Source organism: Phyllostomus hastatus, unplaced genomic scaffold (assembly GCF_019186645.2).
Source record: "Phyllostomus hastatus isolate PE091 unplaced genomic scaffold, TTU_PhHast_1.1 phas_contig_500, whole genome shotgun sequence".
Classification (NCBI taxonomy): domain Eukaryota; kingdom Metazoa; phylum Chordata; class Mammalia; order Chiroptera; family Phyllostomidae; genus Phyllostomus; species Phyllostomus hastatus.
Window position 1 is genome coordinate 1 of NW_025333898.1, and position 53,915 is coordinate 53,915.

Consider the following 53,915-nt stretch of genomic DNA (forward strand, 5'->3'; position numbering starts at 1 on the left):
GACTATATCTCAAAAGATGATTTTAAGCAAAAGAAACCTGACCTGAAAGACTACATCTTCTATGCTTCTATTTATTAGAAGTTCTAGCACAGGCTAAGCTATGCGGTCTGATAAAAGGGAAGGTGCACCTGCCAAGGGAAAGCATCAGCGTGTAGGCAGGTGTGCCCAACTTAGTGAGTTCTACTTAGGTCTCAGGTGCTGTGGATTTGCTCACTGTTACAAGTGTTTTTCAGCTGAAGGGGAAAAATGTGTCCCGAGGAAGCTCCTTCCAGCTTCCCACAAAGGCCTTGTCCTCCTAGGATGGACAGATGAAAGATGAAATGCCTGGCCCCAGCAGCACCCTTCTCTCAGCTGACACTCCTCTCCAACTCCTTACCAGACCCACAGTGTCCACGCCTTACATGTATTAGTGTCTGAGATTTAGTGCCTACTGCACCCTCCAGCACGGCAGGAAGAGGTGCTCAGTAAATATAGGCTCAGTGTGTGAATGCATGACCTTCCTGATCCACACTCATCACAGCCCACTCCATTTAGCTTAAAACCCCCTGGGTATCACACCCCAGAACCCAAGGTCCTTCTATAGACTGGAGGTTACACACCTTGGGATGGGGTTGGAGACTGCCTGCCTTGGGGATTTTGAGGATGGTGATCCTGCTAATCCAGGGTTGGGAACCTGACTGCCCTGCCTGCATAAGGACACTCTGAGGGTGAATGAATGAAAGGGCAGGTGAGTGATGCATGGGGGCACTGACCATACCAGACACGGCCACCAGGGGACAGCACCAGCCCGCGTAAGTCAGCCTCGTCTCTTCCCTTTGGGCTGTGCTAGGCTGAGAGGTTCCCATCTTGGTCAGGAACCCAGGCAGCAAGGCCGCCCTCCCCCACCACCACCCTCCCTTTAAGGGTGTCCCCACTCTGTTCTGAGGCAGAGGAATCCTATCCCACCCTTTCTCCTTCAGGCCAGACTGGAAGGCCTTAGGAGTCATAAAAGAAAGCTTGAGTCCAGCACAATGCCATGCCATACCATAGGGCTGTCCAGGAGCCAGGTGACACTCCAGTCTCCTCACACAGACACAGGGCCCTTGGAGGAGCTGTGAGTCCTGGCTGGGCTCTTCCAGGGCTGCTTCTGTGAGGATTAGTTCTCTTGGAAGCTCAGGGCTCCTGGAAGTCTGTTTTGCTGTTCACTGTTTGTATTAAACCTTTGCATACCCCCAATAAAGCCTGGCATAGAGGAGAGAGAAGGTGGTCAGAGCATGGGTTCTGTCACTCCCAGCTGTGTGACCCCAGGAAGGCCTCAGTTTCCTCCTCTGCAAAATAGATCTAGTAATAATAATCCTTCCTGCTGAGAATGTCATGAAATCGCAGTGAGACAGTTTTACCTTGCTGGCTGATCCTTCTTCACACGAGTCTATTCTCTCTCCATTCCAGCCTGCCCCCAGACATCTGTACTTTCTGTTTCTGTACTGGGAATGCTCTTTCCTGAGATATCCCTTTTCATTTTCATCATTAGACCCTCAGCTCACGGGCCACTCTTCGTGGGGGGCTGCCATAGATCCCTTGGCAAGAGGAGCCAGCCACACACTACCATACCACCTGGTCCAATTTTGACAACAGTTACCTCTGTCTGGAATCAGCTGGCTCATGTATTAGTTTACTTGGTCACCACTGTCCATTGCCCTTCAAAACATCAGCTCCTTGAGGACAGGGTCCTCATCGATTTTGTTCACAACCCTCTCCCCAGTGGACCTAGCACAGTGCCTGGGACAGAGAAGATGCTCAGTAGGGATATGCTGAATGAACGAGGAATGCAAACAATCCATGTGCAGAGCTTAGCCCTGTGCCTGGCATGTGAAAAGCTTGCAGTGATTTAGCAATTAGTGACAGAAATAAACATGACAATAATAAATAAGCAGAGTCATGACAGCTAGGACAGGGGGCAGGCTATCCTGGGAATGAAATGAACCTGGAGTTTGGCAGCTCCCCCTTGTTCTTCCTGCTCTGTGATCCTGGGCATTTTACTCACCCTCTCTGGGCTATACTTTCTTCTTGAGAAATACGGAAGACTCTGAAGCCGGGACTGCTTAAGGGAAAAAGTGAGATGGGACATTTTTTTCCTTCTTGCTCAATCTCTCTTCTGAGAAGGGCCCAGCTCCCAGAGGGGCAATATGATGAGGAGGAAGGAATCCAGAAGAATGAATTGTAACAGAAATTACTGGGCAAGTGTGTGGGGAGGGGGGCTGTGTTGCCGGAGGTCCTGGGTTTTCCTGAGAGCCCACCCATCCTTTTCCCCTGCTCATCAGTGAGGTCCATGTGTTCCAGGTTCATGGGGAGCCTAGAGCCCTGGTGGGGAACTGCTAGGTCATAATGGGATGTCCCCTAACCCCTCTGGGTGGAATTTCCAGCTCTGGCCACCACCCTGTCTGCTTCCTCTTCCTCTGAGTTTCTGGTGAGCTGGGAGTGGGAGGTGTGGGAGGCATGTGAAGCATCTGGGCTGCTGTAGGCACCCCACCCAAGCCCCTCTGCTCACTCAGGGAGAAGGAGTGAAGGGAGCTGTTCTCATCTCCTGGGCACTGTCCAGTGGAGGCCCTCTCTCTGGAGAGCAGGCACTCTGGATAGCAGAGGGAGACAGAGAGTTGCCCCTTTCCTGGCATCTCCTGTCCACCCCCTGCCCTCAGAGCTCTTGGACAGGGCCCCTGAAGCCTCCCTGAAGGAGTGAGGGGGGCTGTTTCTAGACTAGGAAGGTCTTGGGGCCTGGGGAGAACCCAGGAAACTGTGTGATGGGTGGTGTTGGGAACCACCCTGCCTGGTTTCAGAAGCTTTAATCCCCCATGGCTAAGGCTGAGTAAAAGACCTTGGGACCATAAGTCACTAAGGAGACAAAGCTTATCCTCCCAGCAGGGGCGCAGCCTCTGCCCCCTTTACTTCACCCTGCTTGGCCCCGGGTGGATGACTGGGTAGCCAATGATGGGTAAGATTCCTCAAGGAAGAAACGACCTAAGACAGACATGGTCGAGAAGGGGCCATCAGGGAAGGACTTAGGGGGCTATAGAAAATGGGGGTGTGGACCATCACCCCTTGGCTTTGACATAGCCTGTGTCCTCATTCTGTCTGTAAGAAGTCCCCTAATCTCTTGGCTGCATGAATCCCCCACCTGACTTAAGCCTAAAACAATGCCGGAGGCAGGGGTGGCCCTGTGCTGGAATGGGTGGTTTCCGGGGGCAATCAGGCCTAAGAAAGAATGCATAAAATCCTGTGAGACCTGCTTTACTAAGAATACCCTCCATTTAAATGATAAGTGTTCAAGCATAAAATGAGTTTGTTTCCCAAAGTTTTATGGTCCTTTGGCTATCTGACCCTGACTCAGAATAAGCCCTCATAGTTCTTTGAATGTTATCTGTTCCTTGATCATTACTGCCTGACAATGATTGATGAGGTTTACCTGTATTCCTGTGCAAATTGAACCCAATAAAAGCCCATTAAGGAAGAGGCTGAAGGCCCTTCTCCTTTGGGAGATTGACCATCTTTCCTCCCCAAGCAGATCATGTTTTGGTAGACTTATTCTCCTCCGTGGCAGAGGTGGGGGGCCTCTGTTGGCAGATCCTCCCCACAGGGAGGGTGTGTGATTATGCATGTTTCCATCTGCAGTGTTCGAATGGGGTGGGTACGTGTGGGGGGAGAAGTTGTGTGTGTGTCTTGTCTGCTCAGGTGTGTGTGTCGATGACCATCTCTGCGTGGGGTGTTTGTGTGTGACACAGATATGTATATGGAGGTATCTGTATGTGTATGCGCAACTTGGTGGGCAGTGTGTCTGTGTCCATGGGGGAGGGATGTGCGGATGGGTATCTGGGTGTGGGGTATGTCCACAAAGAGGGCTTCTGGGCCCATCTTTTCCCTCTCTCATCCAGGTGCCCTTGGACCTCACCCTGAGCAGGTCGCAGGTTCAAGAGCTTCCCAGAGGGGTCAGCCCCGGTAAAACAGGCCAGAGGACAGGATCCCCACCTCCACTGGCCTCCCCACTGGGCCCAGGACAAAATTTTCCAGTTCCCTCAGAGCTGTATGCTCTTCCAGCACCATTTTACAGAAGGGGAAACTGAGTCATCCACCTGGTCCCTCATCAGTGACAGACCTTTGTTGCTTCAACATGTATTTATTGAGCACCTACTATGTGTCAGGCATAGGAAACCAAGCAAAGCAGACGAGGTGCCTGCCCTGGGGAGCTTACATTTTAGTGAGGGAAGCAGGCACCAGCCAGACAAGGTCATATGGGGAGAAGGGTATAGTGACAATGACAGGGAATGGATGGGACAGACTGATAGGAGGGACACCACCTTTTGTTTGGGGTGGGCAGAGGTTCCCCTCATTTGGCACAATGACCAGAAAGAGGCATCCTGGGAAGAGTTCCCCCACATCTGCATGTTGGCAGACTCTAGTCACTCACCATCTGTCCCCAGAGTCTGCACACCTGGCTCAACACAGCCAGGCGGGGCCCCTCCTCACCCCACTCAGCAAAGTATGTTCCAGAAGATATACTGTGGCTTCTCAAAATGAAGAAAGAATTAGAAGGAAACAGGAACTGCCACACAATATTTGCCTGACCTAGCAGCAGGGCCATAACCCCAGAAGCTGAGCAGGAACAGATGGAGCGGGTGGGCTTGCCTGTGGGTGCTGGGTGGTAATGATGTGTCTGTGAGGGTTCACCATTGTAACACATGTTCCCACCTGGTGGGGATGTTTGATTGTGTGGGAACCTGTGTTTGCATGGGGGCAGGGGGACAATTCCAGGAATGTTCCACTGACAAGTGTAGGAAGGGCTGCTGGGAGCTGTTTATATGTGGGGGATTCCTCAGTAAGTAAGACTGCTCAGCACTGCATCACCTGCATAACCATGGCCTCTTTTGCTCCATGCAGGGAGTGTCCCTGAGTCATTTGGCTGACCCTGGAGACAGTACCACATCCCCAAAACACCTCCTTGGGGATGGCAGCACCTCTCTAAGCTGGTAGGGAGGGAGGGAAGAGGAGTGGCCTTCAGTGATGCTGATGCCCTGCCTGGAATTCTTTTCCCACCTGTCAAGACTCTAGGTGGCATTTCCAACAGGGAGCCCTCCTGAGAGTCCTGGGGAAGGACCTAGGAAGAGATTCACTTCATTTCCCCAGGTCAGCATTTCTGTGTTTGGAGAAGATGAGAAAAGGGGCTCTGCAAGAAACAACTTTATGCACACATTCGTGTATTCAGTCACTATTCAAGACTGCTTACAGGGACTCTGTGCAGGGCTGGCCACTGGAGGTACCTGCTTAGGTACCATGACAATGTTTTGTGTACCCAGAGTTATGGTCTCCTCAAAATTAACTAGTAGAGAAAATGAAGGGTTTAAGTGAGAACTCCAAGGGGCACCCAGAGAGTGGTGGGGCTCCTCTAGATAATGGTGTGGAGACTTGAGAGTCTCCAAAAGATGCCAAAAGATGCCCTTTTGCCTCTCCCCATTAAATAAACACACTTATGTGTGATGGCTGGAGCTCAAGCCGCTGTTTTGGCCCATAAGACAACCCTGAGGCTAGAAGCCAACTGTTAAAGTATGATGGAGCAAGACTATAGGAGGCATCCAAGTCACTGAGGATTATCAACATGCTGCATCAACCCAAGACGTTTCAACTCCAGGCTTTTTACATGACAGAGATATAAACCTCCAAATTGCATAAGCTTCTTGTTGGATTTTCTCCTATTCAGTTAAGCCAAATCTGAAGTGTTACAGGCAGAAGAGTTAAGATTTATTTAAAAAGCAATAAGGAGTCAGTGATGGTTTGAGCACGGGAGGGACACGGTGACAAAGACTTTTCTTTTCTTTCTGACTACACTTTAGGCAGTCTCCTCTGAATCCTTTGCTTGACTGGCTTTGACCTTGTTAGGTCCAGTTTTAGTAAGAATCCTGTCAAGTTGGTTTGGTCAGAATCCCTCACCCTCAATATCTGATCACCTCACACTCCACATTTGACCAAATTCCTCATCTCACACTAACCCCCAGGTGATGCCTGATCACTCTGACCTGCCCTCTGCAAGAATCCTGTTAGGCCAATTCCGCCAGAATCTTCCCTGACCATTGATGTTCCCTGAACATTACTAAGCGGGAGCCCTTAGTAATCCCCCTCCACCTTGCTCCATGCATCTAAATTCCCACTTTTCCTTGTTGTATTTGGAGCTGAGTGCAATTTCTTCCCCTTAATGCAAAACCCCATTGTTGAGCTCCTTACCCCTATCGTGACAGCCCTGAATAAAGTCTGCCTTAGTGTGTTAACAAGTGTCATGAGTAATGTCTTCATTAAAAGTGGTTGTATTTAAAAGATCATTCTGGCTGCTGCATAGAAAATTGGAGCGTGGGCATGAAATTAGGGGGAGGCAGAAGGGATGGGTGGAGGCTGCTGTTCCTGGTGGGATGGTAGAAGCCCAGCCTTGGTGAGAAGAATGGGGACAGGAGGTAAACGGGAGTTACACCTTCGAGGGGAGAGTCTCCGTCTCATCCTCACTTTAAGCCCATCCCTGGCTGCCTTCACTTTTTTTAATCCTTACCCAAGGATATGTTTATATGGTTTTTATTGATTTGAGAGAGAGAGAGAGAGAGAGGACATTGATGTGAGAACCATCCATCAGTTGCCTCTCACTTGCCCTCTGAGTGGGTGTTGTTCCCATTTAAGACCTAGGTTTGTGCCCTGAATGGGAATTGAGCCTGCAAATTTTTAGTGTATGGGATGATGCCCTAACCAACTGAGCCACCAGCCAGGGCCTGGCTGCCATCACTCTTAAAGGTGAAGCTCCCTAATTGAGACTCATACATTTAGCTCATGCTGGCAACTGCCATGTCAACCCACATGCCCTCTCACCTCAGGGCCTTTGTACATGCTCTGTGTAAACTCTCTTGAGAATGTCTTTTCTCCTGTTTGATTCCTCATCTTCTGGAAGATCTTGGGTCAATTAGCCCTTTCCAGAGAAGCCTCTCCGGACTCCTCCAGCGCAGAGATTGTCCCTGCTGTCAGTGCAGTGGGATTTTGTACCATTGCGTGATTACAGACTCAACATCTGCCTCCCCTAAGAGTGTAACACTCCAAGGCGCAGGGCCAACGTGAGTTTTGTTTAGTCCAGGGCTTGGAACAGAGCTCATGTGCTATAAACATTTGTCCAGTGGCTGGATGTCCAGCTGGCTGATTGGTCCTTATTGGGCAGAGAACTTAGGCCAGATTCTTCATTACCTGTTGGCTCCAAATCCTGCCACTAGGCCAGTGCTATCAGAAGGAGCCAACATGGGGAAGTGATGGCACTGGCTGCAGGAGGCTGAAGCCAGGGCAGTTTGGGAGACAACTCCTCCCTGAGACCCATCTGGTCTGATGGGCCTGAGGGTGAGACACTCACTGAGCAATGCAGGCTAATCCAGCCTTCCACATGACGTCCTGGTCCTCAGTTATCCACCTGTCTGCAACTCTCCTGGGCTGGGGAGACTGGGTGGGCACTTTTTGTTTCTGGGTGCTCCGTGCCTGCCCAGCACAGCCTGGCATGGACAACACACCCTGTGAGTGACTGCAAACCACAATTGCACCAAACTTGTGTGAAATTCTAACAGGTTCCAATTAGTTGAGACTTTGAGAAGGAATTTGGGGGGAGAAGGAGGAAAAGAGGCCTTAGCCTGTTCTGGCTGCCATGACAAACTACCACAAACTGTGCAGCTCACACAACAGACATGTATCACTCTCAGTTTTGGAGGCTGGAAATCCAAGATCAAGGTGCTGGCCATCTTGGTTCCTGGTGGAGGGCCCTCTTCCTGGCTTGCAGACAGCTGTCTGCTCATGTCTTCAATAGTCTTTGTGCTCCTGAGGTGGCATGAGGGGGAGAGGGAGGGGGAGGGACTGAGTGGCAGGCAGAGATCTGGGTGCCACCCCACTCCTGGGCCCAGGGGTCCAGGACAGTTACAGGAAAGCTCCCCACGTCCCTGCCCATTATTGCCAACCCGGGTCTGGGCCCAGGACTGACTCTACTCTGTGCCTGGGGGTCGGTCGCCTCTCTGTGCTTCAGTTTCCACTCCCATAAAATGAGAGTAACATCATTTACCTCCAGAGACAGAAAAGTGAAGGAGAGAGTGGAAATTAGGAATAAAATGAAACAAAAACAACCATAAAAGAAAACGAAATCAACAGCTTTCCCCGTTTCATTCTTTGCAGTTTCTTTTTGTTTTCCTTTCCACCCGTGCTTTCCTCCCTTCTGTTCTTGGCGTGTTTCCCTTCGGCCCTCTCTTTATTCCTCGGGATCATTCCTAGATCTCTGAGAGCGCTCCGGACCGTCTGGATTCTGCAGCGAAGGTCAGGTTGGGGCCGGACCGACGCGGTGGGTCAGGGGAAGAACCTGCACTGGCGCGAAGACGGGATTCTCCCACTTTTCAGAGAAGCTCTCAGACTGCGGGTGCGGCACAACGGACACTGGCCCCCGCCGCCAGTAGGAGCTAGTGGCTGTGCGTCCCGCGCTCCCCCTGGTCCTGCGCACGCAGACACCAAGGTCCGACAGAGCTGCTAAGTCCGTTCCTCCCCGCTGCCCAGGGCTCCTGCCCCGGCTCCATTGGCTGGGAGCTCCTGAGGGCGGGTCCTCGGCGGTCTAGTCCCTTGGAGCACGGCCCCTCCCCAGCTAAACTTGAGCAAAATTTCACTTGGGTCCGCAGCGTCCCGTCCACTGGCCTCGCTGGGAGCCGCTTTGCAGGCCGGAAATGAACTGTCCCTTTTCAGTTTTTAAAAAGGGAGTCCCTGACCCCCACCGCCTTCCTGGAGTTGGACTGGATGTGTGTATTGGTGTTACGGAGCTCAACAAAACTGTAAGCGAGCAGACCCGGTGGTCCACATAGTGCCTTGGTGAAAGACCCAACAATTAACGGTGGAAGGAGCAGGTCTTTATTTACAACATTCGAACTTGGGGCGGGGTGGGGGTATGGTGGCCCAGAGCACCTCAGCTCAGAGCCCTCCTTTCCCAGGAGACCCAGAACTTTTCATGCTCCCTACCAGGCTACTAGCCAAAAACATCCCTGAAAGGTTCCCATGTTGTTATCTTAAATCCGCTGCACAAACAGTTCTCCAGTTGTTCTGGAGTGTACGAAAGTCACCATTCTCAAACAGTGGCATTCTCCTTCAGTTACGGGGGTATGTATTCATCAGCCACCGTGTGCTAGTCCAAAAAAGCATGTGCCATGTTACTCTGGATCATGGTGAAACTCAGGGAAAGGCACAGGTCTTAAAGTCCGGGTAAAAATCCAGGTGCAGTAGGAAAGGATCTTGCATGGAAGTGCTTTGCAGCTCGAGTCAGCCAGAGTGTTTACCTCTCCCTTCTCACTTTCAAATCGCAGGGCAAAATCCCTTACTACAGACAGCAAGTCTCTTCCCTCACTATTACTCCTGGCATGGCCAAGAGAGTTCCACACAGCGGCTACATCTGCTTTTCTTCTTTCTAAGCTGCGTGGCAGAGAGATCTACAATGGTTGGAGCCTGTTCTTTTAAATCCTGAAAGTTACTCTCACCTTCCTTTATATCAGACCTGAAAGCACTCACCCAGGTATAGTAAGCTCTCTTCGCATCACCTGCAATGAGCTACATCAAGAGTCAGTCGGCCAATCTCCCTGGATCCAAGCCATCTAGGCATGGCTACTTAACATATTCATAACACTGGCCAGCTGTTCTTGATATGGAAAGTGCCTCTCTACTGGTCTGCCTGCCATCACTCCCCCACACCCCGCCTTGGCTGGGGAGGCTTTGGGGCTTCTCAGCCCACACCCTGTTCTGGGACCAAAGATCAGCCTGCTGTCTCCTAAGCCATGGTGTCTCCCTGCAAACTGGGAGGCCTCTCGAAGCCTCAGTTTCCCATTCTGTAGACTGGGGATATAACTTTTATTTTCATGCTGTTATAGCTCTGCTTTTTAAAAATTTTGAAGTTATATTTTTATTGATTATGCTATTACAGTAGTGCTAATTTTTCTTCCCTTTCTGCCCCTCTACCCAGCACCCCCACTCCCTCAGGCAGCCCCACACCATAGTTCATGTCCATGGGTCCTGCGTGTACGTTCTTGGCTACTCCATTTCCTGTGGTTGTTCGGTAACTACCTATTTGTACTTCTTAGTTGGGAACATAACTTTTCCTACTGAAATGCAGTGTGTGAGAATAAAAGGAGATGGTTAGTTAACCCAGTGCCAGGAGAAAGGTTAGCCACTGTTTTACTTGCTATGTTGATATTTCTCAGTCTCTTAGCTCCCAGTCTTGCCTCTCCAACCTGTTTGCCAGGGGAAACTCATAAAAACAATCGATTCAAATCAACCCCAGGCTGAAAATCGTGCACGGATACCCCCATTGCCGTTTAAGTGCCAAACTTCCCAGCAGAGCTTTCTGTTGTCTTCCACTTGGATCTTTCCCACTTCTCTCTGTGGCCTGCACCCCTCCCCCCTGGGCCTTTGCCCCTGCAGCTCCCTCTGCCAGGAATGACTTCCTCATTCCCAAAGTGATCCTGCCCCTTCACCAGGCCCCAGGCCACCTCTGCTGCTCCCCTACTCCAGGGGTCCTTGAGGACCTCCGTTCTCAGTGCTGGTCTGTCTGTCCTCTTCCCACCCCCAACTGGCCCAGGAGCCCCTCCAGGGCAAGACAGGGTCATGGGACCAGGGCAAAGTAAGTGCTGGGGCTCCCAGTGGGCTGATCTGGGCCCAGGTTGGGCCCTGGGCTCTTGGAGTGGGGTCGAGAGTAGGTTCCCTTGGGAGGGGACCGGTTTTTCTTTGTCCTGCTGAATGGCAAAGTCAGGATGTTTTGTTTGTGTCCCATCAGCAGGGACAGGAATAGGAGCAATCATTCTAGAGGTCCCTGTGTCTGATAGTTCCAGCATGAGTGGCTCAACCATTGTTGACCCAGCCCATTGCTGTTGGCACCATCAGGTCTGTACAAGGTCCCTGGGCCTGGGAAGCAGCCACTATTACTGCCCCATTCGACAGATGAGGTAGCTGAGGCATGGAGCAGTGAGGTCACCTGTCAGGGTCACAGGGAGTGAAGAGCAGAGTCAGGCCTGAAACTCAGGTCTGCTGCCAGGGCCAGGGAGGTGAGGATGAAATACCTGGGTGCTTGCAGTGATGGTGTTAAGGGTGCATGGTTGGCTTCTGGTTACTGACAAGGGCTTCAGTTCTCCCAGAAGAGGCTGTCAGGGCTGCCTCATGTCCTAGGTGGTCAGGGTGCTGGGTGACCCTCTCTGGGAGGGGTGGGGCAGGAGTGCTGGAGGGCCTGCCACTGGATCCCAGCACACAGGTCCTGGGGTTTTGGATCTCTTCCCAGCACTCGGGCCCCAGGGGGCAGGCAGGGGGCAGGCAGGGGGCAGGTGAGCAGTTTCCAGCAGTTTCCAGCATTTTCCAGCTGGGCTTGGCCTGGGATGGGGCTCAGCAGCTCTCATCCATCCTCACGTGCTGTTCCCAGGGCTGCACCCTCCTTCCCCGTTCATATTTCTCTCCCTGTTGTCAACACCCCTCCCACTCCCTGCCCCACCCCTTGCCTCCCCCACTCCCCTCTACTTGGGCTTGCCTCCTCCACCCCCTCCTTTCCCCCTCCTTCCCCTGGAGCCAGGCTCTCTGTGGAACAGTGGAGAGGAATGGGTCACCTTCCTGGCTGTCTCTCAGCCTCTCTGGCTGTCTTGGGCGCCCTCTGTCCTGCCTCAGCTGACCCAGCCCCCCAGGCCTGAAAGCCCTCGGTTCTGCTTGGGTTGAGCTGGGCTGGAGACAGGGAGGAGAGGGCAGGGGAGTCTCTGCCTTCGTTTACAGACCAGGATCCCTGGTACAACTGGGTAAATTTGTGGCTGATCTAGAGCCACAACCCCTACCCCCAACTCCACCCAGTTTTCCTTCCACCCTCTTACACTAGCCGACAGGTGGGCATGCCTGTTCTTAACCGGCTCTGCTCTGTGTCCACTGATGGGATGATTCTAGTTAGTATGTAAATGCAGGCTCAGACCCTGACACAGAAGTTGGTGGACAGTGGCCATCATACCTTCATTGACCCTGGCCCCCGACCAGTTCTCTAGTAACCTCTCTTCTTCCATTTGTGCGGGCTAGTACTCATCCTTGCCTGCCAGCAGTGGCTTGGCCCTGGGGCTGGGAGGTGTCTGGTCTTGATGCCCAGCCCTGGCTTTCCCTAGCCAGGAACTCACAAAAGGCTCAAGACACTCACCCTATTCAGAAAAAGCGGCTTAGAAATAAGACATAGGCCTGGAGAGGTTTGGCTTTGATGAGAACCATGCTGAGAATGATGCTCCCAACGTGAAACCAGCTCTTGTTCTCCTGTCTTTGTGCTCTCAAGGGTCTGAAAGCTACCAAGAATGGGGCCTTGTGAAATGAACTGACAAGTTTCCTCTCGCTAAAGTGTAAATGACTGACAGCACTACTTCCAAGGGTCTCCTCCCTGGAGGAAGGAATTGGCTCTTTGGCTCGAGACAAATTTGAGCCCCCAGCCAACTGCCCACTCGCCGGACAAGGACCTACTCTGCGTGAGTCTCAGACTGGCTAGGGGAGGCTTCCAGAGACTGGCCAGCTCTGTGCCTCAGTATCCCTGTTTGTGGAATGGCAGACTTGGGGTTGGGGTAAAGGGTGAGGAACTGGGAAGGGTGAGAAACTTGTGAAAACTGGAGGGCACTGTCCAGGCCCATCAGAGCCTGTCGTGATCTAGGGGCATGGGATAGAAGTCACCACAGCTGGGAAATCACCAGGTCCTAAATCATTGACCTTTAACTGCACACAAGCCTTTGATCTTGTGACCTCAGCTTCCTCAGCTGCAAAATGGGGACAGTAGCAGGGCTGCCCAGTGCTGCAAAGGACCCACATGGTGCCTGGCAGATGCAGTCCTCGGGCCGATGAGTGCAGGCTGCTGCTCTTACTAATAACTTGTTGTCAGAGAGATGCTCAGAGAGCTCTTAGTCCAACACCCTTTTTTCAAATGGGGAAACTGAGCCCTGAGAAAATCTGCCAAGGCCATCCAGTGAGTCGCTCTGCTGGGTCCTGTGTGAATGGCTCTGGGAGCCGTGCAGTGCACCCCTCTGGATGGCTGTGCGTGGTGGCCCTGGCCAGGACCCCCAGGGCCCAGCTGTGGGCAGAGGTGTGGTTGAACGGGGTGTGCCCCCCGAGAGTGGGTGGCTGTCTGGAGGGCTGGTGGGGGCCTCTCCCACTTTGCCCCTCTCTGTCAGGACGGTGAGGGCCTCCCAGGGCCCGGTCTACAAAGGAGTCTGCAAATGCTTCTGTCGATCCAAGGGCCACGGCTTCATCACCCCAGCGGACGGCGGCCCCGATATCTTCTTGCACATCTCTGAGTGAGTCAGTGGTGGGTCTGCGGGGTGTGGGGCTGGGGTGGGCACTGTCTTGGCTCCTCAGTGGCAGAGGGAGTATGTGACTCTGATGTGGGCCAGGTATGAAGGTGTGAGGCCAGGCGTGTGTGACCTGGTGAGACTGTGTTCAGAGCTGGGTTTTTGAGACTGCTCTTGGTGGGGCTGGTGTGTCAGATGCTGCAGGCGACAATCTGCCTGTGTGTGTGTGTGTGTGTGTGTGTGTGTGTGTGTGAGAGAGAGAGAGAGTTGGGAAGCATTGGGGTGGGGTGAGCACCCATGTGGACGGGGAGGGAACGCCCCTGTGAGCCGGGGAATCTGTGTTTGCCCTCTGGGCGGTTTCCTGCCCTACCTCGGGGAAGTGGCCTGGTGAGGTTGGGGGCTGCCCTGCCCCACTGACCCAGGAAGTCTGGAGCTGGACCCTTTCTCTGGTCACTTGCTCACTGACGTCCTTCCTTCCTGAGCATCTGGAGCCATAGGAGGGCCCGGGGCGGGGCCCACGCATTGTAGGCCCCGGCGTCCTGCAGTCTGTGTTTCGCCTCCTGCCTGCCAGCTGGCCTTCAGATAGGTGGGGACCTGATCTGGCACCCCGAGCTGTACCCCCTCCTTTGGCCTCAGCATCCCCTGATTTCTCATTCCCGTTTGCGGGGCAGGCCTGTTCGGCATGGCAGACCTGGCAGTACAGACTGGGGCAGAAGTAGGTTCACAGCTGTGAGTGTGGGAAACACAGAGTTTATTCTTATATTATCATTTAGTAAGTATTGTGTTATTTTCCATGTGCACAACTGTAAACCTACTTTTGCCCCACCCTGTATATAGAAACCATGTTTTTTTTTTTTTTTTTTAAAGATTTTATTTATTTATTTTTAGAGAGGGAAGGGAGGGAGAGAGAGAGAGAGAGAGAAACATCGATGTGCGATTGCTGGGGGCTGTGGCCTGCAACCCAGGTATGTGCCCTGACTGGGAATTGAACTGGCGACACTTTGGTTCGCAGCCCGAGCTCAATCCACTGAGCTATGCCAGCCAGGAGAAACCATGTTTTTGAAAATTGGGTCCTATTGCAAATGTCTGCCATGAGGGGAGAATATTTCTGTTTTAGCGTCCCCACCCGCAGCCCCACATTCTTGCACGTCGGGTCTCTTGGGCAGACCTTAAATGCTAAAGCAGCACATTTTATGCACGCCTGCCTGAGTGCAGGCGTGGACGTGTGTTGCCTCTATCCTACTGCAAAAGGATTTGTACTAGTTTACAGAGATATACACAGGGCATCCAGAAAATAAGTCGGTAAGGAAACATGGGGTTGGGGGCAAGTTAGAAAGATGGAGATGCTGCGATGCCCAGCTCCACTGCTGGGAGTGGCTGAGCGTCTCGGTGGCCAAGTCAGAGGGAAGCTCCATTTGCTACTTGATTCTTCAATTTGAGCAAACCAGTTCTGGGGGGCTGCTGGCCCTGGTGTTCGGCATCTGAAGGGGATTTTGGGGGTCTCATCAAGGGGGTGTTAAGGAGAACACCTCACCATCATGTCTGGGATGGTGACTCATGTCCTGTAGAAAGTAAGGGAATATTCTGGCAGTGGTACCAAGAAAAAGGACCCTTCCTGGAACTATCTTTGAGCACAGAAGGGTCTTTGCCGGAGGTGCACCAGGTTCCTGGGGAATGAAGAGCAGGGGTGCAGGCTGTTTGCTGGGACTCTGGGGCCAGGGTGGGGTGCTGCGGCTGCTCAGGAAGCCTGTACCCAGGTCATCTTTCGCCTCCCAAGTGACTGCCTCATTTCTGTCTCTGGCTCAGACGGGCTCCCCCTCCTCTTCCGTCCACAAGCCCATGGCACCCACGCTTAACACGGAGCGTGAGCAGCCCCGGGCGGCTGAGCCCTCCCTGACTGTCTCAGCACCCGAGGTCCCAGGGAAGCAGCTAATGGGGTGGGGCGCTCCTCCACCACAATCTGAGGCCGAGGCCGAGGCCGAGTGGTGCTGCGCCAGCGTGGCTGCTGCCTGTGATTTTCCATGTGCACAACTGGAACTGGCGGGAGGCAGGTCCTCGGAAGGGGTCGCCCTGTGACCAGAGCTTTTCTGAGTGCTGGGCACTGAGTGCTTTTCTCCCCCCAACAGTGTGGAAGGGGAGTACGTCCCGGTGGAAGGTGACGAGGTCACCTATAAGATGTGCTCCATCCCACCCAAGCACGAGAAGCTGCAGGCTGTGGAGGTGGTCATCACCCACCTGGCGCCGGGCACCAAGCACGAGACCTGGTCTGGCCACGTCATCAGCTCCTAGGAGAGGCCAGAAGCACTCCTTCTCCTGGGCTTGGGGGAGACTTTGGGGGGAGGAGGAGGCAGGACCCTACCGGACATGACATTGCACTGCCCGAGATACACCTCAAAGTGGGGGAGTGTGGTTCCTTTCAAGTGTCTCCTGGAGGAAGGGTGTCGGGCAGGCACAGGGGTGTCCTGGCCACCAGCACAGTCTCTGACCATCACAAGAACTTCACCATCTGAAAAGTATTAAAAGCATTGAACAAGGCAAAGCGCCGGCTGGTGGCTGAGTAGAGGGTCCAACCGTCGCCCTGGGGGTGGGGCAGGTGGTATTTCTCCAGCCCACAGAGTCCCTCATCCCCGGCCCCCTGGGGTTGGAGGCTCAAAATTCTGCTCGGTGGTGACAGGGACGCTGTGTGTCTCCCCAGCATGACTTACCACCCAGTGCCTCCTCTTGTGCCTCCTTGGCCTTGGACGCAGCAGGCATTTTTGTAGATTCTAGGCTTGGCTGGTTCCAGGGGAGCTGGCTTCAGGGGGTGGGGGGAGAGGGTGGGAGTAAGGTCTTGGGTGCCTTTGTAGCAGGAGATGTCCCAGCTGGGTGTCCGGAAAAGTCTGTCCAAGAGCCCTCAGCCCTCCACCTGGGCATGCCTTGCTGAGAGGGGAGCTCTGACCCTCAGGAGCCTGGCTTTTCCCCTTGTCTCCAAGTTGAGTGATTACAGCTCAGCAGCCATTTCCCATCCCCTGGCATGTGGGTGGTGGGTGGGGGAGGGAGAAGGGAGTGGAGAGGGGAGGGTGTTTGTTGAAAGACCGACCTTCTCCCACCCAAAAAAGAGTAGGTAGCTTGCTTTCTGACAGCCTGGTAAAGTCAAACGGTGAAGGAGAAACACACCTTCAGTGAAGGGGTTTTCTTGAAAGCGGCTGTGAAGCAATGCTTAGGAGGTTTTGTTTGTAAATAACTGGGGCTGTCACCAGGAGCCAGCTCTGTTTACGCTTCAGTGTTGTGAAACTTTGTACGTAGTTCCAGTAAACAAGCCTTTGGGATTTTACTTGCTGTGGTTTGGTTTGGCGTTAGTTATGATTTCAACATAGAAATAGCTGGGTGATATGTTTTGAAATATGTGGCTTATATGTAGTCAAGAATCCATTTGTCAACACGGGGACGTGACTCCTTTACAGCTGGCTTTTGGGTAGACCAGGATGTTCCGGACAAAAAACAGGACTTTGGATGCAGGGAGCAGTACCTGGTTTCATCGGGTGTCTTCCATTCCGGGGACAGCTTCCTCTTTCAGCCCGGAGACAGCTTCATTGGAAGTGGGTGGGAGGCTGGAACTGATAGGGGCTTAAGACTTGGAAAATTTTAGCTTAAGGGAAATAGGCATAAACCTAGCAAGTAATGTGTATGTTAAGCTTTCGTTTCAGAAACTACAGATAAGGCCCATCCTGGCACCTGAGAAAAAGCAGCTGACCTCATGGGGCACTGGCTAGAGATTCCCACCTGGAGACATCCCTACCAGGAAGAAGCAGGCAACTACCCCTCCCCCTTGAAGAAAGCTGTTGAATTTAAAAGCTCTCACGACCCTTGTTTGCCCTCCCCCAACCCCCTTATAAAAGATCTGGCCAGGAAAGAAAGGGGAAGATGGTTTGTTAGGGTATGAACCCGCCATCTTCTCGGATCGCTGGCCATCTGAATAAAGCGCCTATAAAAGATTCAATCGCTGTCATTGCTTATTAGATTAGGTAGTGACAGGCAGCCTGAACGCCGGTGTGTTTTCTGGTTACAGAACTACTTTGCTGATGGCTAGTGCAGTTGTTTTAAAACAGACAAGTAAGTGTGTTGATGTGTGTGCAGTGAAACATCATGGTTAAATGACTTGATCTGCTTTTCCCTGGCCCGTTGTGTCCCTTGAAGGGTCCTCTGCCTCCTGCCTCTGCCTTCTGCTGGGCCCAAGGTGGCCTTTGCCTGCTGGCCTTGAATGTGCTCCAGGTGGTCCCTGAAGGCCTGTTGGGTCCAGACGAGGCTTCCAGAGCCACTTCTGCCAAGAGCCCGAGTCTTGTGTGTGACTCCAGCAGACTTCACCTGCCAGTGGGTTGGGAATTGGATGTGCTGTAGTGACCTCTGTGTGACCTATGTGTGGACAGGAATCCTTTGTGAAGGGCACTTGCAGTCCTTGTGTGACCACATCTCCTTCACTGGATGAGTATGCTAGCACTGCAGGGTGTTAGAGCTGGAAGGGCTGCCCTCCCCACGCAGAGTCTCAATGGACAGAAACTCCTGGAGGCTCTGGGAGGACTTATGTATGGTGTTGGTGACCCTGCTGGGAGTAGCGTCCAGGATTCCTAAATCCAGATCTTTCCTCCCACCGGCCACCTTCCTCTCAATAAAGTCTGTTTTGCCCAAGGCTGTGTGTGGTTTGTTAAGTGGGGAGAGGGGGGAGAAGGGAGGGGAGGCTGGCTCTGAGGAAACTTCTGGAAGCCAGCAGGTAAGGGTGGCTCCCCAAACCAGGCTGACTCAGTGGTGCCACTTCCTAGTCTGGTTGTTTTGGGGGATGGGCCAGAAAAATGGGATCGTCCTTTTTTCTTAATCACCATTCTCAGGCAGGAGAGCTGAGGTCCAGTGTGGCTTTGTGACAACAGAAAATGCTAGTTACTCTGCCCCGTGTGGACAGATTCCCCATTGATGTATTTCTACTTTGCCTGTGCGGGGATGAGCCTGAGAACAAGGCAATCCAGACAGAAGGAAGTTCAGGAGTGGGGGCATGGAAGCCCGGTTCTCAGTGTCCAGGAGGGCAGAGGGGGAAGAGGAGGCTGGGCTGGGAGCACAGGCGGGCTGCTCTGGGAGGGTCTCCATGTGTCAGGGTGGGAAGTGGCCCTGGGCGCGAGTTTCCCAGAGGAGGTAGAGAATACTGAGTTTTGGTGGTGCGGAAGTGAACATTTTTATTGTAAGATTTTCAAATTGTATTAGGAAAAACTAGAACCAGCTCACTGAACCTGTTTAGGGAGAGGCCAGAGTAGGCATTTAGTTCAAAAGTGGGAGGTTTGAGGACGTCTTACACTGAGAGGATGTTACACAGGTGGCATGAGAGAGGCCTTTGCAAGAAAATGCAAGTGATGCTGAAAACCAGCTGCAAGCAACAGGGCTGGGAAGAGTTCCAGAACATGACAGGGGGTGCCCCAGAGGGAATACAGGTGCAAGGGCTCAGAGGCCTGGCTGCCCTGCCCAGGTGCCTGCCAGGGCTGAGATCAAGGAGCACTTGGGTGAAAAGGAAGAGGAAGCAGTTCTTGGAAAGGAAGTGGTGCAAGGCCACCTTCACCCAGCCCTTCCTGAATCCACATGGGCTCCACTGGGCCGGACCCTTCCGTCACTCCCCACTCAGTTGTCACACTGATTTTGAGCCTCCTCCAGTTCCTCCCTCAGGATCAGGTTCAGGTGCTACACGAGGTTCAGAGGGGCCTTCCTGGTGGCCTCTAGCTGCAGTAGCGGTCTGCTGTGCCCTCTACACAGGCCCTTATCCCGAGACTGCTTAAATCCAGCGCTAAACACCAGGTCAGCTTCTGCAGTGCTGGGATGGGACTTGCTTTCTTACTGGCCTCAGGCTGCTCGGGGCACAGCCTCTGTGCTTCCCGCTGCTCAGCACTTGGCCACCATGTTTACAGCTCTGGCGATGCTGTCTTCATCCTGCCCACTCCCCAAGGCTGAGGGAATGACTCAGTGCATCCTCCTCTGCAAAGCAGGCCTAAGAGTCCTGCGTACAGGGTTCCTGGGGGCTGACCTGAGTAATAGCTCACACACACCACTGCAAGGGCTTTACTGAAATTAAGCTATCTATGCAGTAGGGGTGGCATCCCATTTGACAGAAGAGCAGACAGGTTGACATGAAGAAGTAATCAGAATGAGAAATAGGAACAATAAAATCACTTTAATTTGCTACTTTTCATTTGCAAGCCCATTCCAGTATCATTTGCAAAATACTTCAACAAGGAAAGATGCCATGGGATGGCCTGTGCTGAGAACTGCCCAGAGACATCACCCGTGTGGTGCGGGGTGGTGGGTGGACTGATCCAGAACTGACAAGCCCAGGGCCAGGTTTGGGGGAGAACCAGATTCCTCTGTGATGAAAGCACCTCGTGGGAACACGGGGGTGTGGGGGTGCAAAGCACATGGATTCGGGTTGGTGGGCCCCAGCACCAGGTGGTAGAGCGCTGGTGGGTCCCGACATTTCCAATGCTAAAAAGGGACATGTTAACCGTTGTCTTGGAAAGCGGTCTTCCACCCTGTTGTGGACCAGGGCCTGGCGATGCCTTCCAGTTTCAGGAGGAGCTTGCAGAACCTGGAAGGGAGGAGTGAGGGTCCTAGGCCCCACCATGGCTGCTCCCAGCCCCGAGGTCAGAGGCTGGGTCAGGGCCAGGGTCAACACACTTCTTTTTTTAAAGATCTGCAGAGAAACAGTGCAGCTTCAGCTCTGTTAATGAGTGAGGTGTTCACCAGGTCCCCGAGAAACCTGAGGTAAGTAAGGCCTGGGGAAGCCCAGCCAGGCTAGTAAGGAGGCTATTTGGTGAGGTGTGACACCCCAAGTTAGTCTCTCTGAACCTGGGCTTAGAGCATGCACCCGGGGGAAGGGCTGGGAAAGGCTGCATGTCTGTTCAGTTCTCCCTGGGGCCTGTCGGTACCTATTTCCTCCCGTCTCCATGGTCAGAGAACCGGCTGTCCCCTATGTAGTGACTAGTGAGCGAACCTGTGAACCAGGCCAGCTGAGCTGTGAACTCCTTTGTCTCAGCTGTCACTTGGCCAGCCAGCTATGCACAGGCCATGCTGAGGTCTGTGGCTCTCCAACAGGAAGTGAGGTGGGGAAACAGTGCACATGGTCACTTAGCTTAATACCACCTGATGGCCACGGTGCCCTTGGTTCAAAACTGCCACCAAGCTGACACTCAGCAGGTGCTTCATTTCAGGAAGTGTTTGAAAATTTCTGTCCTGGGTTGGATGGCTGTAAGTGTCCTGTGGGCATGTGAGGGAGGGATCGGGGTTTGGTCACTGAATGACCCTCTCAGACTTGTCAGCTGGGCCTCCCTCCCTCCCACGGGAAGGGACATTAGGGGAAGAGCTCTTCACAGATCCTGCGTGTGTCCTCAGGTGCCGTCACTGTGTAGTCCACCGTCCTCAGGTCTGTGAAGATCTCGTGGTCGTTTCCACCCTGCAAAGACATGAAGCAGATGCTGCTGCTGCAGCCCTGGAGCCCAGGGCTGCCAGACAAATGAGGACCTTGCCATTTTATTGGCAAGGAGGGTTCCTTGGTTACCTCGTTCCTCTGGAAACTAAGAGACAATTGTCACTGAGAAAGGGTTTATCACCTTCTCCTGAACTGCAATTCAGCTGGGAGCATATAATTATGCTGATGAAAGAACTCACGATCTAAGGCTTATTTTTCTAAAAAGGCAAGCTTGGCAGGGGACAGAATTCTCCGAGTCATCAATCTGTTTTCACTGTGCCCAGACTCATAACGAGTCACAGGGAGTGGGCAGGACAGACATCCAGAGCAGCTCTGCTCCCAGAATTTTCTGAGGTGACAGGGGCCACTAGTCCCATGTGACCATAGAGCCCTGGCCATGTGGCTAGTGTCTGAGCCAGGTCGCCTGGGTTTAGATCCTGATTCTACCACTGACGAGAGGGGTGCTTTGGGCAACTCCCCGCCTGTAAAATGGGGAGTGATGGGACTTCACCATGGTACTAGGGGCCAGTTGATGAGACCAAGGGATCTGGGTGAGGTCCCTGGAAAGCAACCTGTGTCAGCTGCAGCAGCTAATCCAGCTTTCTGGTGTTTCCCCAGGTTCTTTATCTGCCGTGGCTCCGGGAGTTGGGCAAGGGCATGGTTCTGGGAGGACCTGGGCTTGCTGCTGGCTGTGGGGGGGGGGGGGGGGCGGCTTCCCATGACTGGGGGTCCCCAGCCCCATTATCCCAGGTGAATGAATCGAGCTTCCTGCCCGGAGCCTGTGCGGGGAGGGGGAGGGAAGCCCCTGCTTTCCTTCTCAGGGAATTTATTTTCCTCTTACTGGATAAGCAGTCTAACTCATAATCTTAAAAAAAAATTAGCTAGTTTGTCATACAATGGCAATAACCACTGAAAACACAGGTTATTCTCAAAAGATTCTGTAGAAAACCTGGCATCCTTCTAAAGGGTTGGCTGACCCCTCAAGTTCCTACTGTTCTCAGAACCCATCCCCAAGCAGTTGGCTTTCCCAGGTGGAAGTGAAATTCAAGATTTTCGGATGGATTGCTGTGGGGCCCTAGGTGTGCTGGGTGCAGGAGTCATGCTGGGCAGCGGTGACCTTGGAGCCACAAATGCCCCTTCCCAGTACGGCCTCGGGAGCCTGCTGTGCTCTGGTCACTCAGAAGCCCTGAGTTACATGGGCAGCATCTGCCACTCAAGGAGGTGAGCATGGAACCACTTGTAGTAATTCCTATGATTAAAAAAATAAATAAAAGGAAACAACCAGATTTCCCTGGAAATGGCATGGTAGGTAAACACCAGCACAGAGAACTATGTTCAGAAGAAAATCAAACTCCTGCACTGTCCAGAAGAAGCAGACACCTCTCGGGGACAGGGTCACTCCCTGGCACTCCCAGACTTAGGAGGGAGGAGGCAGTAATCACCTATCCCGACAAACCTGGTGGACCAACTGCTCCCTGCCTGGCACCTTTTCAGCAGCTGGAGACACAGTGGGGCAAACAAAACCACAAAGGGACAAAGGGCTGCCTTCCAGCTCCGTGGGCCACGGGGAAGAGCTGCAAAGAACAGAGGGGAAGGGAGGCCCTGGCCGGGCAGCTCAGTTGGTTGGAGCATCGTCCGAATATGCCAAGGTTGCAGGTTCAGTCTCCTGTCAGGGCACATACAAGAAATCAACCAGTGAATGCATGAATGAGTGGAACAACAAATCAATGTTTCTCTCTCTCTCTCTCTGAAAGCAATTTTTAAAAATTCAGAAAGCAGAAAGAAAAAGAATAGAGGGGGAAGGAACCTGGGGTGACAAGGGAGGGGCCTTTGAGCAGACACCTGAAGGAAGTGAGGGGACAAGTCATGTGACTGGCTCTCCATAGGAAAGGCAGCTCAGTACTCACAACCTGATGGTTGGGGCTGGGAGGGCCAGGACCCAGAGAGTATGGAAGATCTTAGTAGGGATCTGGGACTTTCTGTGACGCCACCAGAAAGCTGCAACCCAGGACACAATGAGATTCACCTACAGCAGGACCTTTGGGGAGAATGAAGGGGGGATGAGGACCCACAGTTGAGCTAGGAGGCTCCTGCAGTCAGCCAGGGTGCAAGGTGAGGACAGAAGCCAGTAGCTGGGGAGAGTGACCTCTGAAACAAGGAAGGTTCACAGCTGCTACGGCTGCCCCTCCCTGGAGAGGATGTCACACTAGAGGACAGATGTGTACCTGACAGATACCTAACTTGGCATGAGTCTCCCATGGTCCTGCTGGGAGCTAGTGTAACTCACCCACATTCAAGGAAGCGGGCCCAGAGAACCCAAACTTCCCCCTTCTGGGCTGGGCACCTTTTTCAGCTCCACTTGCTTGCTACCATCCTTTCCCTCCTGCCAGGGAACCTGGCCTCCTCCTCTGCTCCTTTGTGCAGGTGGTGCACACAGCTTGCACACCAGAGTCAGAGGGAGGGCAGGAGAAGCAGAGCCAGAACACTGAGCTAGTTAGAGTGCACCCTCTAGAATAATGAGGCCTCAGACAACCAGAAACTTCAAACACTGCATTTGCATGTGAACTGAAGGTTACTTGACTCCAGCTGGGGCAACTCAGCTTCCAAGACCCAAAACAAAACCTGGTTCCTGAGCGCAGATAAGGGGGGTGCAGGAGCAAAGAGATGGATAACTGATCACAGTCTTGTTAGAGTGTATGTGATGGGTCCAAAGGCAAGGCCACAGCTCAGTCAAACTGCCCACGGATATTTAAATCCCCAGCAGGCCCAGGCCTGGGGATGAAGCAGAAGGCAGTGTCCGCTGTGTTCAGATGGCAGGGGAGGGGGCTGAGGAGTGTCCAGTACCCACCTACCCCAGTTCTGCACCCGCTGTCACAGACGTGAACCCTGATTATCCTGATGTTGGAGACAAAGAGGAGACCGAGTTAAGAGTGAACAGGTGGTTCACAAAGTGTTAGACTGTTTTCATGCCACCACTGCCTTAAAGCCCAGATGCTTTTTTACACAAAACATTGGGCAAGCAGGTTTTCTCGCCTGAGAATTCAGAAAGGCTAGGGGCAACTGGGCCGGTGCAGCCCCTGGGAAGCCAGGCAGAGCAGTCTGGGGCATATCTTCCTGAGCCCTAGCCACCTCCTCCCCGCAGCAAACCAAGTCCCCAGCCTCTAAGCTGAATGAGTCTGAGGGGAAGGGTGCCGGGGTTTCCAGGGCTGACTACTACTTAGAAAAGCAAGGGACAAGCTCTTTGCTCTGCTCTCTGGAGGTGCTCAGAGTCAGCGGCACGCTTTGTGTAAGATCAGATCCCGTCAGAGGGAGGCTGTGTGTCCAGGACAGAGGAGGCGGTCAGGCAGGCCTCGGAGCCTGGAGGGCTTGGTGGGGAAATGGCTTCTGACTGACAGCTCTTAGCTCAGGTGCCATTTCCCTGGAAGCCAGCAAAAACATTTGCCTTGATACACAGAGAGAAAAGAGTTTTCAAAATGTCTGTCTCTGAATATGAAGAAAAGTTTGAAGTAAGTATTTGAACAGCTCTCTGCCTAGTTTCCAGGATCAATATGTTGTTAGAAGGTTTAGATGGCTGGACTTGGGCTCCCACTTCCCGGAAACCACTGACAAAAAGGATCACAGAGGAGGGCAAAGAATGTCTTGAGAATGTTCATCAGTGTTAGTTACAACAGCAAAAATCCACAACCTGCAAGTGCCTCTACTAGGGAAGCGGGGAAATGAACTACGTCTAAATGATGAACTGTTTGTTGTACCACCATTAAATCTTGTTTGCAAAGAAGACTCACTAACGTGGGGGAAATAAAATATGTGAAGAGAAGAAAGGCAGAAAATAAGGCAATGAACATGCCGGGGTCCCACATTTGGGGTTAACTGTGCAGAGAGAAAAGCCTGGGAGGCAAATCAGCTGTGACTACAAGTGACTTATCCTTTCTTCTTCATACTTTTTCCAATTTCCTATAATAAATGCATATTACTTAAGAATGGTGTGGGGGAACCTTCCCCGAATAGCATCCATTGTTCAAAAGCAGGTAAGATACAGAAAGCACAATTGAAAGCCTGCTAATGTGGTGGTTAAAGAATAGAAAATAAATTCCCAAAAGAAGTCATTACCTGATTGTCTCCAGAACTGCTCTCTGACCTGTATGCCTCAGTTGTTTGGGTGCTGTCCCACAAAGTACAAGGTTACCTGCTCCATCCCCAGTTGGGGCACACGCCAGGGATTTGGGTTCTGCCCGCAGCAGGGGCACGTACAAGAGGAAACAGATCGATGTTTGTCTCTCACATCAATGTTTCTCTCCCTCTCTTTCTCCCTCCTGTCCCCTCACTCCAAAAATAAATAAATTAAATCTAAAAAAGAAAAAAAAACACCCCAAAGAACTACGCTGCATTGTGTAAAGTCCCACCTGACGCTCCAGGTGGCTCTTTACACACAGGAAGAACATCATCTTTACAGAAAACTGTTTTGGCCCCTGAGAGCTCTCTTCTCAGCCTGTGCAAAATGGCACCAGTTTGGAAGGCCTGAAGAAGCTTCTGGCCATTCCTTACATCTTGGGTGCAATGAATTTCATCAGCTTACTTTTCCTGAAGACATCATGTCACAGGTGTGCACAGGTGTGCACAGGTAACCAGGTTCTTAGTGATCGAGGACAAAGAATTGAACCAAACACACAAAGTTTATAGCATAAAGAAAGAGGGGAGGTTTATTAAGTGATAGTACACGCCACAGGACACGGGAGTGGGCTAGCTCTGAGCAGAGGAAAAAAAAGGGGCACGTGGGCTGGGGGATTCTATTCTTATAGGGGCAGAAGCCCCCCTGCTAGTCTTTGGCGGGCTTTTCCTGGGCAGGTACAAGGAGTTGGATTTCAAAGCTACTGCGTGTGTGTGGTTTCCCATGACTTTCTTGATTGGCTACTGGAGAAGGGAGTCCCACAATGTTATTTCATTATAATGATATTATAATGAATCAGGGGTAGTGCGCAGTCGCATTCTATGATTCAGAGTTATCCCAGAAAACAGGAACAACCCGTCTTAGGGGGTCTTTGTCATGTATAGATGTTTTCTACCTCAGCCCTGCAGGGCCTCTGGAGCTTCCTTCCTGACTACCTCCTGCCTCAATCGGTTACTCAAAGCCTGCACTCTGGAGCATTGCAATGAGAGGATGTGAGTATAAACCACTTCTCCCTGTCATGAAGAAAATGGCCCACTGGTACCCCTGAGAGGCACCACGTTCGTTTGGGAACTAGAATCTTTCCCACCCGTGGAGAGAGGGTGTGTTGACTGGAAAGCGTGCTCATTTAAAGAGCAGGTACCGGTAGTTTGTTCTGTGCCACCAGCTCTTTCATTTATTACCCAGGGTAGACCTTAGCAGCAAGTGTTCTGGAGTGGGCCAGAAGTGAAGGGATAAACACTCTCCACAGGCAGCATTTTGATGCATCTGCTGGTACAGTATAGCCCAGGATGCCTGGTGGCAAGAAAGGCAGAAGGGCACAGAGGGCAGGAGGAATTTAAAGGGAGCCACTGAGCCCAAGGCTAGCCAGTGAAAGCCTGGTGCTGAGCCTCCCCTGGGGCCTCCCAAGGGCCACCTCCTTGGGAACCCACCCGTCCTAAGGAGAGCCTCCCTCTGCTGCCATGCTGGCTCTGGGGAAACTCCTCCTAGGGATTCCTCCTGCTGGCGCTGGTCTTGGACACCAGGCTCTGCTCCCAGTGCCAGTCTAGCCTCAGTCCTGGACTAGGGATTGCTGACACCCCCAGGACAGCTCCTGTACCCTGTGTGTGATGCCCAGGACCGACCCCTCCCCTCCTACGTGTCCCCAGTGCCTGTTCCTGAATTCTAGACTCCTTGTCCTCCTCTCATTTAGGACTCCTAGTGCCCAACCAAAGTGAATGCCCCTGGGAAATAAAACACTGGGAAAAAGAAAGTAAGAGCAAGGTCCCCGAAATGCAAAAAGCATTTGACAACAGCCCTGAGCCAGGTGTTCTGGAAGGCACTGGAGGAGGGCAATATTTAATTCAAAAGCCAAGCCCCAAAGGCTCAATTCTCACCTCCACTGAGGTGTCCAAGCACTGAGTGTCTTGAGCACTGAGGGGAGGGGATCTCAATCACCTCACAGGACAGAAGCATCACCAGTTTGAGCTGGGATGCAGGGTAAGGTGTAAGTAAGAGGAAAAAAGCCCATTTGTCCACTTCCTCCCTGCAAGCCAAACTGCACAGTGAACCTGCAAAAAACGCTTCCATACTCACTGGCATGGTTTTGTCTCCAAAGAAATAAGTGGTCTTATAGCCATCATTTTCCACATGTCCCAGGCAATACCTCTTGTCCCATCCATCAGGAAAGACATCAAAGCTGATATGGCCTCCTGCCAAGTGGGGAGGGGAAACACAAAAGCTAAAGGTGGAAAGGAGGCTAATAACCTGTCACTGGAAAAACATGCCATTTACTTGTATCAGCAACTGGATTGCACGGTTGATTTACATTGCTTTAGGGATAGGTTCTAGTTCATTCCACCTTATGAGTTTTTCCAACATTTCATCTAAAATCTAGAAACGAGGCCTGGAGTATCAGCTCAGAAGGAGGGATGCATTTGCATTTAGATGCTCTGTCAAGAGCTGGGTGTAAAGGAAGCTTGGGGTGGGTGGGGTGGGGGGTGATGTGATAGGATTCAGCTGTGCTCATCTCCAGCTTCAACACATTGCATGCAGCTCATCGTGTGGGAAAAATGAAAATCACCTGGGAGGTGATTTATAGGCAGCTTTCACAGGCAACAAAATCCCTTTCGCAGCTTTGTCACAGAAAGATGTTCATCTCACAGTTCAAGAATACTTAAAAACCCACCCATTCATCTATTATATACCATCCCTCCGCATTTCCATTTCCCCACAACCCCACATTTATTAGAGCCGGTAAAGTGGAAGGACTTTAAGTGATGACTCATAGGCACTGACAGGAGAAACCAACTCGCTTAAAGCATTTGACGGGCATATTCCACCAAAAAACAAGCCTGAGACATCAGTGTTGAGGGATAAAGTCTGTCTCAGCCACGAGAAACATTCAAGTGCTGGTCGATCATGGCTAATAAAAGTCTGGTGAGCCTAGAGAAGTCCCTCGCTTCTTTCTTTCAAGATTTATTTATTTTTAAAGAGAAGGGAAGGGAGAGAGGGAGAGAAACATCAATGTGTGGTTGCCTCTCACACGCCCCCTACTGGGGACCTGGCCTGCAACCCAGGCATGTGCCCTGACTGGGAATCAAACCAGCGACCCTTTGGTTTGCAGGCCCAAGCTCAATCCAATGAGCCACACCAGCCAGGCCTCACTCCTTTCTGGGCCTCAGTTTCTTGATTTGTGGAACCAACTGAGTTGACTTCTGAGGTTCCTTGCTTTTTCCAAACAGTATGTGATTCCAGAATATAGTCAGTTTAATTTATCTAGGAGACTCTCAACCCATCTCTCTGCTATGGAGTTCAAAGACTAAGTAGGAAAAAGGAAATGTAATAATCAATAATGTTCTATACTGACTTTGTTAAAATAATAATATTTTGAATATATGGGGTTAAACGAAACATTAAAATTAATTTCCTGTTCCTTTTTTTTAAATTTTAAGATGGCTACTGAAAACTGACAATTGCATATGTGTCCCTGACAGGTGTGGCTCAGCGGGTTGGGTGTTGTTGTATAGACCAAAAGGTCTCCAGTTTGGTTCCCAGTCAGGACACAAGTCTGGGTTGAGGGCCAGGTCTCTGGTTGTGGGCATGTGAGAGGCAACCGATTAATGTCCCTCTCACCCATCAATGTTTCTCTCCTTCTCATTCTCCCTCACTTCTCCTCCTTCTAAAAATCAATAAATAAAAATCTTAAAAAAGACCACATGTGTGGCTCACATTTTTGTTGAACAGTGCTATTATTGGACTAAGAATTTCATAGTTAATACAAAGCTATGGAAATGATGACCAGCTCTCCAAGTTGCCTGAGAGTTTGAAAATCAGTCTCAGACAACTTTGCTAGTGACCTCTTGAAGACACTGATTTTACCAAGCGATGTGACACAGGAAAAAGTTCTGAGAACCACCTTATTACCCTCTCTAATAACTGAGGAAATGCAAGTTACCCATTGGCAGTTACCTAATAATTAACCTCTTCTTAAAGGGGTTGATTTGACTGCAGAAAAGGAGAATAGCCTAATGCTTTTGTAGTTACCTTGAATGAAGGTGTTTTATTATTTTTTAAAATTCTGTTGTCATCTATTGGCACAAAAATTATTCAGATAGAATGTGGTGTCTAGACATGGCTACACTTTATACTTTGTGCATTTAGTTTAATGTTTCCTTTGCTCATCATTCCCAACATGTACGAAGCTTTCCCTCTGTGTTCAGTGCCTCCACGAAAGCGCTTCTATTTTCCGAGTCCCTGCTCTAAACGCAGAGCATTCAGACCTCCCTAAAAACACACCAGAACCGTGTGGGCCACTCCACTGCACCGTGACCTGCCCTGTGCATTTGCTCTGCCTAGCCCAGCCAGCATTCTGAAAAACTCCCCTCCTAGTGGCCTGGGTCTTAGACTGAAGTGTGTTTGTTGCAGCATCACAGGTGACCTTTAAATGGAGATGTTAAAAAAACAAAACAAAACACTTTTCTCCACGTTTTCAGTTTAAGTCTCAAAAATGAGTTTCTTAATAACTTAACTTGTAAGCTATTCATTCTGACAATGCAACTGAAGTATTTTGTGACAGACTATGCACTTTGAAGTGTCTTCCAGTTCTGAACACTGATGTCTGAGGCTCTGAAACATTTCCCCTGGACTCCTGCTTTTTTGGTCACAGCCCTGATGTCCAGCCATTGGTCACTTGTAAACACTAGGAGGACACAGGCCAAGCGTGGAGCCGAGGACCTGTTCAAGGCCAACATCACCTCTCACTAGACCGTGTGACTCTGAGCCCCTCTCTGAGCCTCACAAAGGGGCTATCAGCACTCGCTCTGGTTACCTCTGCAGGGTCTTGTGAAAATCAAAGGTTCCTGTTTATGTAAAAGTAATTTGTGTACTGGGAAACAGTGAATACTCATCAAGTGAAGTAAAAACAGTAAAACTGCAATCACCAGATCCTGTCCCTGCTGTGCTTAACTTGCAGAGATGTAACATGTGAGCCTACGCCACTTTCTCAAAATCCCCATCTGAGTGGTTCTGGAGTTGGTGCACACCAGCCCCGTCCCAGCCTACTCCTCCTACCTGTACACCAGGGGACGAGGAGACTGGTGACCATTCCCAGGGTGACCCTAGGGCTGCCCGTCCTAAACAGTCAGAAAAAGAGCTCAATTATTTTCCCCAACTCAAGGACATAGTATTACTCTCATTCCCATGGTACGAAGGGAAGTCGATGCACCTTAGACAGCCTTCTGCTTTAAAAATCAGAATTAAGGTGGTTTCCCAAGCAGTCAACTCCTCCCTGAAGTCTGGCTGCACCTGCCTGACCTACATGAGCACACTAGCTGTACTGCCGAGAAACGAGGGCAAATGCTTATCGAGGTGGGTCTCAGCTCTGCCTCCTGAATCACCAGGCACGTCGTGCTAATTCGGAATTACAGCTCCGCACCTGGGTCTCCCTCATTAGATGGCACCTGTCTGAGGACAGCATTCTGCCTCGTCTTTTATATCCTTCCTTAATGCTCAGTCTAAGGTGAAGACAAAGCTGACCTGGGAGATACAATACAGTTTTACTTTTCACCATGGAGAATTTCTAATACACACAGAAATAGACAGAGCAGGATAATGAGCCCCCATGTGCCCTCACCCAGCTGCAAGCTGGGTCCAGCCTGTCTCATCCCATGGGACCAATTGGAGAAGGAAAGCCCTTTGCCCACTGATTGGAGGTGTTGAGCAGGGGCACTTGTTCCATCAATTCTGACAGTCTCAAAAGTGCAGCATTATCCTGAAGTTTGCCTTTTAAACAATGTTTCTCCCCCTGATCATAGGTGTTCCATATAACGGGCAGAACACTGACAAGAAAATGAAAAGTATTTCAAAGAAACCACCTGTACCCTCACCATCAAAAAACAGCCCCTGTTAACATGTGTCCACTTCTTGCCAATCTTTTTTTTAAAAATCCTCACATGAGTAGATATGTTTATTGATTTTAGAGATGGAAAGGGAGAAATATTGATTGGTTGCACCCCAGTCGGGGATTGGACCCTCTCAACCTTTGGAGGCATGGGGTGACGCTGCAAACAAAATGAGCTACCTGGCCTGGGCTTCTGCCAATCTTTAATTGTGGGCATGTATGTACATTACATTGTTATTTAAGAATGAGAATTGAGATGACAGAATCCAAAAGGTAGGTTCCCAAATCAAATGTCTACAAAAATCAGAAAAATAAGTGAAGTGGCCTGTGAAAGACTGGAGGTGGGGTGGTGCTGCTATGTGGAATAGGGCATCCATCTGTCAGCTCTTCATATGCAACAGAAGCCAGAATTCCAGACATTTCAAAATGGAAAATCAGACCTTTAAATGATAGTGGTTAAGCCATGGCTGGTGTGGACTGAGCACAGGTCTGCAATCCAAAAGGTGGCCAGTTCGATTCCTAGTCATTGTACAAGACTAGTTTGCAAGCCAGGTTCCCCATTGAGGGTGTGCGACAGGCAACTCATCCAAATATCTCTGGTCCATTGATGTTTCTTTGCCACTTTCTCCCTCCCTTGCCCTCTGTCTAAAAAGTAAATAGAGAAAACATTTTAAGCTATAGCAATTAATTCAGGCATGATTTAGTGTTATGGGACAACCAAACTGGGCTTTGTGTGGGATTTGGTCTGCTGTCCTCTGGTTCGAGATGTCCAGGTCTGGGCTTTATGTTGCTCTTTTCACATTGCTGATTCACAGGTGCTTCCTCTAACCGGTAGCCTTTGAAGGTATATTGTTTTCAATTTCCATCAAGTGGACATGCTGTCCTTTATAAGATCATTCTTCTACCACTGACTTTGCAGAAGGTTTCCAGTGATTCTTTATTAAGCACTGGGCTTTGGACTTAAATGAGCACCACCCACCCAAAGACGTCACTCCATATTCTGTTGGAGCCTCTTTGCTAAAGGCAAACCCACCTCTTCTTCGGGAGTTTAATTTTTGCAATGTAGCTCAGACAGTAGTTGATTAAGTCTTGGAGTAGGACCTCACCCAAGTGACCTTGAGTATTCTAGGACACAGGTGGCAAACACAAGGCCCTCCACCTTATTTTTTCCAGCCCGGCACCTTGTTTCTACCCAGTAGCAGCACCAAGCTCTTTGTCCCTAGGTAAAGAGTAGTTACATTTATACAGTCCTAAGGTTATATGCGGCCCTTTGAAGGCAACTGAGAAGCTGATGTGGCCATCCGGTGAAAATGAGTTTGACACCCCTGTTCTAAAATAAAGAATGAGTTACTTTCTAAAATAAAGTAGATGAGTTACTTGATTCAGTGTGAGGCATTTTCAGAAAGGTCCTCAGCCACTATCGGTTGAGGGTCACGCATGAGGCAGAGGCAACACTGAGAGTGACTGACCCACCTTTTCCTTCTTTCCCTTTGTTCCCCACTTGAAAACATTAGGCAAATAGGTAGGAGCTTAGTTAAAAGCACTTTCAGCTTCTTTAGCGCTCCAGGCTCAATATTTAGGAGTGAAGTTCTGTGATGATGGCAGCTTAGGCAATGGTGCAGCAAAGATGAAAAAAACCACACACACAAGGAAGATAAAGCTAATGTAAATCATTGTTGAACTTAAGTGGAGGGGATATGGCTGTTCTCTGCATTATTTTCAGTGGTTCAGTATGTTTTAAATTTTTCATGACAGAAGGCTGGAAAACAATTCACCCAGGTTTAAGCACCGCCCCCCTTCCTTCTGCAGGCTTTTATTCTAAGTCTGAACTGTTTTTAGATGAAGTGGCATATCTTAGGAAAGTACTCAGTGCAATAAAACAGTGAGATGTGCAAAACCCTGGACTCCATGCTACTTAGAATTTACCTGTTTAGGTCATATCCTGTTTCAGCAGCTTCAACAAAAGATCACCCATTTGACTGCCACACTGTATTGGGCTTATCGATGTTTGAGAATACATTTGTGAGGGAGAGGTTGGATAATGAGTAGATTGTTGCTAAAATGTTTTTATTTTTTATCAAAAGAACCTACCACATAGATACCATTCTCTTTTAAACTGCAGAGTTTTGAGTGTTAAAATGACTTATGTTCAGTGCAAAGAATATTATGCTTCCAATGTTTTAAGGACTATATACATTATGGGTTGCCTGGTTTCAATACTATTTCATACTTTATGCTTATGTAGCATAATTCCTCCTGCAAATCAGGTGCACTTTCCTGAATGGCATATCCAGCAACCAGAACAGTTTCCACCTTAGAAGAATGGCAGAAAATGGCAAACTTAGCCAACACAATGCCCTGAGGCCAGGAGACTGGTACCAACCAGATCTGCTGAGTGAGATCCAGAGGACCTTGAGTCTCAGTCTCCTTATGTTTAAAAGGATAGTAATAACCATATCACCTGGGATGAAAGGTTGAAAGGGTCCAATGATGTGTGTAAAAAGGCTTGGACTGTAAGCCCTACACCATTATGACCAATGGGACAAATTGAGCAGCTGCATGTTTTTGTAATACAGTTTAACTGGGACACAGCCACGCTGTGTCTACACATAGTCGATGGCTGCTTTTGCATTAAAGTTGAGTAGTTACGACAAACCAAATGGTTGGCGAAGACAAGAGTAACTGCTGTGACTCTTTACAAACAATGAATTGCTGACCTTGGCCCTACACCACCACAGGCTTTTAATGACCCACAAGCTTGTGGCGATCACTGAATCTCAGAGTCAAAAGGGGCCTTTGGAGAACTTGCAGTTGAGTATCCTCACTACACACATCCAACATGTGGCTCAGAAAGGGAAAATGACACGTCTAAGGTCACACACATTTGATGTGGAATGCTGAAGCATACCACTGCTACCACCCGGGCAAAATTAAGGTGGGTAGAGAAAGCACTTGAACACAGTAAGGCCAACTGGGCCTCACGTTTGATCGGCTGGTGTTTGGTGATCAGTTTGTACAAGGAGGAGGTCAGAGTGAGCGCATCACAAATGCTGATCTTAACTGAAACCTATCTGTGCCGGTAGCACCAAAATCTGGAAGTGGGAAGCAAGTGTCCAGGAGTCCAAGGAGGCTCTCCACAAGCCTCCTGTTGAACAGTCTAAGTCTCCTCCATCGTCCGAGACCCATGGCAGCGGCTGGAGAAGGGGGTGATGGTGGTGGTTAATATTTGGTAAATGTTACTGAACACAGCCTCCTGTAAGGCAAGATACTTTCATGAACTTGTTTGATTTCATTTGACCCTCACAAGCCCCATATGGAACAGGTAAAAACACTAGATGCTGAGGCTCAGGGGTTAAAGGACTTGCAAAGTCACCAAGTAGAGACTCTACTAGGTCTGTTCGACCTGGAAACCTATGTTTTCCATATCGGGGCACAAAGTACATCCCATAGGTGACAGAACGGAGGAGGGCACACAGCTGTTAAGGGGGCTGAGCGGTGGCTGAAACCCAGGGCTTGCGGTGAGTGTTCAAAACTGCAATTCCCAACCCAACGCACGTTTCCTCCTCTCAAAAGTTGTTCGCCCCGTCCCATCTCCAAGTACCCTGAGGTGTTCGGGCTCATGCTCTAGGGCACCCAGGACTGAGTTCAGCCCTGTCAGAGGCGGAAGGCGGTCCTTAGCCGCCCCTCGGTGCCCACCCTGGGCCGTGTTAGCCTGGTCTGGGGCCAGCAAGAGATTCCGCACCCGCTGCCTCCAGTCTCCCGGGTGCCGCCTACCTGCCGCGGGGCCGTCAGGGTCCCGTCCACGTCGAAGAGACACAGCACCGGGCGGGACGGAGCCATGTCGCCAGACCCCGTGCTGCACCTGAAGTGACCCGCTGGCACCTGGAACTCGGTCCGGAACTTCCGGAGTTCAGCCCGCTTGCTGCAGGGCACGTCGGGAGGAGGAGACTCCACTGCCACCGGGCCCACAGCGTCAGCAACTCTCTGTGGACCACAAATCCCAGAATGCAACGTGCCTCACGCAGTCCCGTCAGGGGTCGGAAGCGGTTGTAGAGACCCCGCTGGCTGGCGCAGTCCGGTGGAAGGGCGGGCCATGGTAAGCTGGTGGGTGGTGGGGACTGAGGGAGGTGACTCGCTGTTCGCGTCGGGTTCAGGCCTAGGGTCCGCAGGCCGAAGCCTGAGGTTGTGATTCGGGGAACGCGCGGCAGGGACCTGCGGGGTGGGTTACGATTTGTTATTCCCGGGCTTGCTGTGCGCTCAGGTCACGTGCGTCAACAACAGCGAAACTAAAGCTCACCGAACATTCGCTGTGCATCAGGTCCGTCAGGTGCTCTTGAGAGTTTTAAAAGCATCATCTCATTCAGTATATTCTGAATCCCCGTTTGAAAGATGAAGAAACCGAGGCCTAGAGAGGGGGAATGACTTGCCCAAGGATTCAGGGCTAGTGACTAGGAGTCGGGATTGGAACCCAGACCTGTTCCAAAGCCCACAGCAACTTTCACTGCAGTAGTCAAGGTGTGGACTGTGCTTCCACTAAAATCCTTCTGCTTCCGTTTGGCTCCTTCACCCCTCTCTCCTCCTCCAGTCTTCCGGCTCCCCCCAACAGGGCTAAGAAATCACCGTTTCCCTTCGGCACCAGGGTGATGCTCTAACCTGACAGAGATTCAGAAAGTTACTGTGCTACATATCCAACGGATTTGTTCCCCAGTGGCACATTTCCTGTTTGGGGAAATATTCACCCAGCCTGATGGATCCAGTGCCCTGCCCGCAGCTGGCTCTCTCTAGGCAGTTTTGTTTAAATGAACGAGGGCTGTGTCTCCTTCCTATACCTACTTGAAGTGCCTGGAGGAAGGAGGACGGGTTGAAGAGTCAGACACTGTCTCACTCGCTGGCTGTGTGTTCCTGGGTAAATTTCTTACCTTTTCTGGGCTTAGATTTTTACTATTTCACACAGCTTTTGTGAAGGGCACATGAGGTAAAGCACGTGGGTTTCCGTTTCCCTCCATCTTTGTCCTGATGGTGACCTCACAAGACTGGCAGGAGCCTGCACCTAAGATGCTTTGCAGGTGCTCATTGTATGATGAGCACGGTCGAGTTCTTTGAGAGAAATGGTCTCTTGTCTCCCTTCCAGGCTGCTGTCCTCCGAGCTGTGATGCGGTTGCCAGTGCCAGCTGTGTGGGGAAGGCCTCTCTACGGGCTGCAGTGCTGCAATGGGCAGGATTTGAGGAGGTGGGTGGGGAGTAGGTCACCCACCTTGAAAGGGAAATCACCAGGCGCAGAGACAGAGAAATTCCAGATGATATTCCGGTTTGACGCCATCAGAATCTTTAGGTACTTGTCTCGGCTGAAGGTGGCACAAACGGCCCTGACGGTGGTGGCCCTGCTGCCTGGCTTTTATTGGTACTCCCAGGGCCTTATGGCTTTCGACTCCCTGTGCACTGTGGGTGGGATAGCTGGGTTTGCCCTGGCCATGCTGTGCTGGATGAGCTATTTCTTCTGGAGGCTGGTGGGTATCCTATATGTGAATGAATCAGGCACCATGCTGCGGGTGGCCCACCTGACTTTCTGGGGCTGGCGACAGGACACGTACTGCCCAGTGGCCGATGTGATCCCTATGACGGAAACCCAGAACCGGCCGCAGGAACTTTTCGTGCGGATCCAACAGTACAGTGGGAAGCAGACCTTCTACCTCACCCTGCGCTATGGATGCATCGTGGACAGAGAGCGTTTCACACAGGTGTTTGGGGTGCTGGACACACTTAAGTGAACAACTGGGCTTCTGGGCAGCCTTGGGCCACCTGGATCTCTGACTGAAGGCTGAAGGTGTGGGCGAGGCTAATGAAGGGGACCTGTCAGCTGGAGACTTTGCCAGGATTCCTGGGAAACTTGCCTTTTGGGATGAGGAAATTCATGAGGCTGATGCTAGTAACCTAGTTTAGGACAGAGGCCTTAGTGCAAATTCTTGTATACAATAAGAGTTCCGCATTTGTATATAACATTCATGTAGGTAATGGCCAGCAGGTTCTGTTAGGAGCCAGCTGTTGGAAGAAGCTATGTCCCGTTCATGCAAACAGAACAGTGCTGTAAAATGGGAGGAAGGGTGGGGCAGGGGGAACATAGGATTTGAAGTCGGAAGACTTGGGTTTTGTTCATCCGGTAGCTGAGTGTCTCTGAACCTTGATTTTACATCTATAAAATGGAAAATCCTGTCTGTCTCATGGGATGTGTGTGAGAATAAATAATAAATGTTGAGTGCTTTGCAAATGCAGTAGGCAAGAGCAAACATTAAGTGTTAGTTCAGAGATGATGGAGTGGCAGACCCAGCAGCAGACCACACTGGGAAGAAACCTGGAAGTGGGTCATTTGGTCCTGCCAGAGGGTAACTGCATGACTGGGGCAGGAGTGTCCTCCAAGCAGGCATGGCACCCCACAAGACAGGGCTCACTACCCAGAGGTCTTGGGGCTCTCATATCAGATGTCTCTGGACTGCATGTTCCCGGGTCAATTTTTTGCCTAAAGAGTAGGTTCTCAAACCCTGGCTCCATGTGCGGAATCACCTGGAGAGCTTTTTAAAAATGTTGTTACCCAGGCCTGTGACCATGCACCCCAGGTGGCTCTCATGTGTAGCCTGGGTCGACAGCCACTGGGTGGAAGTCTCACTACACTGGAAGGTGAGAGCCGGGATTCTCACCAGCCTTGGCGTGAAAGAGCTTCTGTTCTGATGCATGGTTGGCTCCATAGTACCAGCAGAGGGCACACAGAGCAAATGCGTTATCCATTCCTTTATTCCTGAACTAAAATCATAGATCTCCATGTGAGAATGGGAATCGGGTTAGGGTGTTTACCACACGTGTAGGGCAGCTCCTGGGAGCTGTGCAAAAAAAATCCCAAATCAACAAAGAGAGCAAAACTACCCTGTGTTGAACCCCTACGGGTTTCTGGTAGAAACTGGGCATGTGTGTTTTTATGGTAATTCCAAGGTACCCCAAGTTTTGAAAATCATTTTGTGGGGTTCACCCTTCTCTAAAACCAAGCAACAGCTCCTCAGAAAATGGAAGTGGCCTTTAGATTCAGGTGGTGGACACACTGGTGATTACCCTCTTTGACAATTCAAACATAGTAATCTAATAGAAATGCCCAAGCATCCACATGAGAATATTCACTGAATGTTTCTAACAGGAAAACAAACAAAACAATAGCACCATCAAAACTGGAAGTAAACTAAGTCTCCGTAATAGGCAACACAGTTCAATAAATGTTGGTCACCTGTAATTGAAAAATAAAATGTTGGTAGATCCCTACTATGGGATATTTATTACTTGGCCCTTAACCAGAGTTAGACTGATGTAATCTGCTGATGTGGAAAGGTAACCATGGGGTAATGTTATGTGGAACAAACAAGTCACACAACAATATTGTCTTGTGCGATCTTGTGTTTTAAAAATGCAACATTCCAAATTGTGAACAGTAATTACCTCTGAGGAGAGGTTTCAGGGTTGAAGGTGGTAGATGAAGGGAAGGCTCCTGGTTCAACTTTATAACCCAGTATTTAAAATTTTCATGATGAGTTTGTCATGTGTCTTAACATGAAGAAAAATGCTGTGATAAACACAGTATCTTCTTCCATCTATTTCTTCCTCATGTCAGCTTTCCAGGTAACGTTTCTCAACCATGTATTTCCACTCTGGACTGGGAAACTGAGTTGACAATAGGAAACATTCAGTCACTGAGAGTGTCAGTGGGACTTAACTCTGTCCCTTGTAGACTGGTTTTCCTTTCTCTCTGCTGAGAACAGTGTGGGTTTTGTGCTCCTCCATGCCACCCCTGGGCTACATATCATTTAGACGCAGGGAATGGTGGTGGTCTGTAGCATGTCAATTCTCATATGGTAGTTGCCATGGACTGAATAGTCATCCCTAACATCATATGTTGAAACCATAACCCCTAAAGTGATGGTGTTTGGAGGTGGGGACTTGAGAGGTGATTAGGGTAAGAGGAGGTCTTGGGGGTGGGGCCCTTGTGACAGGATTAATGTCCTATAGGAAGGAGACAAGACTGAGTACACCAAGGAAGGCCATGTGAGCACATAACCAGGGAGAGACCTTCCACAAGAACCTGATTATGGACTTCCATTCTCCAGAACCGTGAGCAGTTAATTGTTTGCTGTTTAGGCTGTCCAGTCTAAGGTATTCTGTTATAGCAGCTGGAGCCAAACTAAGACGGGGGCTTCCAGACAAGGGTGAGGTCAGCTCTAGCTGGGGACATTCACATTGGGCACAGCTGAGAGCTGTTGTCCTTCCTGCACTGGTTACCAAAAATGAGACATTGTCATAGGGCCAGAAATCCCACCCAGCCCATCAGCACTCCCTGGATCTGGTGAACTTAGCTGCTCAGGGGCCCAACCTTGTGGTGAGTTGCTGAAATAATTAAGATTGGAGCTTTCCTTTTGCTACTTCATGGTTTCAGGGCTTGTGAGTCCCCAGGTGGAAAGCAAAGTCCCCTTTGACCTCCAGGAGGAGTCCAAGTTTTATGGCCTTGTTTTGATCCTGCATCATTCCACTATAAAATCTTGGCTGATTAGAATTAGTCAAGCAGGGCTGATACCACCTGGCCATGCTTGTACCAAGTGGTGACAAAACATCCATTTTACTTATTAACAATTGAAATATATTCCAGGATGCCCAGTGGAGTTTACCTTTGTTGGGAATTAGATTTAATATTTATGAATGGGAACTTAACCTTGACAGAAATATGTTATTTAGAATCCATATGTGCAACACTATTCACAGATGAAGTGGCAAAGGAAGTATCTTCCATTTAATACCTACCGTATGCCAGGCAATTATCACATTTAAACCCAGCAACTATTCAAGTTGGAGAGCCAGAGAGAGGCAGTGGTATGTAGGGCAAAGCATGTGGCTTTGAAGCAAGACTTCCTGCCTGCTTGAATCCCAGCCCTGGCACTTCCTGGCTATGACCTGGGGCCAGTTATATGGTGTCTGTTTGGGCCTTGGTTTCTTCACCTGTCAAGCAATGATAATAAAAGTACCCACTTAGGGTGATTGAGGGGCCTGGCTTACTACATGAAAAGCACTGAAAATAGTTCCTGATCCAAGGGAGCACTTGATACATGTTAGTGAGCATTACTGTTATCAACCTCATTTTGCAGATGAATTGACTTCCTTAAGGTCAGCGAGCTATCAAGTTGAGTTGGGTCACTACTGCCTCATCCTGCTTCCCCAGCAGGGAAATACAGAAAATAGAAAACACTGATTGTTTTTAAAAATAGTATTTGACCTTGAGGCTCTGACACCTTCCACACACCTGTCTTAGGCCTGTATGTTTAGGATCTCATACTGATACTGACCAGTTCGAGTCCACATACCAAGGCCAGTGGCCAGGCTGCTGTGAGAAAGGTCATTGGTAGTCCCTATCCTTAAGCAATTCCATGCTGACTGTGTGCGTGCACATGCAGGCACACACACTGATTACACGTGTGCCATCTTTCATACATCCATGTGTATCCTGGCTTCCAAACTCTGATTTTGAGCTTCAGCTTCCTCACATTGAAAACAGGCATACAAGTACATAGTATGTAGGTTTCTTGTGAAAATTATAAAGCAGCAGTAGAATGTGGCTACACATTATAGATGCTCAGGAAATGATAATTACTGTGGGTGATTTAAAAATACATTTAATGGTAGATACTGCGTTTCAAGTCTTGTTTCTTAGACATGTCGGATTTCAGAGCTGGGAGATACCTTGGAAACCATGTGTTCTAAGCCATAGATTTTACAGGTGAGAAATATAAGGGTGATGGAAGGCCACTGAGACAGCTGAGAGCAGAAGTGAGAAAACCCATCACCCCTGCTTCCAGGTCAGGACACCAGGAGGATGAAGGTCCAACTCACTTGTGCAGGTGTGTACTAAGCATCTCTTCTAAGCCTCCCTGTTGATTCCAGTCAGTCATCAGCTTATCACCTTAGTTGGCCATGGAGAGAATCTGACTTAATTGGTTTGGGGTAGGGCCCTAGCATTGGGATTGTTGAAAAAGCTCTTTAGGGTGACTCTAAAGTGCATCCAGTGTTGAAAGTCACTGTCCTGTATGTTTTGGATTCTGTGCTTTTCCTTCCCTTTCCATTCATTCCATTATTATCCTAGTTAGACTCCCAAGTCATGTTGATGGTGGCAGTGGCCCGACCCATCTCTGCACCTCCCTGTTTGTCATGGTGAACATGCAGGACAGTCTCTAAAACACACATTGAAATATCCCCCTGCTCCAAACCTTTAGTGGCTGCATCGCTGCATCACTGCATGGAAGGCTCACACCCTAAGCACAGCACAGAAGGCCCTCTGGATTGCAGCTCAGCCCATTTCTCTGGCCTTGTCTCCAGGGGGTGCTGGAATCTCTCCCGTTGTGATCTACTCATGCTGGACAACGTAGAAATAAATGCCTTCTGCCTCCCCCCACCTTTGTCCCTTCAGTTAGCTATTTTCTTGAACTGGATGCTTTCCCTGCCTCCTCTGAGTCCCTGGAGCAGTTCCTGCTCAACCTTGAGGAGGAAACTCAGGAGCCCAACTTCCACCCCAACTTAGGGCCAGTTCTTTGTGCATGTACGGTATCTGGGGTCTTCCTGTATCCTCGTCCTTATGCTGAGCTGATATGACCTTTGCTCCACTGGAAGGTGAACTGAGACTAAGGACCATACCTTGTCCATCCCTGTTCCCATGGTATGTCCTTGTGAGCCCTGGAGAAATGAATGGCTCATACTCACTGCAGGCACAATGTTCCTTCAAGACATCCCTAAGAGGTATATATTATAGGTGCTTAATAAGTACTTGCCAAATATTATTTTAAAACCATTTCCAATCAAGAAGGCCACATTTACTCTGATGTTTCCATTATAAATATATTTAATTTAACAGTACTGATTAACACAGGAAGTATTTATGGAATTGTGTGTATGGTTGCCAGTTACATTATGGCATGTTAATTTCTTTATCATTTATTGGCACTGTCAATAATACTGTAAACAAGATCACTTTGTATGTGTAAATTGGCAATGCTCCCTACCTGTGGTTTTTTTTACCAGGAGCTTTCATACACACACACAAACACACACACACATTATAGATAAGTATAGATATATTAATGTGCATATTTTGCATGGTTACTGAGTGTCAGTAAAAATTATAAAAAACACCCATTTATAATAAAAGGGAGGCTATGCTAAGACTTGCTATTACTGGACCTTATACTGGACTTTTCTGTAAAAGTGACTAGACTTGCTAGAGACATTTACTAAACTCTATGGCACTAATGTGTGATAAATCCATTTGCAATCCCTCACTGCAGAAGCACTTCTCCCTGGGCTCTGCCCTACATGGTACTCTGTCCACTGCCCCCCAGCCACCCCGAGTTTTCACCAGCCTCTTCCAGGTTCCTATGATCTTGAGCTCTGCTGGGAATTCTTTTCCTTGACATTTTTCCCATCCAGACAACTACCCCCAAAAGCAGATATCTCAGGAACTCTTTATGCCCAGAGCCAGTAAGAACTTGGTAAATGGCTTAAAGAGTTTTATAAGAATAACTTCCCTTGGTAAGGAGTACATAAGTCTGGAAATGATTTTCTAGATAAGCAGTTTCATTTTTCTGCCAATGCCCTCTGGGGAGAAAACAAAACACTGGAACCACTCTCCACCAAAAGAGAGCCAAGTTTCTGGTTGTGCCTTAGTTTAAAGACCTTCTGGACTCCAGGAACCGTTATTGTGTGTTTGCATCCAGTGCTAAAGTTCTCAGAAGATATCATACTTATGCCAATAAAAGAATTATGCTTTCGTTTGCATTCTGTTTGTTTGTTAAACAAGGCCTTGAATCTGGATCCCCAGTGAAAGGTGTGAGACCATGAACTGGTAGGCCTTTGTACATGCTGTTCCCTTTCTGTAACACTCTTCCTTGCCTTGTCTGTTTGGTGACCTCTTGCTCATTCTGCAAAACCTTCCTCAAATATGACTTTCTTCTTGAAACCTCCTCTGATCCTTACGTGGATTGGGGCACTCCCTCCAATTTCCTGATGCTCCTGTACATACCTCTGTCACAGCACTTGCCACTCAGCTTTAATTATGGGTTTAAGAGTCTGTTGTCCACAATGGGATGTGACTCCCTTGAGAGCAGGGACCATGTTTTCTTTCAGGTTTGTAATCCTATTGCTTACACTAGGCCTGGGATAGAGCCAGGTGTTCAATGCCAGTTTCATGAATGAATGATTTAATATACCAAAAAGTGAAATCTCACAGAAAGGGGGAGGCACATATCTCCTCTTATTTGGCAGTGCCAGTGGCTTTAAACACAGCAGAACTCCTTTAAAGCAATGACATAGCATTGACTGCAAGAATGCAAAGTGAACGGGAACTCACAGATTTGTCTATGCCTGTTAGGCATGTTAGTGTCTTTCCTTCACAACAAAAACAGGTCGAAGACCAAGTCTGCTGAAGAGTGCAAGCTGAAAAAAAAAACACTTTGAGATCTTTGGATGATTATTAAAAGAGCAAAGTGCTGAATGGAGAACCTTGATATCTCTGTCTTCCCAAATGGATAATCAAAGCATTGGGAGATGAAGTGGTTTCCTTTTGGAGAGAGAATACAAGCCAGACTTTCTTTGTCTTCCCACTAAACAGTCCTCAATGCTGTGGGACTACCAGCTGCTCCATTTAGGAGCATGTGAACTTAAATCAGTTCCAAGAAAGTTGAGCTCTTCAGCAGAGTTCCCTTAGCCTCAGCCAAGGTGCAGTTAAGCCTTCAAGTACCATGTGACTCGTAATCTCCCCACTCATTCCAGTTAGAAGAACCTCTGATCTGGAGTAGCAAGGAGAAGGAAACTGCATTGAACCAACAGCCTAATTTTTTTTTTCCTGCATGGACCTCTGGAAAACATATTTGCCAATGATACCTCAGACAAGGGTTTAATCTCCAAAATATATAAAGAACTCCACGACTATATACACAACTCCACTCTAAGAAGACAAGCAACCCAATTAAAAAATAGGCAAAGGACTTGAACAGACACTTCTCCAAGGAGGACATACAGAGGATCCAGAGACAGATGAAAAGATGCTCAATATCGCTAGCTATCAGAGAGGTGCAAATTAAAACCACAATGAGATTCCACTTCACACTGGTCAAAATGGCCATCATAAACAAAACAACAAGCAACAAGTGTTGGAGAGGTTGTGGAGAAAAGGGGACCTTAGTGCACTGTTGGTGGGATTGCAGACTGGTACAACCACTATGGAAAACAGTATGGAATTTCCTCAGAAAACTAGAAATGGATCTGCCTTTTGATCCAGCAACACCACTGCTGGGATTATATCCTAAGAGCCCTGAAACACCAATCCAAAATAACCTATGCACCCCAATATTTATAGTAGCACAATTTACAATAGCCAGGTACTGGAAGCAACCTAGGTGCCCATCAGTGAATGAATGGGTCAAAAAACTATGGTACATTTACACAATGGAATTCTATGCAGCAGAAAGAAAGATGGAGCTCCTACCTTTTTTGACAGTATGGATGGAGCTGGAAAGCATTATGCTAAGCGAAATAAGCCAGTCAGTGAAAGACAAATACCGTATGAGCTCACCTTTAACAGGAACCTAAACAACAAAACAAACAAACAGGCAAAATATAGCCAAAGACACTGAAATAGAGAACAGGCTGATAGTGACCAGAGGGGAGGGGGGAGGGAATTTCAGGGGAGAATGGGAAAAATTTACATGAACAAATGTAAAGGGCACATGGATAAAAACTAGGGGGGGTGGAAATGGGAAGGAGGTGTGGAGGGGGTGGGTGGGTGGGCTGGGATTGGAGTAAAGAACAGAAAACTACTTGAACAACAATTAAAATAAAATTTAAAAAAGCAAAACTCATATTCAAGGCTTTGAGGTTGGGAGTTGTAATGGGATGAATAGTGGCCCCTCCCCAAATGTATGTTGACTTAGAACTTGTGAGTGTGACCTTGTTTGCAAATAGGTTCTTTGCTGATGTAATTAGGTTAAATGAGGTTATACTGGATTAAGATGGGCCCTAAATCCAACAATTGGTGTTCTTATAAGAAAAGAGAAATTTGGCCTCAGACACATACAGAGAGGGGAGCACTCCATGTGAGAACAGAAGCAGAGATGACAAGGAAGCAGCTATGAGCTAAGGAATACCAGGGACCACCAGCAACCACGAGAATCCAGCAGGCTGGCCTGGGATGGATGTTGTCTCAGAGCCTCCAGAAAGAATCAAGGCTACCGATATCTTGATTTCAGACTTCTGGCTTCCAGAATGATGAAAACAAATTCTTATTTTAAGCCACCTGGTTTGTAGTAGTTTGTTACAGCAGCTCTAGGAAGTGAATACAGTCTCCCAGAGTAAAGGATCTTGGTTATTCCCCACTCTCCATCATCCATGTGAAGGACAGCAAACAGGGGTTGGACAACCCACAATAATTTCAGGTACTGGAGGCAGAGATGGGGGACAAGTGTCATTTTGTTACAGCCCCTTGGTAGGCATTGGGGTGATAATAAAGGCCCCACAGATATGCTAGGAACACTGCTAGGCTCTTATATGCATGTTCTTGAACCCCCACACTCGTAGTGAAGGACCCATTTTGGTCTCCACAGTAGAAGAAATGAGGCACAGAAGTTACTTCAGCACTTACCCTATTCATCCCTGCACTTGCTGATTGGCTGGGAACCAGTGATATGAACACATTTCTGTCTCCCATCAGAGTGTGGAGGCCAGAAACAAGGTCTCATCCATTTGGACACCCCTTTGTCATCCTTGTCTCTCTCTCTCACACACACACACACACACACACACACACAGTAACTGTTTAATTAATGCCAGGGTAGAAATCCCCACCTGCTCCTCACTGAATGGCTTTGAATGTTGCCTCTAAGACTATATCTACATGCATCCTTTTGTCTCACCCATTTGTCTAGTTTCTTGTTTTAGGTCATTCCTTTAACCTTAGCTCCTTCTTGCCTATAGATTTTGAATGCCCTGATAAGGATCCCTAATTGCTCCCATTTCTTTAAATGAGCCAGCTCAGGGCTCCTAAAAGCAAAGATGTCAGTCTTAAGAGGCTCTACAATGTTTCCATGGAAACTTTTTTTTGTGGCATTGTCCTGCATAGGGAACCCACTGTGCACCCTGAGAAAGAAGGCACCTACTAAGAAGGGCTCCTGATGGCTAACTTGACTCAAATTAAAAACAAACAAGCAAACAACAACAACAAAACAAACCCAGAGCCTAGCAGCCACTTCTATGCTGGGGCCTCTCATGTAAACTGCACCTCAGGGAAAAGCCTGTCCAGGGAAAAATCTGACTTATGGCCCAGCAATCTGCTTTTCCATATGAATGGCTACCCAGAACTACTTGCCTGTGTGCTAGATTGCCTGCCTGCACTCTGTGCCATCTAAGCTAGCCCTTATAAAGAAGTTCTTGGAATTCTATTTCAACCAATGGGATTGAGGCTTTCCCTATCCAATTAGAGCTGAATAGCTTCAACCAATCGAGTGGCTTGATTCTGACCAATCAGGACAGTGCCTTCAGTCCATTCAAATTGTGATGATTTGGAGTCCTCATTTGCTTTAGTACAGATCAATCAGGGTTCAGGGTGGGGACTTCTGTCTATATCAACCAGCTTCCTGCTTGCTGTGAGAGTGCACTTTCCCTTTCTACCTGTTATTTTAGGCTGAACAGAGCAAGCGAAGCAGAGCTGGGTGGTTGGAGAGGGGCCTGGACCCTGGGCTGCCTCACAGACATACTGTGTCATATTTGAGCTGTTTTGCACTGAATAAAGTTCCATTTTTCACCTCACTCCAAATTGAGGCTTCTTATTGGCAGCTGAGTTGGTGCCAAGGACCATCAGTGGTCACCTCTTTGGGAAACACTGTCTTCAGATCTGGACAGGGAGCAGCCATGTTTGTGATAGCCCAGAACAACCAGATCCCCACCAAGCTGGGCCCTGGCTGTATTAATATCTGTAAGCAGGGCCCAGACATCAACCAGGGAAATAAAAGCACACCAGTCATTTCTCCTGCCCCACTGGAGGACAGTGAAGGAGCACCCCATCAAGAAGGAAGGGCCTGACCCACTGCAGAGGCTTTTTCTAGTACCTGTCCCTGCCCAACCTCAATTCAAATGCAAATCCTCTCCAGAAAAGAAAAAGAGGACTTCTGGTCAAGAAGCCTGGCCTGTCTATGGTGGCATAGGCAGGCATGGCTCGCCTGTTTGCACAACCACATGAATATTACAACTAAAATATAGAACAACCATCACTCAGAATTTTCAGAAAATGAGTCAAATGGAAGTGTGACAACTATGGAATTAAACAAACCACATATACCCAGACTAGTAGGAGGGGTACATGCAGAATGAGCTGGTCTCTCACCCATGTGTGGTAGATAAAAATTCAGGAGGGATATCTCAGGAGCAAGGAATCCGAACCCTACACCAGGCACCCCAGCCCAGGATTCCAGTTCCAGGAGGGTAAGTCCCCATAACTGGCTACAAAAACCAGTGAGGGTTAGGTCAGTGGAAGAAACTTCTAGAGCCCCAAGCAGTTCCTCTTAACCCATGCATGGACTGACCTTTCTCAGACTTACTCCTTCTGAGCTTCAGCACTGGGGTAGCATCTAAAAAGGCACCAGTGGCATACTGGGAGAAAGTGAAGAGTCTGGTATCAAGGCTAGCAGAAGCCCTTGTCCCTTTTCTAAACCTTCCCCCTACAGAGCCAGCCAGCTGATGTGATACATGAACTCCATCAGTCTAACACCATTGTTTGGACTCTAGTTTGACAGATCCCCCAGAGACTCCACCCCACCCAACTTATGGGCACACCCAAGCTGCTTTTCCATATGAATGGCTGGTCTTGGCTTATGCTGCACAATTTCCTAAATTCTATTAAATAAGCAATACCTGGCTTCAGTGAACCTGAAGCCCTGCATTAGCAGCACCCAGCCTAGATTCACAGCTTGGATTCACCTGGGAATCTCCAACACAAACAGCAGCCATCTCAGATTGCCTTACAGCTCAGGCAGGGTGGCCCTGGCAAAACATAGGTGGGGGCTGACCTTGGTCTGCACCAATCAGGAAACCCCAGGGCCAGTGCACCCAGTGGACAGCTACAGATCTTATCAAAGCACCACCACCCTGTCCCCCCACAGCTGATCCTCCACAGAGGGCTGAGGTTGGTAGTCAATCATTAGAGTCAAGCCTTGTAGCTGACTGGCCTGGGTAAATTTCTTGAACTGACCTACCAACAGGAACCAAGGCTCAGCTACAACAGGAGGGTGTATTCAGCCCAAATAACAGGCACATCTTGAGTACCCAGCTTGGGAATAGGGGAGACTGTGTCACTGGACCCTACATGAAAACTACTACCTTAGGCCACACTACCAAGTCACAGAGTCAAAGCTCTACCTATACATAGAAACAAGCACAGGGAGGCTACCAAAACAAGGAGACAAAGAAACATGGCCCAAATGAAAGAACAGATCAAAACTCTGTAAAAAGAGCTACACAAAATGGAGATGAGCAATATATCAGATGCAGAGTTCAAAACACTGGTTATAAGGATGCTCAAGGAACTTAGTGAAGACCTCAACAGCATAAAAAAGGTCCAGCCAGAAATGAAGGATTCACTAATTGAAATAAAGGACAATTTACAGGAAAACAACAGTAGAATGTGTGAAGCCAAGAATCAAATCAATAATTTGGGACATAAGGAAGCAAAAAAAAATCAGAACAACAAGAATAAAGAAGAATCCAAAAAAAATGAGAAAAGTATAAGGAGCCTCTAGGACAACTGCAAAGGGTTCAATGTTCTCATCACAGGGATTCCAGAAGGAGAAGAGAAAGAGCAAGAAATTGGAAATCTATTTGAAAAAATAATGAAAGAAAACTACCCTAATTTGAAGAAGGAAATAGACATGCACGTCCAGGAAGCACAGAGTCCCAATTATGATAAATGCAAAGAGGCCCACTCCAAGACACATCATAGTTAAAAGGCCAAAGATTAAAGATAAAGAGAGAATCTTAAAAGCAGCAAGAGAAAAGTAGTTACCTACAGCAGAGTTCCCACAAGACTATCAGCTAATTTCTTAAAAGAAACTCTGCAGGCTAGAAGACATTGGCCAAGAAATATTCAAAGTCATGAAAAGCAGGGACCTACAGCCAAGATTTCTCTACCCAGCAAAGCTATCATCTAGAATCAAAGGGCAGATAAAGAGCTTCCCAGACAAGAAAAAACTAAAGGAATTTGTCATCACCAAACCATTAGTGTATGAAATGTTGAAGGGACTAAATTAAGAGAAAAAAGATCACCCCAGCTGGTGAGGCTCAGTGGATTGAGGGCTGTCCTCCTAACCAAAGCATTGCTGGTTCGATTCTCAGTCATGGTACATGCCTGGGTTGCAGGCCAGGTCCCCAGCTGGGGGTTCGTGAGAGCCAACCACACTTTGATGTTTCTCTCCCTCTCTTTCTTCCTCCCTTCCTTTCCCTCTAAAAATAAATAAATAAATACAATCTTTAAAAAATAAGAAAAAAGATCAAAAACTATGAACAATAAAATGGAAAAAAAATACATACCTATCAACAATTTGAATCTAAAAAACTAAGCAAACAAGAATAGAGACAGAATCATGGATATGGATTGCATGTTGTTGGTTGCCAGATGGGGGCTGGTATGGGGGAACTGGGTGAAGAGGTGAGGGGATTAAGAAGTACAAATAGATAGCCACAGAATAGGTATGAGTATATAAAGTACAGTATAGGAAATGGAGTAGCCAAAGAACTTATATGCATGATACACAGACATGAACAATGGAGGGGGAATTTCTGAGGAAGTGAGGGTGCTGAGTGAAGGGAGGCCAAGGGGGAAAATTCAGGATAATTGTAATAGCATAATCAATAAAATACAATTAAAAAAAGAAAAGAAAAAGAAATTCATCTAGAAGTTCTATGTTGTCTTAACAGCCACACTTAACCACTCCATAGTCTTTGCAATCAGGCATATCTGGGTTTAAAATCTGGCCCCCTTGCTGCTTCTCACCTCCCCAAGCCTCCTTTTCTCATGAAGAAAATGAAAATGATCATATTTTTCTAAGTTCAACTTGTTCTGAGTTAGGGTTGTTAGATAAAATACAGGATGCCCAGTTAAATTTGAATTTCAGATAAATAATGTCACTTTTTAGTATAAGTATGTCCCAAATGTTGCATGAGGTATACTTTTATGCTAAAAAAGTTGCTGTTTTTCAAATTAAGCTGGCATTTTATGTTGTAATTTGCTAAATCTAGCACCCCTGCCTAGGGGCAAGGGGTGGTCCTTGGAGCTGCTGCCTCTGCACCTGCTGAAGGAGCAGTTGCGCTGCCATGCTAGAGGGCTCAGATGCTGGCCTGGGGACTGTGGGAGCTATGTATGGGTGGGGTCCTGGGAGAGCTGGGGAGTGGCAGAGTTGGGTGGGTACCTAGAAGGTCCAGCAGCCCTGTGAGCAGGGCCTTCCTGGCATGGGGTGCATTATTCAGCAGGTCCTCCCGCTTGATGACACTGATGACCTCAGCCAGCAGCAGGTTCTTGGACGGGTCACCCAGTCAGGTATTAAAGATCCGGTATGGCTGGAACAAAGCATGGGGTGTTGGAAAGGTTCACTCATGGGCACACCCTTCAGGGGCCCATGCCCTCCAGACACACCTTGCCCCTCTGCCTCCCCCCCTTCCCCAGTTTAAGAGAGAAACAAACTCAGTGAGTGTCTACTAAGGAAGGGCTGGGAGGGATTACACATATTATCTCATTGAATTCTCTCCATAACAACAACTCTGTAGGAGGTATGACATTTGGTCACACAGAGGCCAATTCCTCATGTGCTGGGAAATCCCTCAGTCCTGGAGAAATCAAGATAGTTGGCCCTTAACTATAGTCATCATTTTATAGAGGAGAAAGCCAAGGTTCTGAGAAGTTAAGTGATTTCTCCAGAAAAAAACTGCACAGGTGGTGGACTCAGGAGTGGAATTAATGGCAGTCTGGCCTTCAAAGATGACCCAATTATTTCTTCCATGAATTACTCAGGGTGGCAATGCAGCCAAGTAAAACCTACTTCCCAGCTTCTTTTGCAGTTAGGAGTGGCCATGTGACCAGATCTGAGTCAGAGTGTTAAAAGAGTTGTGGGATTTCAGGGAAAGCCACTAAAGGTAAGGGGAGGCTCACTTTGTGCTTCCCTCCTTTTTCCTTTCTACTGCCTAGAATGGGAAGTGATGGTTGGAGTTCTAGTAGCCTCTTTGGACCATGAAGCATCCTCAAGGGTGGAAACCACATGCAGGAATGGTAGGAGGAAGGATCCTAAGTCCCTGATAACTGTGTGTGTGTGTTTATGAGAATCCACATTACTTGTGGATAGTACAGTGTAGTAGCTAAGAGCTAGATTGTTGTAGAGATAAAAGTACATGAAGAGTACTTAGAACTGTGCAAGGCACAGAGTAAATGCTCAGTTTACAGCAGCAGTTATTAACATGCAGAAAAAATAGAAGACTGACAATGGACTGATATGAAGTCAGCCCTGCAGAGAGTGGGGGTGATTGAAATCCCCGGTGAGTTAAATTGATAAGAATTGACCCTTAGAAAATTTCCATGACACATTAAGCATCCACTCAGTTCTTGGTTTCTGAAGAAGGCCCAGTTTTGAGAAAGCAATGATACTTCACCCATCTCCTTCCTCAGTCCTGGAAAAGAGAAAAGGGTGGATTAGGCACTCATGGCATTTGGCCTGAACTCCTTGTGGAAAAAGCCCCCAGTCATCATCTTCTTGCTGAAGGTCATCACATCTGCAGGGTCATCCAGGCCCCAGTGCTCGTGGGCCCAGAACTTGCCAGTGCAGCCCCCTCCCGTCTGGACCTCATCCACCAAGAAGGCACAGCCATGCTGGAGAGAGAGGAGGGAGAAACACACCCCACCACAATCGACCAACCTCTGACCCAGTCATCCAGCCAGAGTTGGTGCTTTCTAAACTGCAAGCCAAGTCCATGTTGTTGGGGAAAACTAAACAAATGCTTAAGCAGGCAGTCCCACCAGAGCTGTATCTGAACATGTCCTCCTGTTTCTGAGCCTGAGCCAAACCAGAATGCTGAACATGCCCTGATCCAAAGCATGGCAGCATTTCACTTGGCTTCAGTCCCTGAGCAAGCTGACCTACTCTGAAGGAAACATGGCCCTGCAGTGAGGCCTGGCCCTGTCTCCCAAACATCTGCCATCACGTTTGGCAGTTCTGCTCATCACCAGAACTGTTCTTTACTTCACATTTTGTTTAAATCAAGTCATGTCATATAACCTTCATCTGTGAACTTGCTGGTTGGATGTGCCATTTGTATATGCAGGACATAAAATAAACACAATATTAATATAAAGTCTGTTCATTTTGCCTCTGCTGAATGTGGGCCACACTGGGCTGAAAGCTGAGGTGGAGTCTCTAGAAAGGGAAGGGTGGAGTCTCTTCCCAGGAATGCCTTGATTATGAAAGCCTGACTAAGAAGGCATGGCTGGATGGAGGCTGATTTTGCAGTAAGATTTCAGGGAAGAATTCTCTGTCTTGTCCCCCTACTCCCAACTTCTCTAACTGTGAGGCCAACAGGTAGCCTCTGAACATCTGGAAGTTTACAAGGATCCCAAAGCTAACCCTCTCTGTTCTGGGAATCTGGCTGGAAATGGCCTGTGGCCCTGTCCAGCCTCGGCCAGTGCACTGACCTTCCTGGAGATGTCTCTCAGCTTCCGGAAGAAATTGTCAGACGCGTGGTTGTCTCCACCCTCAGACTGGATGGGTTCCACGATGATCCCAGCCACTGTTTTCTTCTTTTTCCGATATTTCACAATCAGATCCTCCACCTGGATCCCCCAAAGCATGAAATGACAATGGGTTTGTGGAGGCTCCTTGAGCAGCACCCATGCATGGGCATGTGGGGTCCCGTGACCCCCTGGAAGTTATGTTGCACACATGTTTGTGAGCACTTCCCATGAGCACTGTGATATCCACTTCAAGCCACACGTGTGGATGGGATGTGTCCTACCTAGGATTTGTGCTAGCCCCTGTGGGGATACAGACTGCTAACTTGGAGCAAATTATTTGATGTTCTGGAGCCTCACTTTCCTGATCTATGCAATGGGCATGCTGACAGAATCCATTGTTGTTATTGTGATATTGTTATCATTATTGGTAGGAGAGTCCTTTCTGTGCAGAATCTGGGGTGAATGTTTGTTTAAAAAGCTGAGGCAAAACTCATCTATAGTGATAGAAATCCAAGCAGTGTTTTCCCAGAATGGGGTGGGGATGGGGGTCCTGGATGGACTTCAGATGAATCCAAGGAAATTTTCCAGGCTGATAAGATGCCCTTGGTTGGAGTGATGGTTACATGAGCATATTTATTTGTTAAACTTATTGAACTAGGCATTTAAATGACTGCATTTTATGGCATGTAAGTTATGTTAATAAAGTTGAAATTGACTTTTTAAAAATCTGTTACCAGTGACAGGGTTGTAAGAAAAGCACCCAATTGTCTCTAAGTGGTTATAGTTCCTGAACTCTTGTTCCAATATGGGCATCATCTTATACATAGTTAAAGAGTAGTAACTGTGATACTTTATTAATAATTTAATAAAAATACATAATTTAAAACCCCCAAACCATACACTTAGATAGAATAACAAAGGACAATCTTTCTTGGTTATGCAGAACTGAGGAAAAACCCTTCTGTTTGGATGATGTGGTTTAGGCCTCGTTCTCCACCAGTCCCTCCATGGGCGTTCTGAGATGTTTTTCTTTGCTTTCAGAGAATTGTTTGGAAGTCGTCATGACGTGCTTATTTTCTTATTTGTTCAGTGCTGTGTTTCCTACTACTGGGCACTCTCTAATAAGATGGCCATGAGCCACATGAGGCTACTGAGCACTTGCAATGTAACTGGTCCGAACTGAGATGTACCTGAGTGTAAAACACACACAGGATTTCAAAGATTTAACACAAA

General features: G+C 48.9%; 3 protein-coding genes and 1 long non-coding RNA gene across 6 annotated transcripts; 2 read left to right on the forward strand and 2 right to left on the reverse strand.

Annotated features, from left to right (window-relative positions):
* Positions 1 to 12,491: 12,491 nt before the first annotated feature.
* Positions 12,492 to 15,876, forward strand: CARHSP1 (calcium regulated heat stable protein 1; the record flags this gene model as incomplete). The annotated part of the gene is made up of 3 exons (XM_045846983.1): positions 12,492 to 12,527; positions 13,221 to 13,343; positions 15,464 to 15,876. Coding segments are annotated over 3 exons (322 nt in total), but the record flags the coding sequence as incomplete, so codon positions are not given.
* Positions 15,877 to 19,502: 3,626 nt separating this feature from the next.
* LOC123823931 lies at positions 19,503 to 34,780 on the reverse strand. 2 transcript variants are annotated; one of them, XR_006786624.1, is made up of 4 exons: positions 34,632 to 34,780; positions 30,029 to 30,090; positions 27,053 to 27,168; positions 19,503 to 20,796 (listed from the first exon to the last, which is right to left on the reverse strand). It is a non-coding gene; the product is annotated as an uncharacterized LOC123823931 (long non-coding RNA). The 2 variants fall into 2 exon arrangements; XR_006786623.1 differs by lacking the exon at positions 30,029 to 30,090 and having other exon boundaries at positions 34,632 to 34,760.
* Positions 34,781 to 34,819: 39 nt separating this feature from the next.
* Positions 34,820 to 37,109, forward strand: TMEM186 (transmembrane protein 186). Of its 2 annotated transcripts, none has more exons than XM_045846984.1 (2): positions 34,820 to 34,953; positions 35,989 to 37,109. In XM_045846984.1, the coding sequence occupies exons 1-2, from the start codon at positions 34,951 to 34,953 to the stop codon at positions 36,622 to 36,624; spliced, it is 639 nt and encodes a 212-aa protein (XP_045702940.1). In that variant the 5' UTR covers positions 34,820 to 34,950; the 3' UTR covers positions 36,625 to 37,109. The 2 variants fall into 2 exon arrangements, with proteins under 2 accessions (XP_045702940.1, XP_045702941.1); XM_045846985.1 differs by having other exon boundaries at positions 34,860 to 34,954; positions 36,000 to 37,109.
* Positions 37,110 to 50,293: 13,184 nt separating this feature from the next.
* Positions 50,294 to 52,781, reverse strand: LOC123823932 (4-aminobutyrate aminotransferase, mitochondrial-like; the record flags this gene model as incomplete). Its single annotated transcript, XM_045846987.1, is given in 3 exon segments — positions 50,294 to 50,524; positions 51,654 to 51,824; positions 52,644 to 52,781. Coding segments are annotated over 3 exon segments (540 nt in total), but the record flags the coding sequence as incomplete, so codon positions are not given.
* Between the last annotated feature and the right edge of the window lie 1,134 nt (positions 52,782 to 53,915).